Genomic DNA, 72,089 nt, shown 5'->3' with positions numbered 1-72,089 from the left:
GATGTACTCTGCATAGAAGTTAAATAAGCAGGGTGACAATATATAGCCTTGACGTACTCCTTTTCCTATTTGGAACCACTCTGTTGTTCCATGTCCAGTTCTAACTGTTGCTTCCTGACCTGCAAACAGATTTCTCAAGAGGCAGGTCAGGTGGTCTGGTATTCCCATCTCTTTCAGAATTTTCCACAGTTTATTGTGATCCACACAGTCAAAGGCTTTGGCATAGTCAATAAAGTAGCTAATGTTTTTCAGCAAAATCTTTAGACTTTTAGCTCTACCCTCAAGTAAAGTGAAATTCTAAACAATTAAAAGTGGTTTGAACTTAATAAACCTGATAATTACTTAAAAGTTTCACCTCATTTTGCAAATATGGTTGAAGTCAATCATCTTTGCATTTCAAAGTTGAGAGTCACCTTAGAGATCATAAAGTTGAGCCCTTTGTTTTATAGATGAAAATACTGATGCTTAGAAATTTTCATTTAGTGGCAGAAGAAAAATACAAGTCAGATTTCCCCCTTAGTCTCTTTCCTCTATCACCATTTATAAACTTATATTATTTTAAGCTTACTCAGAGGATAAAACTAATTAATTTATTCCAAAAGTAAATGTAAAATGTGATTGTTTTATACATACCAAAATAGAATTTTGTTGTATAGAAAGCTCACTGAACCAATTTAAAATCTGATATCATTTTCAAGTGTATGTTTACACACAATATATAGGAATATCCATTTTTAAAAATAAAATTGAAGTATCACAGAATTCAGAAAAGATACTTCTTGTTTTTCCCTTGATCAAAGTGGCTGAGTGTGATAATTAGCATAAGCACTTTCAAATTTAGGCCGCTCAAATACCTTCTTCTTTTTCAATAGTTGCTATTAGTATTTTTCCTGAAAAATGAACTTTTTCTAAAAATGTGTGGTACAGTAAGATTGGGAGGAGTACGAATCAAAGCTGACTTACTCGTCTTGTGCTTGTTTCAGGGGAATTGCAGTTATTTTTGTGGAAGTCACGTTTGAGGGAATTCAGTGATGTTTTCAGCATTTGCTCATTTCCATGGACTATACAGTCCATGGAATTCTCCAGGAGTGGGTAGCCTTTCCCTTCTCCAAGGGATCTTCCCAACCCGGGAATCAAACCCAGGTTTCCCGCATTTCAGGCAGATTATTTACCAGCTGAGCCACAAGGGAAGCCCAAGAATACTGGAATGGGTAGTCGATCCCTTCTTCAGCAGATCTTTCTGACCCAGGAAACAAACCCAGGGTCTCCTGCATTGTAGGCAGATTCTTTACCAACTGAGCTATCAGGGGAGCCCATATATACTCCCACCATGGCCAATCTCAAGATATCAACATGATGTCAAATGGTTCGTAAAATCTCTGAAAATTTAACCATCAGCTTTCACAAGGCTCTCAGAAGAGAACTTGCTGGAGGAAGCAAAGTGGTTAGCTGTGTTCAGCTCTCAACCTCTAAGAGTTAAAAAAGGAAGGAAAGACAGAGGGAGGGAAAACTAAAGGAAAAAGAAAAGAAAGAAAAGCTATCATAGAAGCGAGTTGCATTTCCTTAAAGTATGGCCAAGGAAGTCCTTTTTAGAAACTCATTAAGAATTGAAGAAGGAAGCGTATCACCGCCGCCCACCCACCATGACCTCATCTGGGAAGACCCAAATGACTGGAGGCTGGGGTGACTGGGGTTGGAAGATCTCCTTCCAAGGTGTCTTTTCACTTGCCTATCTGGTCCCTGGGCTAGGACGGCTAAAGACAGGCTTAGCAGGGACTCTGAGTCTGTCAACCAGCTATGTGTTACTTCTTCATATGGTATGAGCTTCTCATGGCATGGCAACTGACATCCCAGAAGAAATATTTTGAAAGAGACCCTCATGAGAGTGAATGATCAGTGATGACCAGGCAGAAGTGGCATAGTATAAATAAGATGGGTCGCTTCCACTTTACTGTTGATCAAAGCAATTCCAGGCTCCCTCTGATGCAGAGGGAAGGGACATAGTCTTCAAGGGGAGGAGTTTCAAATCATTTGCAGCTGTTTTTTTTTTTTTTTTAAACTTCTCTGAATAGTGGACTTATGAATAGTGTGGCAGAATTATATAGTCTATCAGTTGTTTAGAGATAACTTATGGAAGACAGCAGTTGAAATGCATGGTATTTGCATGATTGAGCGGAATAGCCTAAGTGGCAACAGTAAGACATCCTGTGCACAGAGAAGGGCTGCCATCAGGAGTGGAGGTGGTAAGGGAGTCGTGTACAGCAGTGAGAGAAGTGAGGCTGGGTGGTCTCAGGAAGAGCTCCACACAGTCATGGACCGGAAGCCAGTTTTCTACATTGAATAGCAGCATGACTCGTCCACCCCGGAAAGTGATTTCCCCATGGTGCCGATCCGTTGCTGCACCTCTTTTTACAGAAACAGTCAACAGAGTTTAGTGGGATGACAGCTGAATTTAGGAGGTTGGGCAAAATGCATAGATTTCTCAGAGGTACAGTTCAGGCTGCAGCATTCATCAGGTTTGAGGCAGGCAGAATACTGCTTCTTCCCTCCCCACAGATGTGCACATCCTAATACATAGAATCTGTGAATATGTTAGGTTCCATGACAGGGGAATTAGGGTTGCAGATGGAGTTAAGTTTGTAGTCCTGGGCTGAATAATGTCTCCTGGCCCCCCAAATCCACACCCACTTGGAACATGTAAACATGACCTTATTTGGAAATAGGATCTTTGTAGATGTAATCTACAAATTAGGGGGGTCCTTAATCCAGGATGACTGGTATTTTTATGAGAAGAGGGAAATGTGGGTATGGAGACCCACACAGATTGAGAAGGCTATGTGTAGATGGAGGCAGGGATTGAAGTGATGCATCTGTAAGCAAAAAATCCAGAGACTGCCCTCTACCACCAGAAGCTAGAAAGAGGCCAGGGCAGATGTCCCTCTAGAGCCTTCAGAGAGAGCTTCGCCCTGTTAACCCTGAGTTTGGACTTCCAGTCCTGAGTTTGGACTTCCAGTCTCCACAAAAATGTTAGAATGCAGTTTTGTTGTTTAAAACCATCCAGTCTGTGGTCATTTGTTATGGCAGTCCTAGAAAACAAATACAGTTTCTAGTCAGTCCAGTGTAGTGACAAGGGTCCTTATAAATGGAAGAGGGAGGCAGAAGAAAGAGTTAGAAATTTAGCAGTGAGAGAAGGACTTGACCTGATGTGGGTGGCTTTGGAAATGAGGAAGGGGCTATGGGCCAGCAAATACATGCACCTTTTCTAGAAACTGGAAAAAGCAAGGAAATGGATTCTCCCCTAGAACCTCCAGAGGAACACTGCCCTGCTTACTTCTTGATTTTAGCCCAGTGAGATCCATTTTTGACTTCTAACCTCCAGAACTATAATATACATGGTAGTTTAAGTCACTAAGTTTTCAGTGATTTTTTATAGCCAAAATAGGTAATTAATACAAAGTTAGTTGATACTTTGGCTCTAAGGAGATGATAAGGTTAATTTTGGTGGGAAGAGGCTAGACAACATCAGTCACTGGGGATGGGGCCAGAGTAGGATAGAAGGTAGGCAAGTGGGACAGTACTTCTTGGTCAGAATCTACAATTTATGATCCTCAGAAGGTGATCATATTTAGAACAGGGCCTTTAAAGAGGTAATTAAGATAAAATTAAGTCACATAAATGAGCCTTAATGCAATATGGCGGATGTCATTACAAGAAGACCGCACACAGGGAAAAGGCCTCATGAAGACAAAGGGAGACAAGCAGTCATCTGTGAACCAAGGAAAGAGGTCTCAGAACAAACTAACCCTGCTGACACCTTAATCTTGAACACTTAAGCTCCAGATCTGTGAGAAAATTAGTTTCTATTGTTTAAGCCTCCCAGTCTGTGGTGCTTCCTTATGACAGCCCTAGTGAACCAACATATACCCCCGATCACTCATTCCCCTCATTTTCTAGATCAGGACACAAAGACTCAGTGTAAGAAAAATGAATGACTCACAGAATCAGTGGCTCTGTTGGGGCTGGCATCTGTGGTACTTGGTGGTGACACAGGGACTAATGAGCACTCTGGGGCACCCACAGCGTTTTAGGTGAGATTTTGCAGTGCAGCAACCTGTTTTTTAATCCCGTCACCTCTGAACATTCAGAACTCAATGTGTTTATGTTTTCAGTCATTTCCTCCTAGATGAATAAAGTTCGACTGATTAAAAAAAAAACTAACTGAAAGTGAAAATGTTCAGGTGGTCACAAAATTTGAACCTGAGAAAGAAAATGTTCATTGGATATGTCAGATATGATTTTCTTCACAACAGTCCTTTATGAAAAAAATGTACTTTCTCACCTATATTGCTGATCTGTTTTTAAAAATACCTTTATCTAAGGATGACAGGTTGCAGAAGAATGGACCAATTAATGGTAAACATGTGTGTACAATATGACAGTTCAATGTAACTCAAAGTAATTGCTTTGTAGTTAACTTCATAACAAGGCCATCATTCACACAAAATCTATACAGTGGACTTCACTGGCAACCACTTCTTTGCTTTGTCTTGTCGTCCTAATACACTGCAAGGTATGGCTATATTTACGTATTTAATCCAATTGCAAATAGAAATTAATAATAGATATTGCTAAATAAATTACTGCATTGCAGATTAATGGGAATTGGGTTTTTTCATTTCAGTTTATTCAAATAAATACCCTAAGCCTCAGGTCTTCCACAAAGAATAAGGGTTGCCTTCCATCCTGGATATAAGAGAGTAATTCTAAGCAGACTATAAATTATTTAAGTTGGTCACTTTGCTCTAATACATTTTAAGTAGCTCTTTAAATCATTAATGAGGGCATCAGATCCTGCAATCTGGGTGGCAAATTAAAAAAGAAATCTATGCTGCCTTTAATTACTTTTAAAAGAGTATAATCAGACTCTTATTAAAATCAGATCACCATAACCTAGAGTAAGAAAAAAGATTAGGTTTTATACTACCCAAAGTTCCAAAACTTTAACCCATAATATACTGGCTCATGTAATGCCTGTGACACCTCCTTTGTTCCTGTAACTTTCTACATCACTTCGTTAGCCCTGGTAACAGTATTGCAGTATTTGTTGTTATACCTCCATTACAGATGAGAACACTCATTTAAAGATTTAAATAACTTGCTCAGCTTTTAAGTCTCTGAACTGAGATTCATTCTTCGGTTTATTTGATGGCAAAGCCTTAGCTTTCCACTATATCATGCTGAATTTCATGGTTTACCAAGTGCTTTCAAAAATACTGTTCTATTTGAGGCTCCAAAAGCCCAGTGAGGTAATTCCCTATTTTATGGTTAAGAAAGCTGAGCATTCTAGCAACTGACCCCACATGACATAATGGCCTTTGAGTGCTTTCTTCTCTACCCCAAGCCATCATACTTGTGTCCCCACACATTTCCACACATGTGTAGAGGAGGGAAAAAAATTCCTTCTATTCTTCTAGGTTCTTGACTGAGACTCCAGATATAAAAGACAGAGTAACAGGAAAAAAATAAACAGGATATATTAACTTGTATACTTCCTTCATGCATGGAAGAAATTCAGGCATGAGTAAACTCAAAAGAGGTGGCTAGAACATGAGCTTAAATACCATCTTTAGCTAAAACAAAGGAAGATGGCTGTGGGGGAAGCAAGTTATGGGAAGGTGACCAGGAAAACAGGCTAAACAACTGTTTGTTGTGCAGATTTAATCCACAGCCTTCTCCACTGATAAGATTCTTTTGTGACTTAGAGTCATCCTTCTCTTCCTGATACAGGGAGGTAGACGTTTTTACAAATGGTGATTTCCTTTATGAAAATGTAATGTATGCTCTACTTCCAGTTCTTCTCCTGTATCTGCTATTTCTCAAAATAGTCCACTCCTAAAATCCTTATGCCAAAGAGGTATATTTAGGTTGGCATTCTCTGGTCTCCTACATGTACATATAAGTAGCTCACACCCAGCCCTGCCTCTTCTTCAGTACAGGGAGTGAAGTAACTTGGAAACCCGTGGTGAGGAAAGAGATGGAAACAGTCTAGTACTTCACCTCCAAAGCCACTTATTTGTAAATCGTTTCATTAGTAATGAAGGATATGGTAGAAATACTCACTAGTTTCTATTACTTCATAGAAAAAGTATATGTGTTTGTACTGAATTGATTTAAATTTGAGAGCTTTCTCCTGGTCATGCTCTCCACTGTGCCTGGGTGTAGGGCTGCCACATAAAATACTCTGTTAAATTTGGATTTCAAATAAACAGTGAATATTTTTTAAACAGTTTATTTTTCAAATAAACAGTGAATATATTAGAATAAGTATATCCTAAACATTGCCTGGGACACACTTGTAGTTAAAAAAGAAATAAGTTGTTTACCTGAAATTCAAATTTAATATTTCTATTGGCTAAATCTGGCAGACAGTAAAAGAGGAAGGAGGAGTACTACTGGAGGAGAGAGGATGTGAGCAGGGGGTGTAAGAAGTCTCTAATCTACAGATCAAAATGTTGAGAACCTTAACAAGAAGAACCCCACTTAGCACTTGCCACTGTTATCTGGCAAATCATATGACTTGCATAGTGTTTGAATTATGCTGTAATTCTCATGGAAAGTAGTAGCCACAGTTCTATCTATATAGCTAAAGAAGAAAAGGAAGATAGAAAATTTTGGTTAAGAAACCAAACAAACAGAAAATCAGACAATCACAGAAATAATTCACATTATTGGAGAGATGATAGAATTTCCAATACTATAAAAATTAGTCAGCTTTTATTTCTAAATCAGTGACTCTGAAACCTTAACAAGCATCAGAATTACCTGGACAGCTTGATAAAACATAGATTGATAGGGCCCATTCGTAGCATTTCTGATTCAGTAGTGTGTGAGGAGAAGGGTGAGAATTTGTATTTCAAATGAGTTCCTACGTGACCCTGATGCTGCTGGTATGGAAATTAAACTTCCTCCAATAGTGCTCAAATTAGTGATGAAGTCACCCATAGCTAATTGAATTTGACTGATATCTGGCTGGATGCTAAGGCAGGGGTTCCTATTGTTAGTAAGCTGCAATGTAATAAACCCAGAAGGAAAAATAGCTTCATACCACTCTTCCTTGCCTGTTCTTAAATTCTGAGCCAAGGGAAAGATATGCCTGCTGGTGAGCACATATTCATTCATTGTCTTTTATTATCACTTGAGGCTATGCTTATTATGCTGCAGAATCACAACCTGAATAAAAGCCAGGAAACACTATCCAGAATGTCCTCTTCCTATAAGTCTAGGCTCTTTAAGCAATTGTGTAGGAAATGCAAAAGTATTTCCTAGAATTAAGTTTTCCACAAATATTTCTTCCTGTTTTCTCAGTAAATCTGCTGAAGTGGTCTACTCCCACTTTGAAGGTGGCATGTTTGGATGGCAAAGTTGGTACTCTTGATAATGCTCTTGGCATTTTCCTGTACTTCTTCTGTACTTTTACTGTCTGCCTTCTTCCCCCTTATTCTTTCTTCTGACATTTTAATGCCTTACAAGAAAACATGTACCAAGAGAATATGGTAAGAGAGCATCTCATAGAAGTGTGTTTGCATTGTAGTTCTGAGACACAGTCTTAGAGCTAGCAAGTTAAAACACTAACATGAATGGGGCATCTTTAAGTAATTCACATATGTGAATTTTCCAGATAAAAGGAGTTTGCTTTTTTAAGCATCAGTGCCTCCCTCCTACTTTTGAAAATATAAGCATTAAAAAAATGGTTGTGTACTATTCTTCCCTCTTCAGCTGAATATACTAAATTATGTAATGTCTCGTTGATTTAAGGTCATCATAATATATCTGGTGTTTGTACTTGGCTTTGATAGTTTTGCCTGCAAGGACAACTTAAGTATGATGGTTGATGGTGAATAGTGGGGGTTGGGGGCTGTGGGGGGCTGTTATCCAGCCATTTTTGGAGTTCCTGGTGTGTATGACTTTCTAGTTCTGCTGTCACCTTATTTTCTGGTCAATTGTTCCTTCTACTGTTGTTAGTTTCTACTAATTTTTCAAATTTCTCATGTTAATTTACATAGTAGTATTCAAATCAGCTTGAAAATTGGTCAGGTCTCTAAGAGGAATGATGTATCTGGGCTTTGTGACTTTTTTTTGTTAATTTCTGAATTTCAAGCTCTTCTTCAAGGACTAAACATGTGACCTCTGATAAATTGTGTTTAGTGGCATAAGTTCTTTACATGTGAAACAGATGCTGCCAACCCACTTCTAAGAAAGCAGAGAAGTCAAGTGCTTTGCCAGCCTCAGGAATGTTTTAGCACTGAAGCAGTCATGTTCTTCTATGTAAGGGTAAGGGTATGGAATACTGACAAAATAATGGGCTGAAAAGATAATACTCTTCAGTAAATAAATGTTTTTCTCTACAGCCCCAGGCTGCTTTTTAATAAATTTTCCCAACTAGGAGTTACCAGATTAAATATTTATAAGAATCTCAGTTCAATTTGAAATTCAGATAAATGCCTGATATTTAAAAAAATACAGATCCCAAATATTGAGTGGTACATACTTATACTAGAAAACATTGTTGTTTATTTGCAATTCAAATATAACAGAGAATCCTGTATTTTCATTAGCTAAATCTGCCCCAACCCCAAATCACATTAGCTATTTTCTTTCTCCTCTACCAAGCCTACTTCTAAGGGAAGATTCAAAAAGTTAAGATTATGGTGATCATGATTATCTTCAGTTAATAAAAGTAGGATGTCATAGAGGAGAATTATCAATGGAGTGGTACCCAGGGGTTTGGGAATGTTCCGGGCAAATTTTAAGGTTCTTTCTTTGTCACAAAAGCAAAGCAGGAAGGTTAAGAAAGTAAAGTGAGAGTTTATTTAAGCAAAAATACAGTCTTAGAGAAAGAGTGGGCAGCCAGGTGAGGTGCTGCCGCCCTGGATTCCTTTGGAAGCTGGTTATGAGGGAACACACAAACAAACGGGCAGAATAGTCACGGGGGAGGAGGCGTTTGGGGGTTGTACTCACATGCTCATCTCTATTTCCTGAGGGCAGGTGGGATCTTTGGCCTTATTTAGCGTAGATCAGAAGTGTTGTGTTGGTATGTGATGGGTACATCTCATCTGTAAGGCTAACTTTGTTGTAATGAGAGCATAGTGAGCATAGAGGTTACATTCCCACACAGAGATTCCTGCCTTTCCCCACCTTTCTTTGTCTGCTTCCAGGACATTTATCACCCAAAATGTCTGGTTTCCTGTTAGTCTGGAGGTTCCTGTTTTTCTGTGTCTTTGTGACTTCCAGCCAGGGGGTCCCTTGCTCCCTTTCTCTGCTCATACCTAGCTACCTATAAGCTCCAGTTCAGTTCAGTCGCTCAGTTCTATCTGATTCTTTGCGACCCCATGAACTGCAAAACACCAGGCTTCCCTGTCCATCACCAATTCCCAGAGTTTATTCAAACTCATGTCCATTGAGTCAGTGATGCCATCCAACCAGCTCATCCTTTGTCATCCCCTTCTCCTCCTACCTTCAATCTTTCCCAGCTTCAGGGTCTTTTCAAATGAGTCAGTTCTTCCCATCAGGTGGCCAAAGTATTGAAGTTTCAGCTTGAGTATCAGTCCTTCCAATGAATATTCAGGACTGATTTCCTTTAGGATGGACTTGTTGGATCTCCTTGCAGTCCAAGAGACCCTCAAGAGTCTTCAACACCACAGTTCAAAAATATCAGTTCTTCGACACTCAGTTTTCTTTATACTCCAACTCTCACATCCATACATGACTACTGGAAAAACCATAACTTTGACTAGATGGACTTTTGTCGGCAGAGTAATGTCTCTGCTTTTTAATATGCTGTCTAGTTTGGTCATAGCTTTTCTCCAAGGAGCAAGCATCTTTTAATTTCTTGGCTACAGTCACCATCTGCAGTGATTTTGGAGCCCAAGAAAATAAAATCTCTCACTGTTTCCATTGTTTCCACATCTATTTGCCATGAAGTGATGGAACCAGATGCCATGATCTTAGTTTTCTGAATGTTGAGTTTTAAGTCAACTTTTTCACTCTCCTCTTTCACTTTCATCAAGAGGCTCTTTAGTTCTTCGCTTTCTGCCATAACGGTGGTGTCATCTGCATATCTGAGGTGATTGATATTTCTCCTGGCAATCTTGATTCCAGCTTGTGCTTCATCCAGCCTGGTATTTCACATGATGTACTCTGCATATAAGTTAAATAGGCAGAGTGATAATATACAGCCTTGACGTACTCCTTTTCCTATTTGGAACCAGTCTGTTGTTCCATGTCCAGTTCTAACTGTTGCCTCTTGACCTGCATATAGATTTCCGAGGAGGCAGGTAAGGTCTGGTATTCCCATCTCTTTCAGAATTTTCCACAGTTTGTTGTGATCCACACAGTCAAAGTCTTTGATGTAGTCAAGAAAGCAGAGGTAGGTGTTTTTCTGGAACTCTCTTGCTTTTTTGATGAGCCAACAGATGTTGGCAATTTGATCCCTGGTTCCTCTGCCTTTTCTAAAACCAGCTTGAACATCTGGAAGTTCACATTACATGTACTGTTGAAGCCTGGTGTGGAGAATTTTGAGCATTACTTTGCTAACATGTGTGATGAGTGCAATTGTGCAGTAGTTTGAGCATTCTTTGGTATTGTCTTTCTTTGGGATTGGAATGAAAACTGACCTTTTCCAGTCCTGTGGCCACTGCTGTGTTTTCCAAATTTGCTGGCCTATTGAATGAAGCACTTTCACAGCATCATCTTTTAGGATTTGAAATAGCTCAACTGGAATTCCATCACCTCCACTAGCTTTGTTCATAGTGATGCTTCCTAAGGCCCACTTGACTTTGCATTCCAGGATGTCTGGCTCTAGGTGAGTGATCACACCATCGTGGTTAACTGGGTCATGAAAATCTCTTTCGTATAGTTCTGTGTATTCTTGCCACCTCTTCTTAATATCTTCTTTCTCTGTTAGGTCCATGCCATTTATGTCCTTTATTGTGTCTATCTTTGAATGAAATGTTCCCTTGGTATCTCTAATTTTCTTGAAGAGATCTCTAGTTCCAATATGCTATGGGAGATCTGTGGAGAAATAACTCCAGAAAGAATGAAGAGACAGAGCCAAAGCAAAAACACCCAGTTGTAGATGTGACTGGTGATGGAAGTAAAATAAAAAAAAAAAAAAAAGAGAGAAACATTGCATAGGACCTGGAATGTTAGGTCCATGAATGAAGGCAAATTGAAAGGGATCGAATAGGAGATGGCAAGACTGAACATTGACATGTTAGGAATCAGTGAACTAAGATGACTGGAATGGGCGAATTTAACTCAGATGACCATTATATCTACTACTGTGGGCAAGAATCCCTTAGAAGAAATGGAGTAGCCATCATAGTCAACAAAAGAGTCTGAAATGCAGTACTTGGATGCAATCTCAAAAATGACAGAATAATATCTATTCATTTCCAAGGCAAACCATTCAATATCACAGTAATCCAAGTCTATGCCCCAACCAGTAATGTTGAAGAAGCTGAAGTTGAATGGTTCTATGAAGACCTACAAGACCTTCTAGAACTAACACCCAGAAAAGATGTCCTTTTCATTATAGGGGATTGGAATGCAAAAGTAGGAAGTTAAGAGCTATCTGGAGTAACAGGCAAATTTGGCCTGGGAGTACAAAATGAACCAGGTCAAAGGCTAACCGGGTTTTGCCAAGAGAATGCACTGCACTGGTCATAGCAAACACCCTCTTCCAACAACACAAGAGAAGACGCTACACATGGACATCACCACATAGTCAATACCAAAATCAGATTGATTATATTCTTTGCAGCCAAAGATGGAGAAGATCTACACAGTCAGCAAAAATAAGACCGGGAGCTGACTGGCTCAGATCATGAACTCCTTATTGCCAAATTCAGACTGAAATTGAAGAAAGTAGAGAAAATCACTAGACCATTCTTGCATGACCTAAATCAAATCCCTTACAGTTATACAGTGGAAGTGACAAATAGATTCAAGGGATTAGATCTGATAGAGTGCCTGAAGAACTATGGACAGAGGTTTGTGACATTGTACAGAAGGCAGTGATCAAGATCATCCCCAAGAAAAAGAAATGCCAAAAGGCAAAATGGTTATCTGAGGAGGCCTTACAAATAGCTGAGAAAAGAAGAGAAGCTAAAGGCAAAGGAGAAAAGGAAAGATATACCCATTAATGCAGAGTTCCAAAGAATAGCATGGAGAGATAAGAAAACCTTTCTCAGTGATCAGTGTGTCCTGTAACAGGGACACAAATGAATTCTTGCTTTTGAAGCCCTATGGTGAGTAATGTCAGTTCCTTTTAAACATGGCCCAGGAACTGCAGGTTAGAAATCTTGTCTTTCTTCTGGCTTGGCTATGAAGGGGCTCTAGTTCTAGAAAATACCACATAATCTCCTTGCCACAGTTGTCTATTGCTATCTACCAAACCACCCAAAGCATAATGGCTTAAACAACAACTATTTTATTATGTCTCTCAATTTTATGGGTAACTACAGAGAAACTCAGGAATGATGTAGTTATCTGATGCTTAGATATAAGCATTTTGTCTAAAATTGTCCAGATAGTTTCAATGATTCATGAGAGTCCTTTAGTTGTGGAAATTTGGTCTACAGTTGGACAACCAGACAAATCTAATGTAGATCATCAAAATAAGACTGAAAATCAGTTGTAGATAATACAAAGAAGATAAGATTACTCTATGACCAAATAACCAGAATTCTGTAGGGCTTCGTTTGCATTTCACTATGCCAGAAGAAACAAATACCGTTGTTTTTGCAAGAAATGGTGGCAAGTGGAACTGAAGCAATTAATAATCACCAGTCATTGGATCAAGTTAGTTAATACATTTTCCCCATATTTTAGGTATATGGGGGAGGGATAAGAGGCCACAGTTAACTAATCAAGTTGGAGGAAGCATCACCTTGAGAAAAAATGAAAGATCCGTTGTGGAAGTCTCAGTGTCTTTTGAGACTTTCTCCTCAGGAGGAAGATCAGAAGCTTTGTTGGTCAAGAAAAACGCAGTTGTTTTAGGTAAAGTTGATTGTTCTCCTGACACTGAAGCTTGTCAAATTGTGGTCTGTGTTATTTGAGGCTACCCTTGGAGATCTAGTGAGAGCCTGGCAGCTGGTGTTAGAAATACAGAATCTGTTTCATCAAGAGACTTTATTGACTTTTAGAAGCTTCCTGGGGACAGTCCCAGATGGCCCACTTAGCAGGAAACTCATTTATTTGTAGCTCCAAACACTTGCTAGAATCCCTAATGGCCTCATGAATAGGACCCGAAGCTTGTAGTTGCTCCCTTGTGGTCAATCTACAAGCCACATTAACTATTTCAGGCTAAAAAGAGTACCTTTAGGAATCATGTGGCTCATATTGCTTATTATAAATTCACTGGGTTGGATTTTAAATTAATGAAATTAATTCAGTGGGGAAGCTGGCTTAACAAGATGAGAAGCTGTGAGTCAAGGGCTTCTTAGGCTGGATCGTGTTCTGCCTGGTGTGGGATCCAGCCCCAGCCAGACCTGCTCTTCCAGACATTCTGATGTCTAAATAGAAGAGGTTATAATTCTAGGAGGTTAGAACATAAAACTGGATGGAAACTGTTAGAAAATGTGAATTATTCTGAGAGAGGCTGGGTTCATGGGAGGAGTCGGAGGTTTTGTGGAGAATGAGGAGTGGCTTGAACACTAGAATGAAAGGGAGAATAAAGCACATATGATAAAGTGGAAAGAATGCAGTATCTGTGACTTGAAGCATACTTAACCACTTTTATTTTTATTCTATTTGTTAGTGAGATGCTCAACCATAGAGTTCCTGGGCATCATGTGGGAATGGTATTGGACAGAAGCCTTAACAGGTAGGCAGGATCCAGATCACAGAAGTCCTGTAAGCTTACCTAAAGAGTTTTTCTCTGTTTTCTTTTTCTCTTCCTTCCTTCCTTTTAATTTTTATTTTGGCAGGCAATGGGAAGTAAATATAAGTCTTTAAACGGGGCAGTAGAATCAGTAGGTCTTTGCAAAAAAAAAAAAAGAATCAGTAGGTCTTCTGTATGTGAAACACACAATGATGATGACAATAGATCAAGAGACAAAGCCTGTTGCTAAGGAGATGAGAAAATGATGCAACAGCCCTGATGGAAGACTGTGGAATAGACCATGGCAGTAAGGATGGAGAAGAGAGGCCATTCATTCACTGTTTCAACAGATATTTGCGGAATACCTATTATGTCCTAGGTGCTTATATTAAGAATATGGAGGTGAATAAAACAGACCAGTTACTTGATCTCAAGGAGTTTATATTCTAGTGTGAAAGACAACAATAACGGCCCAAATTAATGACAAGATTCTTTCAGCTTGAGAGAAGTACTTTGAAGAAAATAAAACTGGGTGTCGTGGGAGAGTGACTGACCTAGGGAGACTCTAGAAGGAAGTAACATTAGATCTTGGATATGATTGTCAAGAAGAAGTGAGTCACGTGCTCTAGAGGAAGAACATTCTGGGCAGAGGTGCAGCCAATGTAAAGAGTCTAAGGATCTAACATATGATAGGAAGAGTAAGAGTGGCTGGAACAGGTAATGGAGGAAGAAAGAATGGTAGAGGATAGGGCTGAAGAGGAAGATTTTATAGCTATTGGCAAATTTAGAGTCTAAGCAATGGGAGTGATATAATCTGGCTTATATCTCTAGAACATCACGGATTGCTGTGTGGAAACATAGAAGCCAGTTATGAGGCTACTGCAGTAGCCCAGATGAGAGATAATGGTGGCTTAGATCAAGGTGGTAATTGTGAAGATAGAAGTGTTGAAAGTCAGGATATGAAATACTGCAAACTCTCAGTTTTTGAAAGAAAGATATTCAGAGAATTATTCACAAATTCTTCAGTATGAAAATATCACTCTAGCGTATGATTTATCCCAAAATCAAACAAACAATATGAAAATCACATAACTCTTTTAGTCCCTTAAAACAATTGCTTCTTATGTATGTTGAATAGAGAACAATAAAACCCGAGTGGAATATGTCTGCCCAAGACCAAAACCGATGAATGTAGATGTATTTAACATACAACATTATTTACAACCACAGTTACCTTTGAAAGAGAGTGTTTACTATAAAGGGGTGAATTTTGTCTCTGCTCCTTGATGGCTTTGATTGCAAAATCTTCACTTGGGTAACTTATTTCATGGTAGAGTAGTTGAGAGTCAGCCCTCCCTGTTACGTCTTAGCTCTCAGTATTTCACATGTGTGAAGTTACAGGATGTTTTTTTTTTTTTAATTAATTTTTTTTATTGCAGTGTAGTTTATTTACAGGGTTATATTAGTTTCTGCTGTACAGCAAGTGAATCAGTTATACATCTACATACATCCATTCGTGTTTAGATTCTTTTCCCATAGAGGTCATTACAGAATATTGAATAGAGTTCCTTAGCAGGTTCCTTATTAGTGATCTATTTTATGTATAGTAGTAAACTAGTGGAGGTGATAGAATTCCAGTTGAGCTATTTCAAACCCTGAAAGATGATGCTGTGAAAATGCTGCACTCAATATGCCACCAAATTGGGAAAACTCAGCAGTGGCCACAGGACTGGAAAAGGTCAGTTTTCATTCCAATCCCAAAGAAAGGCAATGCCAAAGAATGCTCAAACTACCGAACAATCGCACTCATCTCACACGCTAGTAAAGTAATGCTCAAAATTCTCCAAGCCAGGCTTCAGCAATACATGAACCGTGAACTTCCAGATGTTCAAGCTGGTTTTAGAAAAGGCAGAGGAACCAGAGATCAAATTGCCAATATCTCCTGGATCATGGAAAAAGCAAGAGAGTTCTAGAAAAACATCTATTTCTGCTTTATTGACTATGCCAAAGCCTTTGACTGTGTGGATCACAATAAACTGTGGAAGATTCTTCAAGAGATGGGAATACCAGACCACCTGATCTGCCTCTTGAGAAACCTATATGCAGGTCAGGAAGCAATAGTTAGAACTGGACATGGAACAACAGACTGGTTCCAAATAGGAAAAAGAGTACATCAAGGCTATATATTGTCACCCTGCTTATTTAACTTATATGCAGAGTACATCATGAAAAATGCTGGGCTGGAAGAAGCACAAGCTGGAATCAAGATTGCCAGGAGAAATATCAATCACCTCAGACATGCAGGTGACACCACCCTTATGGCAGAAAGTGAAGAGGAACTAAAAGGCCTCTTGATGAAAGTGAAAGAGGAGAGTGGAAAAGTTGGCTTAAAGCTCAACATTCAGAAAACGAAGATCATGGCATCCGGTCCCATCACTTCATGGGAAATAGATGGGGAAACAGTGGAAACAGTGTCAGATTTTATTTTGGGGGGCTCCAAAATCTCTGCAGATGGTGATTGCAGCCATGAAATTAAAAGATGCTTACTCCTTGAAAGGAACGTTATGACTAACCTGGATAGCATATTCAAAAGAAGAGATATTACTTTGCCAACAAAGGTCCATCTAGTCAAGGCTATGGTTTTTCCAGTGGTCATGTATGGATGTGCAAGTTGGACTGTGAAGAAAGCTGAGTGCCAAAGAATTGATGCTTTTGAACTGTGGTGTTGGAGAAGACTCTTGAGAGTCCCTTGGACTGCAAGGAGATCCAACCAGTCCATTCTGAAGGAGATCAGTCCTGGGTGTTCTTTGGAAGGAATGATGCTAAAGCTGAAACTCCAGTACTTTGGCCACCTCATACGAAGAGCTGACTCATTGGAAAAGACTCTGATGCTGGGAGAGATTGGGGGCAGGAGGAAAAGGGGACGACAGAGGATGAGATGGCTGGATGGTATCACTGACTCGATGGATATGAGTTTGGGTGAACTTCAGGAGTTGGTGATGGACAGGGAGGCCTGGCATGCTGCGATTCATGGGGTAGCAGAGTCGGACATGACTGAGCGACTGAATTGAACTGAACTGAATATATGCTATACTTTATTGTATACATTGCTATACTTTACTGTATATTATAGACACCACTCAACAAATGGTAGCTGCTTCATGACTATTTAATCTTAAAGAATAAGATAATCTTTACGAGGCTTTTTTTTTTTCCCTAGTGCTCTCTGTGCCATGTAACCTTTTGGAGATTAAATCACGTAACATAAATTCCACACATGCGCGCACAGACACACACACACACACACACACACACTGAATTAAATGAAAAGCACACATTATATGGGCTTCCCAGGTGGCTCAGTGGCAAATAATCCATCTACTAATGCAGGAGATGCCAGTTTGATCCCTGGGTCTGGGAAGATTTCCTGGAGAAGGAAATGACAACCCACTCCAGTATTCTAGCTGGGGAAATCTCACAGACAGAGAAGCCCGGCAGACCACAAATAGTCCATAGGGTCACAAACAAATGAGCAACAGAGCACCCATGCAGGCACACATTGTATGCTTATAGTGAGCTTCCTTCTTGAAGTGAAGGAAAGTCGCTGAGTCATGTCTGACTCTTTGCAACCCCATGAACTATACAGTCCATGAAATTCTCCAGACCAGAATACTGGAGTGGGTAGCCTTTCCCCTCTCCAGGGGATCTTCCCAACCCAGGGATTGAACCCAGGTCTCCTGAATTGCCGGCGGATTCTTTACCAGCTAAGCCACAAGGGAAGCTCTTTCTTGAAGGAGATAGAAACTGAGCTGGGGAGAATTTGCATGGTGCTTAAATGGTTAATACAATTTCCCTATGTACCTCATTTACAATAGAGATTAGTTTAGACACTTGGGTGAATATGACTCATTTAAATGCTCAAAATCATGAATCATTCAGAGTAGCATTGTGGGTAATTTTAATGAAACATCTTTAAGGTCTTCATTCCTTTGTTAACTGCTTCTATTGAATTTAAACAAAAGTCCCATTTCATTCCAAATTTAAATCCAAAAGAGATTTGATCTTTTCTTCCTGCCATTTTGCAACCCAGTGTAATTTCTAACAAGTGCCTGGAATTAAGATGTGAGTCAGATCAGAAAACTGCATTTGAAACTAAATGGAATTCCAAAGCCAGATGGGGATGAAGGGGAGATTTTAGAGTGACATAGCTGGTTGAAACCATTTGAGCTGAATGTCCTCAATTCCTAAGACCTCCTATACCCCCAGGGACTTGCAGGACCACTAACGTTCCACTGCTTGGGACATTAACTGTGAAGTTAGGGGGAAAAAAAAAAATCAAAACATCAAAAGTGGCTCAACCATGAAGACCAGTATGTAAACATTAATATCAGATTTATTCATAAAGCTCCAAACTGGAACCCACTGGTAAATGAATATAAAAGTTGTGGAATATCCACAATGTAATGCCACACGGATAGCAGTTAAAAGAAAAATCTGCTGATATCAGTAATAGCAAGACTGAGGCCCCAAAGCTTAACATCAAATCCAGCACAAAAGACTGTTGTATACTATATGATTCCATGTATATGATATTCTGAAAAAGGAAAAGTATAAGGGCAGAAATCAGTTCCAGGTTACCAGGGATTGGATTACGAATTGATAGGAAAGAGGGAGAGGGAATTTTGGGGGTTGGAAATTGTATCACAGTTGTCCCTTGAACAACACAGGTTTGAACGTCAAGGGTCCACTTATCTGTGAGTTATTTTATATATCTATATATGAAGTGAAAGTGCTAGTTGCTCAGTTGTGTCCAACTCCTAGCTACCCCTTCGAGGCTCCTCTGTCCATGGGTTTTTCCAGGGCAGAATACTGGAGTGGGTTGCCATTCCCTTCTCCACGGGATCTTCCCAACCCAGTAACTGAGCCCAGGTCTCCTGCATAGTAGGCGGATTCTTTACTGTCTGAGCTACCAGGGAAGCCCTTATATATATATACACACATGTGTGCGTGCTAAGTATCTCCTGCACTGCAGGCAGATTCTTTTACTGCTGAGCCACCAGGGAAGTTTGTATATATAATAACTCACAAATAAGTGGGCCTTTGAAGTTCAAACCTGTGTTGTTCAAGAATCAACTTGATACATATACATATGTATGTAGGGCTTCTCCAGTGGCTCAACAGTAAAAGAATCCATGGACAGAGGAGCCTGGCAGGCTACAGACCCTGGGGTCAAAAGAGTTGGACACAACTGAGCAACAATATTTCTTTAGTTGGCAATTGTCCTCCCTATAAGGAACAATGCTCCTGCTTCCTATTTCTCAAATCTTATCTCTTATTTCTTTGTGGTTAATGCATTCATTCTACTTGCTGCTATCTCTAACACACACACACACACGTCCACATACAGTTTGTTAGGAAGAAAAAACTTTTCCCTCTATTCTTAGGTTCAGTGCCTGGCATCTGTGAATTAAACTGACAAAAGACGTATTAATAGAAGAAAGAGTTTATTCATATGCACATAAAAGCTAAAAAATAAGAAACTAGCTAGTTAAATGGTTAGAGTTGAAGACTTACTAATACATGCTTGACAGGAGAAAGAAAGGAGGGGAGAAATAGATTACATATTAAAAAAAAATAGGTTTCATTAGGAAAGAAAACTGGGTGTTTATGTTACTGGTCCAGCTTCTTGCCACTTGAAAATCAATACCCATTACTAAAGGGGAAGATAGGGAAGAGGTTTGGTCATCTAATAATTACTTATTCTTCATTTATACTTCTTTAAGGAAAAACAAAAAGGTTAAGGCATGACATTGGGTGCACTGAATGGAGTGCAAGTCAGAAGTTTGGTTAAACTACTTAACAAACTAAGTTTGAGTACCTGGTGATCTCATTTCTGTAATTAGGTTCTTCTAAGGTTAGAGGAAACAGAGATAGTCCAAGAGTGAAAGGGCCAAGGAGTGCTTTCATTTAGAAGAACACATTAGAGAAAAGAACTTTGTGATAATGTTTGTCTAGGAAGGTATGATTTTTCCATCTTCTTTGGGGCCATGAAATTCCCCAAAGAAAAGGGATTTATGATAGGTTCACTCTTGGTTTCTCTCCTGGGAGGTGACGCCTCCTCAGAGAGAGATTTTGTCAGTCCTCATTTGTGAGAAGTTTCTGCTTTTTGTCAGATAAGGGGAGCTGGGAGGCTTTCCCCTGCATCTGCTGACTCTCAGATGTCTTTGGCTTAAAGAATCTGTACCACCTCTGAAGTTCTGAGTGCATCTCCACAGCACATACTGCTGTTTCTTGCCTCAGCACTGCTTTTCCTCCAGTCTGTCTCTGCTGGGATGTCCTTTTCTCCTCTTTCTCTGGCCAAATCCTAGTTAGTACTTAAATCCCAGCTTTCTCTGACATCCCAGGCTACTCCCACTGCCAAGCTGACTTAAGAGCCTCCTCCTGGAATCCCCAACACCCTGGCAAAGTCTCCTTGGTACATGACCACTATTTGATTACTATCTATTTATATGTGTTTAGACAGAACTCTTGGGTGAGTATAGCTGATGTCTCTTCCCACCTCTGACATCAGCTCCAAGCTTGGCTCTTCTCAAGCTGCCAGCATGCCGCCTCTGACTCTGTGCTCATCCTTTCCTTTTTCTGCCCCAAGCTCTTCTCCTGAAGATCTGAAAGGAATGTTCTGGAAAACTCTCCACTGATAGGAGAAGAGAGTCAGTGAATGAAAGCTTTTCCCTTCCTCTCACATTCTCTGCTTCCCACATGCCCTCTGCCTCTCTTTAGATGGTCTGAGAGACATTCTATACACAATACTGTTAAAAGGAATTGACATATTTCTTCATAAAAATGGATAGAAATCTGCAAAGTCAAGCCCAGATTATCTACAACAGCAAACTTCATGAACACAATCATATTGGCTTTCCTCCTTTTTTGTGTCACTCACTTTTCCCTTTCTCCTCAGATCCTACAATCTTGACATCAGGCCTCAGATCAATACTCCACCCAGGTCATTGTTTCTGGCTCTGTTTTGGGCAGAACCCAAACTGAGACAAATATTTATTCATTCGTTTGTTTATTTTTGTGATAGCAATTTCCTTGTATTCCTCTTTATTTTGCAATAATTCCAACCTTACAGAAAAGTTGTACTAAAAGAATTGTGCAGAATACTGTTTACAATAGCCAGGACATGGAAGCAATCTAGATGCCCGTCTACAGATGAATAGATAAAGAAGTTGTGGTACATATATACAATGGAATATTACTAAGCCATAAAAAAGAACACATTTGAGTCAGTTCTAATGAGGTAGATGAAACTAGAGCCGATATTACACAGAGTGAAGTAAGTCAGAAAGATAAAAACAAATATCATATATTAACACAAATAAATGGTATCTAGAAAGATGGTCCTGATGAATCTGTCTGCAGGGCAGCAGTGGATACGCAGACCTAGAGAGCAGACTTTTGGACACAGTGGGGGAAGGAGAGGGGGCACAAATTGAGAGAGTAGCATTGAAACATACACATCACCATATGCAAAATAGACAGCTGGTGGGCATTTGCTGAGAGCTCACACCTGGCGCTCTGTGACAACCTAGAAGCGTGAGAGGTGGGAGGGAGGTTCAAGAGGGAGGGGACATATGCATACCTATAGCTGATTCATGATGATGTATGACATAAACCGACACAATATTGTAAAGCAATTATCCTCCAATTAAAAAAAAATGCTGCAGAATAACTCCCACAATTCTCTCTGCCCAGAGATTCAGTCATATTCCCAGGTCAGGCAAGGATTTAATTGATAGGCTCTTCAGTGTGCTCTTTCTGAACTAGACCTTATTAACAGTAATCAAAACCTCTGGACCACCTGTCATGTTAATTTGTTACAGTCCAGAAAATGGTCCCTTCTTGTTGCTTCTTCCCATATCTAGAGTTATATTAATACAATCATTGATCTCATATGAATATTATATCTGGTCAATCATTTGAGGTCACTTAATCGTCATTAATTTTACTTGAGGCTCAGTCACATGTTTGGTAATGCAAGAAACAATAGTCTTGTAAGATAGGCAAAGTACAAGTAACATAGTAACATTAATAAGGTTCTAAATATTTAGCTAAGAACTTCCATTAGGTGTAGCCAGATATCTCCCAAGGTCATATGACTAGTCTGTTCTGCACCAATCTCTATCTTTAAGGGAAATGATTTCTTAGCATTGTATATTAAGATCACCAAAGATGTCTACAGTACAAGGCAAGTAGTGGGTCATCATGAATCCTTCAGGATTGAGAAAGAAATGCTGTCTTTTAGGAGCTGAAACCTATATGCAGGTCAGGAAGCAACAGTTAGAACTGCACATGGAACAACAGACTGGTTTCAAATAGGAAAAGGAGTACGTCAGGGCTGTATATTGTCACCCTGCTTATTTAACTTATATCCAGAGTACATCATGAGAAATGTTGGGCTGGAAGAAGCACAAGCTGGAATCAAGATTGCTGGGGGAAATATCAATAACCTCAGATATGCAGATGACACCACCCTTATGGCAGAAAGTGAAGAGGAACTAAAAAGCCTCTTGATGAAAGTGAACGAGGAGAGTGAAAAAGTTGGCTTAAAGCTCAACATTCAGAAAACGAAGATCATGGCATCTGGTCCCATCACTTCATGGGAAATAGATGGGGAAACAGTGGAAACAGTGACAAACTTTATTTTTGGGGGCTCCAAAATCATTGCAGATGGTGACTGCAACCATGAAATTAAAAGACGCTTACTCTTTGGAAGAAAAGTTATGACCAACCTAGATAGCATATTTAAAAGCAGAGACATTACTTTGCCAACAAAGGTCCGTCTAGTCAAGCCTATGGTTTTTCCTGTGGTCATGTATGGATGTGAGAGCTGGACTGTGAAAAGGCTGAGCGCCAAAGAATTGATGCTTTTGAACTGTGGTGTTGGAGAAGACTCTTGAGAGTCCCTTGGACAGCAAGGAGATCCAACCAGTCCATTCTGAAGGAAATCAGCCCTGGGATTTCTTTGGAAGGAATGATGCTAAAGCTGAAACTCCAGTACTTTGGCCACCTCATGCGAAGAGTTGACTCATTGGGAAAGACTCTGATGCTGGGAGAGATTGGGGTAGGAGGAGAAGGGGACGACAGAGGATGAAATGGCTGGATGGCATCACTGACTTGATGGACGTGAGTCTGAGTAAACTCCGGGAGTTGGTGATGGACAGGGAAGCCTGGCGTGCTGCGATTCATGGGGTCGCAAAGAGTCGGACACGGCCGAGAGACTGAACTGAACTGAACTGAACTGAAGGAATTACATGGCTGGCACTAGAAGGAGAAAAATTGATCTTTATGGTTCAGTGGGTATTTCTGCTGTTTGGGGAGTCTGGTTAACACATAATGCAGATGCCTAAAGTACATTAGAGGGTAGGGAAGAGGCCAAAGGGCAAAGAAAATTTTTATGTTTATGCTTTTCTGTCTTGCTTTAAAATGTGAACTTTTATTTCATTAGACAGATTCTGCAGTGCAATTGGTGTGTAGGTGAGGAGGCAGATTTCTGATGCTTCTCACTCCATTGATTTCCTAGTATCCAGGAGTATTTATTTTCATTCTTACAAATAGATTCACTGATTTTTTGTCAGGCCCTAGGGTTATGAAAAACAAAGTTCTATCATATAATCAGATAATTATTAAGCAATGTGTTGCATATCCTAATTGTCCTACGCATGAAGTATTGTGTGCTTGAGAGGCCCAGAACCAGGCTATCCTTCCTGCCTGCAGCACCCAGGCATCACTAATCCATCCCAGCTCTCTTTCACCCAGAGCCCCAAATGGTTTTTTGGAATCATTTCCATCACAATGCTGCAGTTATCCACTACCAAATACACCACAGTTTTCATTCTAACTTTGAAGTGTTAAAATTAAGCTTTCTAAAGGTCTAGGATCCTTTGAAATTACAAATCAGAAATTGTAGTACAAGAGATGTTATTCTTTGTTCTTCCTGCCTGTGTAGGCTCCCCTCTTCCTCCACTTAGCTTTCTTTTACTTTTGTGCACCTTTAACTGTGACTGCTTTGAGTTGCCTGAAATTTTTAATGATAACTGGAAGATTCCTTGTAAATCTTGCTCTAACATGAGAAACTACCCACTCCAGCTTCTTGCTTGCAAGTTGCTGTTGAACAGCTTTTACTCAAGGAAATAAAATTTCAGCAGTCCTTTCCTCCATGTGTGGTTAGATAGCATCACCAATTCAATGGATATGAATTTGAGCAAACTCCGGGAAAGAGTGGAGGACAGAGAAATCTGGCATGCTAGAGTTTGGGGTGGCAAACAGTCAACAGGACTGAACAACTGGACAACAACAGCAAGCTCAAATTATTGCTTTTAAGCCTATTGTCCCTGGTGGCTCAGACTGTAAAGCGTCTGCCTACAATGCAGGAGACCTGGGTTCAATCCCTGGGTCAGGAAGATCTCCTGGAGAAGGAAATGGCAACCCACTCCAGTACTCTTGCCTGGAAAATCCCACGGATGAAGGAGACTGGTAGGCTACAGTCCATGGGGTCGCAAAGAGTCAGACACGACTGAACAACTTCACTTTCACTTCAAGCCTATTGTTCTCCATACTCAGAGAGAAATATTCTATATGTTAGATTAACATCGTGCTGTGTTTCTGTACAATTCTTCGTATTGAAACCTGTTAATTTCCTATACTGTCCTTCAAATGAGATAGGAAAGATTACACCATCATTTCACGTTGCCCCTTTGATTTGCCACATTGGCCTGTAAGAAATTCTTTTGGGGATTAAAAAAAAAAAAGAAGAAGCAAAATTGTTTCTCTTTTCAAAAGAAAAATCTTGTTTAAGAAAATGAAATGCTTCCTTACGAAGACAGATTAAAATAGGCAGCTGTCTCAGAGATGGTAACCTCTCCTGAGATTTGCTGGCTCCCCTTCTCAAGGCTAATGGGGCATATAGACAGGTATGGAACCCACTGCTGTTGTTATGAGTGAAAGCAGAGGTTTGAGATTCAAGATTCCCCTACCTCTTACTTAATTCCACAGGTTGGGGACCAGTTCTTGGGAACTCAGACTCCAGCCTAGAGAGAGCTGGAGTGATGCTGGTGGTGGATGGGGGACCACCTTCCATTGTAGCCACTGAGAGGAGGGAGGAACCTTTGGGGGAAGTCTTGCTAAATGCTACGAGCTTTATTTCTCTGTCCTTTTAACAATCCTACAAACTTTATTTCTCTCTTAACAATTTTTTCTTTTATTTTTCTCTTTTAACAATCACATACACACACAAAAAGATTTTTTTTCCAGATATGGAAATTGAGACTCAGAAAGATTGAGGAAATATTCAGATATTCTGAAGCTCAGTAGAGGTTGTGTTGGAATTAAAATGTCCAGATCATAGGTGAATACTGCTTCAGTTGAAATATTTTGCATGAACCCTGCAATCTCTTGGAGATATCCATCCTGAAATGATTATTCCTGACTAATCTTAGGTTAGCATAATATCCCCCGTGTTTCTCTATTTGTACTCATAGCCTAACTGTAGATTACAATGTCAAGTACTGGGATCCCCTTCCCCAGTCCCTACAATCCAGTCATCCAGGTGAGAATGGGCTTTAGTGGCATCTAATACTTTAAAGGAGGCAAAATGGTTAGATAGCATTATGACTCAATGGACATGAATTTGAGCAAACTCTGAAAGATAGTGGAAGACAGAGGAGCCTGACATGCAGTATTCTACAGCCACAGGGTTGCAAAAAGTCAAATGTGACATAGTAACTGAACAGCACCACCAGAGTATTAAAGAGCTTGGGGGGTTGGGAAGGGGTCTGCTCAATTCTCTTAGACCAGCTTAGGTAAGAAAGGAATCAGATGTCAAGGTCACATTCTTCACTTTCTTCTAGTATCTCCCATGACTTATTAGCCATTGCCATCTTTTCCTTCCAGAAAAAAAAAAAAAAAAGAAGGTCCACATGTGTGTATTGAAAATGGAGGGCACTTGGGACGAGCTAGGAGTCTGAAGCATGAAGAATGAGATATTCTAAATAAAGAGACAGCAGGGCAGGGCTCCTGAGAGACATGGCAAAGCTAGTTTGCACTGTCCGCCAGCAGTTCAAAGTCACCGTGCTCTGCCTTCCTAAGGCCCCAGGCACAGGGGACAAATAGGCGTGAATCATCTGTGATGACTAAATATTTCCATTATCCAGGATAGGACAAAGAAGGACTTTATGTAAATAAAGGCTGAAGGGAAGTGCTGACACGGCTCAGAAATGGCACCTTTAGTGACTTTCCAGTGACTGACCAAGGACACTCTAAGTCCCCTTTCTGTAAAGCATGTTGTTGTAATCAGTCTCTCAATTCAGTGCTCAGAGGCAGTAAACACAACAAGATGAAAAAGATGACAAGCAGCTGGCTAGTACCATCTAGTGGCAGCAGAGAAACAAGAACTTTTTAATGACCTTTTAAAGGGGGGAAGAGAAGTGAAGTGAAAGTCGCTTAGTCATGTCTGAATCTTTGCTTCCCCATGGACTATGCAGTCCATGGAATTCTCCAGGCCAGAATACTGGAGTGGGTAGCCTTTCCCTTCTCCAAGGGATCTTCCCAACCCAGGGATCAAACCCAGGTCTCCAGCATTACAGGAAGCCGGGGGAAGGTGAGACTGAAACTTGGCTTCCTTTCCGGACCACTGATGGTTTATCTCAAGGTGCTGAGCTTGCGTCTTTTCTCCATGGGAGATGGAGAGCAGTTCAATTCCCAGGGCATTTGTTTGAGACACCAGAGTGAAAAGATTAAGATGCACTTCAAGATAAACTCATTTCAGTGCTGCTCTGGAAGAGGGGCACACTGAGATTTATACAAACAGCTCGTTTTCTGTTTCAATATTTCTGGTGGTTGCTGATGGTGTGGCTGATCTCTGTGGAGAGCTAGAGGTTTCCTGAAAACCAGCTGCTTTGCATACACGCCTTGTCAATCCAAATCCAAGTCTTGGATGAGATTCTGGCCATAACGATTGGTTTTAGGGCCTCTATTGCTCTAGCACCTGCCTCTTTGTCTCACAGGCAGACTGTCAGAGCAGTAAATGCTCTCATCACACTTCTTCAAAGGTTTTTAGCCAGTGCAGCTGCATTCTGCTCAGGAAAGAATCACAGTCACCACAGTTTACTCAACCCCTACAGTGTGCCGGCAACCATGGTACTCACCACGCAGGTATTCTTGATCTCCCTGCATATGAGGAATGAGGCTCAGAGAAATTGCATGACTTGCCCCAGGTAACCAAGTTCACAGAGGAGGCTTGCATCCTACTGGCCACTGTGAAGGATAAACTCACAGCTCAAAGCATTGTCTCTGTCCTCAGAAAGCTTATGGCATTTTGAGGAAGGCAAGACACTCACCACAACAGGCATATACCATGACAGTGTCTGCAGAATGCATATATTTCTGGAGATTGCTGACTGACAGACAAGGCTAGACAGGCTGACACATCATTCCTCCTTTCTCCATTAAAATATCCTCATTCTATAGCCAAGAGGCCCAGAAATGTTCTCAGTCTGCCCCTCCTCATTCAGTGGCCATCATTTAAATGCACCCAGCTTGTTGATAACCAGTGAGTTGACAGCAGGGTGGAATAAGGAAATGCAGTTTGTGCTAAGATTAATCTGGTGCCGGGGCAGCAGTCAGGGTGATCAGGAGGAAGCTGTGATCATCGGGATGATGACAGATGAGTCTAGACTGAAGGGAAAGGCTGTGAAAATGTCAATAGGACAGACATTGCAAAGGAACCAGAGAGAAATTGGGGATGGATTGTTTGCAAGAGAAGAGAAAGGAGAATGACTGGTGATAGGAGGAAAAGGTGTGTGTGTGTGTGTGTGTGTGTGTGTGTGTGTCTATGTGTATGGACTCTGCATTTAAAAAAAAAGGTCCCACAGGGTCCCTACGTTAGTTACTGGAACAGGACATAGCTTATCCTCTCTAACCTATCCCTATGGGTTGATCTGATGGAGCTCCGATGAAGTTGGTTTAATAAAGTTTGTTAAATATTTTTAATCTCCTAAATGGGTAAATTTTTACTATATAGACTCAAGATCATATTTTTCTTCATTTTCTTTGTCTCATTTTGATATCCAGATCTCAAAATACCTTTCAACACTTTTTAAAGCATTATATGCATCCAGTAAGTCCATATTAAATACAGTTCTTAAGACATGGGGGAAAAGTTTTATGTTCTATGTAATACAAAATGTCTGTATCTGTTTTCATTTAAAGGTAGTGGATAGAGAAAAAAACTGTTTCCCACAGTCCTTTTGCCCTACTGCATCCCTCCAATTCTAAGACAGAATGATCTCAATTCAAGACAGTTCTCCTGTGGATTCAGGAGGCTGGCGGTGGACATGATGGGGTGCAGAGCAGAGCTATAGCTGAAGAGCAAGTTGGAGGTTCACCAACTATACGGGTTCCATTTTGACCTGGGTTGAGTCTTCTTACAGTGCACACACAGACACAAATACACATGTACACACACAAACACAAGGGGCGCATATGTAAGCACACACATATTCAAACACATAAATGCATACATGTGCATACAAGCACACATGTATAAAAACACTCAGGGTAGTGCTCACTCAGTATTACAGCAGCAAGAGGCATTTTAATTCTCACCTGATACATACTTAAAAGGTGGTCAGAAAAACAAGTATGACATTATTATTAGTTCAATTTTCAAAATCTTGCTGGAGGGTACAAAATTTAGTAACACAAAAAATTGAAATTATTTTATGACCAGTTCTTTCTGATCTCTACACAGCAATTAATTTACTCAGACCCAAATATTCTAAGTTAAAAAATATTAAGTGTAACTTTCATTCTCTTTTCCCAAGGTGAGATGATGCAAAAATATCCTTTAGAAAACTCTCCACACAAAGAATAAATGGTGACCCATTGCTGTGCATGTTGAGTTTGAGGGGACAATGGGACATCCTGGGGTTTGAAATGACCTCCACGGAGCAGGCCAGAGTGTATCTTGGGTGAGAATCAGGGCTAGAAATAGAAACTTGGAAGTGAGCCACACAGAACATTTCCATTAGGCCTTGGAAGAACTCAGAGGTATTTCAGAAAAACATTACCTTAGGGAATGTCAGGTGATATCATTAAGTAAATATCACTCAAAGAATGTCAGTTTTTAATGAAGACCCCTGAATGTACTTTTATTAGATTTTTGAGTGATATACTCAAGGGGTTCTGAGTGTGTTGATTTAAGTTTGGTTTTTAGTCACTTGGAAATAAACTCTCCCTCATTCATGAGCCATGCCCTTAGAGAAAGGCTATATTGATATAACCCCAAACTACCAAGTCACAATTAATTTGGTGCTTGCAGTAGGCCCAGCAGTGATATAAATTGCTCTGGAATTGAATTATAAATAGAAATCAAATATAGGCAAGCAAGGGGAAAGGTGAAGATTGAGGCAGGAAGGAGAGACATTTGTTATTATGCCTTGGCTGACTTCATCATACTGTGAAGATATAAGCTCTTTGAAATCATTAAGAAAAGCAAAGGAGAAAAGGAAAGATATAAGCATCTGAATGCAGAGCTCCAAAGAATAGCAAGGAGAGATAAGAAAGCCTTCCTCAGCAATCAATGCAAAAAAAATAGAGGAAAATAACAGAATGGGAAAGACTAGAGATCTCTTCAAGAAAATTAGAGATACCAAGGGAACATTTCATGCAAAGATGGGCTCGATAAAGGACAGAAATGGTATGGACCTAACAGAAGCAGAAGATATTAAGAAGAGGTGGCAAGAATACACAGAACTGTACAAAAAAGATCTTCACGACCAAGATAATCACGATGGTGTGATCACTCACCTAGAGCCAGACATCCTGGAATGTGAAGTCAAGTGGGCCTTAGAAAGCATCACTATGAACAAAGCTAGTGGAAGTGATGGAATTCCAGTTGAGCTATTCCAAATCCTGAAAGATGGTGCTGTGAAAGTGCTGCACTCAATATGCCACCAAATTGGGAAAACTCAGCAGTGGTCACAGGACTGGAAAAGGTCAGTTTTCAATCCAATCCCAGAGACAGGCAATGCCAGAGAATGTTCAAACTACCACACAATTGCACTCATCTCACACGCTAGTAAAGTAATGCTCAAAATTCTCCAACCAGGCTTCAGCAATATGTGAACCGTGAACTTCCAGATGTTCAAGCTGTATTCTGAAAAGGCAGAGGAACCAGAGATCAAATTGCCAACATCCACTAGATCATGGAAAAAGCAAGACAGTTCCAGAAAAACATCTATTTCTGCTTTCTTGACTATGCCAAAGCCTTTGACTGTGTGGATCACAATAAACTGTGGAAAATTCTGAAAGAGATGGGAATACCAGACCACCTGATCTGCCTCCAGAGAAACCTATATGCAGGTCATGAAGCAACAGTTAGAACTGGACATGGAACAACAGACTGGTTCCAAATAGGAAAAGGAATACGTCAAGGCTGTATACTGTCACCCTGCTTATTTAACCTCTATGCAGAGTACATTGTGAGAAACGCTGGGCTGGAAGAAGCACAAGCTGGAATCAAGATTGCCAGGAGAAATATCAATAACCTCAGATATACAGATGACACCACCCTTATGGCAGAAAGTGAAGAGGAACTAAAAAGCCTCTTGATGAAAGTGAAAGAGGAGAGTGAAAAAGTTGGCTTAAAGCTCAACATTCAGAAGATGAAGATCATGGCAACTGGTCCCATCGCTTCATGGGAAATAGATGGGGAAACAGTGGAAACAGTGTCAGACTTTATTTTTTGGGGCTCCAAAATCACTGCAGATAGTGCCTGCAGCCAGGAAATTAAAAGATGCTTACTCCTTGGAAGAAAAGTTATGACCAACCTAGAGAGCATATTCAAAAGCAGAGACATTACATTGCCAACAAAGGTCCATCTAGTCAAGGCTATGGTTTTTCCAGTGGTCATGTATGGATGTGAGAGTTAGACTGTGAAGAAAACTGAGTGCCAAAGAATTGATGGTTTTGAATTGTGGTTTGGAGAAGACTCTTTAGAGTCCTTTGGACTGCAAGGAGGTCCAACCAGTCCATCCTAAAGGAGATCCATCTTTGGTGTTCATTGGAAGGACTGATGATGCTAAAGCTGAAACTCCAATACTTTGGCCACCTCATGCCAAGAGTTGACTCACTGGAAAATACCTTGATGCTGGGAGGGATTGGGGGCAGGAGGAGAAGGGGACGACAGAGGATGAGATGGCTGGATGGCATCACTGACTTGATGGACGTGAGTCTGAGTGAACTCCGGGAATTGGTGATGGACAGGGAGGCCTGGCATGCTGCGATTCATGGGGTCACAAAGAGTCGGACACGACTGAGTGACTGAACGGAACTGAACTGAATAAGTCTCTTCCAAGCTCTTGGGTTCTAGAGGCAGGTTTTTGCACTAGGGAAAGAGTTACAATATGTGCCTGGACTTTAGAGTTAAAAAGATATTGTTATCTTAAAACCTACAACAATTTGACCTTGAGCTCATCATTGAAACATCTGAGCTTTGGTTTTCTTACTTTTCCAGTGGGGGTTTTCCTATATGTACTAGAAGATTATAATGAGGACTGAATGAGATGCAGATATAAGAAACATAATGAATGTTGACTTCTTCCGCCATACCAAGCTACCCTCAGAGATGGCATCACAGATCGGCTTATCCAAGGATCTGGGCTTGTGCAGGCCTGGAGTAGCTTAGATTTAAGTTCACACTGGTTCTAACAAGAGACTTAGCACCAAGGTTGTCCATCACACACCTGGGTCAGGCCCAGGGTAACCTTGACCTCACATCTTGGATTGGGTCCTTTGAACTTGGGGATGGAGCAACCTGAGAAGATGATTTACTTTCTGGAAAAGAATGAGGCAGTGACTAGGAGCAAGCTCGCGCCAGTCCTTTTTGAATTCTCCATTCTTCCCCCTCATTTTGTCTCCAAATCTCCCCAGTCCTCTCATTGGTCCTCTCCTCATCTGAAACTCTTCTGGGAGACGACAGAGGCCTGCTGCCACCCCCCGTTTTCCCCCTGAATCCTCATGCCATTTCATCTGTCAGATTTGATGCTGTGGACCTTTTCAAGTGTGAAGTGTTTCTCCCTTGATGTCTCCAGAACTTCTCCGATGGGCTGTGTCCTTCCTCTCTCCTTGCTTTTAAACATCTTTTGTTTTGGCCCTCAGTCTTTATGTTCTGACTCTGTGCTTCCCTTTGTATAATCGTGGGGGCTCATCTGTCCCTGTGAGTGTGACTATCATCCCCTAGCTTCTTCCTCCAAATCCATGTTCCATACAATGCAGTGATTTTATTTTAAAAGCCATTCACCAGTACTGCCAGAGTACACGTGTGTATCAGAGAATGACTAGGAGATGGCTTGAGAGGTAGGCAGGGATGAAATTGCCAAGCTTTTTGTACACTTGTAGTCTTGATCAGAACAAATCTTGATCCTTGTACACTTGATAAGTCTCAGTAGGGTCAGAGAAGTTTTATGCTGGCATAAAAACAACCTGGCAACCTCACTGGCTTAACAAGAACTTGCTCAAATCAAACTCCTTCCATGGATCAGCTTCAAGCCCTGTTTCACATCATCCCTACTCAGTCTCAGGCTGCTGAAGTGGTCTTCGTCTGGAGCATTGCCTACTGCCTAAGCAGACAGAGAGGACAGATTGCATGCTGGCTACCTAGAAAACACAGCACCACTGACCAAATTTAATGGACTAGGGCGTGTCATATGAGCACATCCACTTTCAAGAGTGCAGAGCAATTGCTCTCCTACCATATGCTGCTGTCCATACGGTCGCACAGAGTTGGACACGACTGAGGCACCTTAGCATGCATGCATGCACTGGAGAAGGAAATGGCAACCCACTCCAGTGTTCTTGCCTGGAGAATCCCAGGGTCAGAGGAGCCTGGTGGGCTGTCGTCTATGGGGTCACAGAGTCGGACACGACTGAAGCAACTTAGCAGCAGCAGCAGCATATGCCTGAAGGGGAGCTGGAAATATCTGGTGGACAACCCTGATGACTACGCAGTTCTGTTCCACAATGCGCAGTCAGTTCAGTTTCCTTCAGTCATTAAAAAAAAAAAAAAAAGTGCCCTCTTTATAAGGGATTATAGACCAAAAGTTTAACCAAGCCAATAAATCTCCAAATCCACTTTGGTCCCAACTTGTCTCCTCTTATTGCAGAGATCTAAAAACTAATAAGGTCAGTTGTCTGTCCCCCACACCCCGTCTACAACAGCATAACAGGGGTGGGGTAGCCACAACAGCACTGAGATGGAGGAAGAATGAAGCGCTACAACTCTGAAGGTGCCCTGGGTGGGTGTTGCAACAATGCCTGACCCTGGAAACAGGGAATGTTCTACGTGATTAGGGCCTGCATCCCATCCTTTGGGAAGGGCTCAATGGTATCGTTTTCTACAGCTGTTGGCTCTTCCTGCAATGAAGTTTTTCTACTTTTCCTGGATATTCAAATATTCTTCCTTAGGATAGCATTTTCTCAGCTCACTCACAGACTACTGATGTTTGAGGGCTTATGGATCATTTTAAGTTGCAAAAAATCAAAGTATTTTTTAGTCTAGGCTGGTAATTTTTTTGTGTGTGATTCTCTCAAAATCTTAGATTCTTACCTTTTCACTTCTAGTCAGTTTTATCTACCAATGACAATACACACAGTCCTCAAGGCTCAAGTCTTAGTTGTTGGGTGCGTGCATGCTAAGTTGCTTCAGTCGTGTCCAACTCTTTGCGACCCATGGACTGTAACCTGCCAGGCTCCTCTGTCCCTGGGATTCTCCAGGCAAGAATATTAGAGTGGGTTCGAACTCACATCTCTTACGTCTCCTGCATTGGCAGATGGGTCCTTTACTACTAGTGCTACCTGGATTACTTGGTTTTCATATCACGTATATTTCTTTACTTTGGTGTTCTCATGAGCTACCACGGCAAGCCCTCCTTGAGTTAACTGCAGCTTCTTCAGACTATCAGACACAGGTGGAAAAGCCGACTTGAGGTTCTTTTCCCTGAGCCATCTTAACCAACTGAAAAGATTTACTGGATACTACATCTTAATTTGATATTTGCCCAGATGTTCTTTAAATCGTCCATCGATCTTCACAATGGCTCTAAAGACAAATCCTTAATTTGGTTCAGATACGATGGAAAATACCTTGATGCTGGGAGGGATTGGGGGCAGGAGGAGAAGGGGATGACAGAGGATGAGATGGCTGGATGGCATCACCGACTCGATGGACCTGAGTCTCAGTGAACTCCAGGAGTTGGTGTTGGACAGGGAGGCCTGGCGTGCTGCGATTCATGGGGTCGCAAAGAGTCGGACATGACTGAGCGACTGATCCGATCTGATCTGATCTGATCTTAGCATTCTGCCACCATAGTTCCTTTTTTTTCTGAGTCTATTTATTTTTCTTTAGAGACAGTCTTCCCATTCTCTATTACTCAACCAGTTTTCTCTGACTCTATTTTTTTTTCCCATAGATTTTAAGAACTATTTGAACACTTTCCAGGTTGCATTGGTATAATAAAGCTATCTAGGTCCCCTTAACAGTGAAACATAGCTATTGTTAATACAGTGATATAACTTCATAATGCCACTCACTATTTATATATAATATATAGAAAATCACAACTGTGTAATTTTAAACAAAAATTGGTTCCACTGCCATCTTGCTTTACAATTTACTTCTTCACTTAACAATATATGATGAACTTTCCAATGCCATTCAGTATTCCTTTATAGTATAATTTGTAATTGCTTTGTAGTATTGTATCACACAGACACCTTATGACTTATTCAGCTGGCTTACTCTTGTTGGACACTTAGATTGTCTCCAATATTTTGCTATTATGAAGGTTTTAAAATAAACTTTCCCACAGTTGGCTTCCCTTGTGGCTCAGCTGGTGAAGAATCCGCCTGCAAGGCAGGAGACCTGGGCTCAATCCCAGGCTGGGAAGATCCCCTGGAGAAGGGAAAGGCTACCCACTCTAGTACTCTGGCCTGGAAAATTCCATGGGCCGTATAGTCCATAGGGTTGCAAAGAGTTGGACATGGCTGAGCAGCTTTCACTTTCACTTTCCCATAGTTAGCTTTGCCTATAACTGTAATTGGTTTTGGTGGGGTAAATTTCTAGAAGTAAATTTTTGTGCATCAGAGAATATGTGCATTTAAGACATTCTATTTGAATTACCAGATTGCATCCAGAAATTTACAGTTTAACCAGCAGTGTGTAAGGAGGCCCAATATGGAGAATTCTGTGTGTGTGTGTGTGTGTGTGTAGTTTTCCTATTACTTTTCTAGAATATTGCTATTTTTCAAGTTACATAACTAATACATATTGTTTTAAACAGATAGGAAATTTCAAAAATCTCTCATACAGAATTAATTTACTCTTTATTCTTCTAATTTCATCTCTCTGATGTAGCCAATATTAATAATTCGCTGTGAATACTTATAAACCATCCTCAACGAATGTGTCTATATCATTTCTAATTGAATAGTTGAAAAACTGGTATCTCATCATTGCTTTATTTCCCAGACTTACTGGTGAGGCTAAACTCTTGGTAATTTGCATTTTTCTTTTCCTAGTCGCCAGTTCATTTCTTTCCACTGGCCTTTAATCATGGTGTCAAGCATTCTTTACATTTAGATGATTCAATTCCAATATTGTTCAACATAACCTTTACATGTGAGTTTACTTCCCTTTGCTGTGCAAAATGTCTTGCTGGTACATTGGTTCACAGCACTTAAACGTAAATTTGAGGAATAAAAGCTACTTTAATATAGATCAAAGACCACTCCAAAAATATATTTTGATTGCAAAATATTTCAATTCCCAAGTAATGACTCGTGTATTTCAAGTAAAATTCCGTGTCACTTAATTCCAATACACTTAAAATGTTTAAGATATTCCCAATATTATTGTAGTGAGATTCTATCTATATTTAAAAAATTCATAAAACAATGTTCAAAAGACAATACCATAATTGTACTTTTGCACGTTTCTTCTCTTGGATATCTCACACATCTGTTATATTCTTTAACCCCGAAGACACAATCTTTGACTAGTATTTAAGCCTGAGAGAGTTTGTGTACTTCCTAAAATTGCTCAGACACAAAACTAGAAATAAAATGTATACTGTGTAAGGTTGACATATTTCTTATTAGCATAGTAACAAAGCAAATGTAAGAAGGCATGGGGCATTTTCAGAGAGGATTTCCCTTTCGGTTCTTTGAAACACAAAACTCCAAAGTGCCTCTGTGAAGAGCTTCATAGTTAGAGAAAGAGATGAAAGGGAACAGGCAGAGCTTAATAGAGTTAGCTTTCAAAGACGTTTCTGTTGTGCTTTTCCTTTTCCCTGGAAATGAGTTACAGGATCCAATTTACAATTTTATAAATCTATGCTGAAGACAAGGAAATAAGGGCTAGCCTGTTCTTTACTGATCACACTGTCTCTTCACTGCTGCCTGAACCTGCACCAGGGTTTTCCCTCATTCTCCAGTTTTGTGTAGAGTCCGTCAGCATACCTTCTTTTTAACAATTTTGTTTTTAATGGCAAGACTACTGATTATTGATAAGAGTTATTGATTTTAAATGTAAGAACGCTAGTGCCTATGATCAGTGACTAGGAGATACGGAAATTCGGCATAGAGAGAAATGGGATCACAGAGCCCAGCACTTCAAACAACCAAGAAGAAAGCTGGGAGAACAGATTGTGTTCAGCGTTAGAAATTAAGAAATCTTCTGTGCATGGTGACTGAGAAGAATACCAGAGCCGCCGAATGGGAGGAAGCAACCGCCGTCTCAAACAGATTTGTTAAATGTAGCGTGGAGGTACACAGGTACTATGAGATTTGTATGTACAGATGTATATTTGTATATATTGTTTGTATATCTATATCATTCCTCAATGAAAATCAAGGATTCTTTTAAATGTGTATAGAGAAAAAGAGAAAGAAAATACAGATAATGATGTTCTCCCAACAGTAACCTTCAGTGAAAGAACATCTTCTTGATAATCTCTTCTGGATGATAACTGCACTCGGTCATTCTTCTCGCTTAGTGAGACCACGAGACTGTGGCCCCTCCTCTCACAAACCCAGCATTCCTTAGAAGCCACACCAGAGGACCAGCTCAGTGTAACTACAGGTGAGAAAATTAATTAGGGCATGCTGAAAGTCGAATGAAAACTGGGCCAACCCTAAAGGTAACCATCACCCCAGAGGAATGAGGACAGGGAGTCAGCATGGTTAAAAACTAGACTAAACCAAAGAATGGGATAAAAAACTCTAGCTCCTTGGAAGACAACCCCCACCGTTAGCCTGTGTCTCAGGCAGAAAAGTGATCTCATTTCAGTCAGCATGTGGGTGTTTTTCCCTCTTCTACTGGCAAGGGGATGACTAATCTGGGTAATATTCATCTGACTGTGCAAGATGTTTTATTTGGGAGATAGAAAATATAACATTTCTTACGGCAATCATTAAGCAATCATTGCTTCATGGACTTTATACTTAAATGTTTTTAAAATATCCTGCTGTATGCTTTTGATATCCAAAGAAAATCTTAGCCTACCCAAAGTGTTTACTCATAGGTGTTCCATGGGTTTGGCTTTATGGTTAGGTCTATATTCTGTACTGAATTAATTTTAATGTATGGTGTGATGTTGGAACACAGGTTTTGTTTATTTTTTCTCAATTGAATATCCAGTTGTCTCACGATCATTTGTTGAAAAGCCTGTTTTTCCCCCGTGGAGCTACCTTGGAACCATTGTTGGAACTCTATTGACCATAAATGTGGGTCTACTTCTAGACTCAGTTTTGTTTCATTGATACATATGTTCCTTCTTATTCCATCAGAGTGAAAAAATCTGCTAAATGAATGACACTATTAAGAAAATGGAAACATAAGCCACAGACTGGGGGAAAACGTTTCACAATACACATATATGACAAAGGATGTGTATCACAAATACATAAAGAAACCTCATAATTCAGTAGTAAGAGGTAAAATAACTCAATAAAAATGGGCAAAAGATTTTAACAGAAATATCACAACAGAAGTTATGCAAGTTAAATGCTCAGTATCATTAGTCATTCAGTTCAGTTCAGGTCAGTTGCTCACTCGTGTCCAGCTCTTTGCGACCCCATGAATCGCAGCACGCCAGGCCTCCCTGTCCATTACAAACTCCCGGAGTTCACTCAGACTCACGTCCATTGAGTCAGTGAAGCCATCCGGCCATCACATCCTCTGTCGTCCCCTTTTCCTCCTGCCCCCAATCTCTCCCAGCATCAGAATCTTTTCCAATGAGTCAACTCTTCGCATGAGGTGGCCAAAGTACTGGAGTTTCAGCTTCAGCATCATTCCCTCCAAAGAAATCCCAGGGCTGATCTCCTTCAGAATGGACTGGTTGGATCTCCTTGCAGTCCAAGGGACTCTCAAGAGTCTTCTCCAACACCACAGTTCAAAAGCATCAATTCTTTGGCGCTCAGCCTTCTTCACAGTTCAACTCTCACATCCATACATGACCACAGGAAAAACCATAGCCTTGACTAGACGAACCTTTGTTGGCAAAGTAATGTCTCTGCTTTTCAATATGTCATCTAGGTTGGTCATAACTTTCCTTCCAAGGAGTAAGCGTCTTTTAATTTCTTGGCTGCAGTCACCATCTGCAGTGATTTTGGAGCCCAGAAAAATAAAGTCTGACACTGTTTCCACTGTTTCCCCATCTATTTCCCATGAAGTGATGGGACCAGATGCCATGATCTTCGTCTTCTGAATGTTGAGCTTTAAGCCAACTTTTTCACTCTCCACTTTCACTTTCATCAAGAGGCTTTTTAGTTCCTCTTCACTTTCTGCCATAAGGGTGGTGTCATCTTCATATCTGAGGTTATTGATATTTCTCCTGGCAATCTTGATTCCAGCTTGTGTTTCTTCCAGTCCAGCGTTTCTCATGATGTACTCTGCATAGAAGTTAAATAAGCAGGGTGACAATATACAGCCTTGACGTACTCCTTTTCCTATTTGGAACCACTCTGTTGTTCCATGTCCAGTTCTAACTGTTGCTTCCTGACCAACAGAGGTTTCTCAAGAGGCAGGTCAGGTGGTCTGGTATTCCCATCTCTTTCAGAATTTTCCACAGTTTATTGTGATCCACACAGTCAAAGGTTTTGGTATAGTCAATAAAGCAGAAATAGATGTTTTTCTAGAACTCTCTTGCTTTTTCCATGACCCAGCAAATGTTGGCAATTTGATTTCTGGTTCCTCTGCCTTTTCTAAAACCAGCTTGAACATCAGGAAGTTCACGGTTCAGGTATTGCTGAAGAATATTTCTTGGAGAATTTTGAGCATTACTTTACTAGCATGTGAGATGAGTGCAATTGTGTGGTAGTTTGAGCATTCTTTGGCATTGCCTTTCTTTGGGATTGGATGAAAACTGACCTTTTCCAGTCCTGTGGCCACTGCTGAGTTTTCCAAATTTGCTGGCATATTGAGCGCAGCACTTTCACAGCATCATCTTTCAGGATTTGAAAGAGCTCAATTGGAATTCCATCACCTCCACTAGCTTTGTTTGTAGTGATGCTTTCTAAGGCCCACTTGACTTCACATTCCAGGATGTCTGGCTCTAGGTGAGTGATCACACCATTGTGATTATCTTGGTTGTGAAGATCTTTTTTGTACAGTTCTTCTGTGTATTCTTGCCATCTTCTTAATATCTTCTGCTTCTGTTAGGTCCATACCATTTCTGTCCTTTATCGAGCCCATCTTTGCATGAAATGTTCCTTTGGTATCTCTAATTTTCTTGAAGAGATCTTTAGTCTTTCCCATTCTGTTGTTTTCCTCTATTTCTTTGCATCGATTGCTGAGGAAGGAGAAATGCAAATAAAAACCAGAATGTGATACCACTGCACACCCACTAGAATAACTAAAGTTGAAAGTATCAGTAATAGCAGATGCTGATGAGGATGTAGGTTGAGTTTTGTGTATTGATCTTCATTAATTTTGTTTCGAATGCATACGCGTGGTGTTTTGGATGAGAAGACCAGATTTGCCTATTGTTTATATAATACCAACTATACCAGGTCTCCTTGACCCATGAATTACCCCTGAAGCAATGAGATGAAAGTCAGATGGAAAAATCTCCTATACAAGTGCACCCACACCCCAAAGGCAAGAGACCGAGAAACATGGACTTGAAAAACAATTAATTTATTTATTTTAATTGGAGGCTAATTACTTTACAATATTGTAGTGGTTTTTGCCATACACTGACATGAATCAGCCATAGGTGTTCATGTGCTCCCCATCCTGAACCCCCCTCCCACCTCCCTCTTTTCTCTGCTTATGAAGAGGAGAAAGGGACAGCTCCTGCCTCCTCCTTTCCCAGAGGAAGCTTTTCTCCTTGGAATTGGGATAGAAAGACACTTGGCTCCTCATTCTAACCGTTTAAAATACAAATGCATCTCTTTAATAACCATATAAGTAACTTCGCCTCCAACTTTTATGATTTAGCGATGTCTCCAAAGTCAGAGATCTCATTTCCCCCTGAATAGTAAACATATATGTCCAAAATTAGGTAATTCTCTCGGTAGTTCTCTTACTACCCACACATTGCTGAATTAACTGCCCAAAGCTGGTTCTTAACTCAGCATCTCATATTTTTAGCTCCAACAGAAACATAAAAGTGTTTTCTCTACATCCCATAATGTGAAACAATTGGAACTTATATACTGATGGTGGGAATATAAAATGACACAACTAATTTGGATACAATTTTGGCAGAATATTTATTCAGTAAGGTTAAATAGATAAGTAGCACATGTCCCTGCAATTTCACTCCTGAGTATTTGCCCAAGAGGAATGGAAGCATATCTGTGCAAAGACTTATATACAAATATTGTAACACTTTTATTTACAATAGTGAAAAACTGGAAACAACTCAAATATTCAGCAGTAGGTCAGAGGGTAAATATTTTGGGTATATCTATGAGAATACCACTACCCAACAATAAAAAGGAATGAAGTACTCAGGCACTGAATATGTATGAATCTCAAAACAAATTTGCTGAGTAAAAGAAGGCAGACACAGAAGAGAATGTACTTTATGATTCCACCATGTGTAAACCTAGAAAAGGCAGTACTAGCTGATAGTGAGGAGAAGGCAATGGCACCCACTCCAGTACTCTTGCCTGGAAAATCCCATGGACGGAGGAGCCTGGCGGGCTGCAGTCCATGGGGTCTCGAAGAGTCGGACACGACTGAGCGACTTCACTTTCACTTTTCACTTTCATGCATTGGAAAAGGCAATGGCAACCCACTCCGGTGTTCTTGCCTGAAGAATCCCAGGGACGGGGGAGCCTGGTGGGCTGCCGTCTAAGGGGTCGCACAGAGTCGGACACGACTGAAGCGACTTAGCAGCAGCAGCAGCAGCAGCCGATAGTGACAGAGCACTCAGTGGTACTTTGAGGCTGGGGTGAGAGTAGAGTTGACTGCAAAGAGGCTTAAGGAAATTATTGAATTGACTGAAATCTTTTACATCTTAATTATGCTAGTGATGACATCTGTCAATGAGTGTTTACATTTGTGACAACTCTTTAAATTCTACACTTTAAATATATGTATTTTATTGTTTGTGAATTTACCTCAGTAAGATTGTTAAATTAATGATTTATTTTTATACTGCATTGACTTAGTTCAATTTTGAATATATGTTTTTAAGTAAACATGGAGCAACATAGTTACCAAGCTGCATCTCATAAAGTTGTATTTAATGGGTTACATAATGTATTGTTAAGTTAGGGAATGAATGGTCAAGATAATAAATTAGTTTTAATGTGCTGAAGAGTCACTGGATCTCAAATGGCTATTTTGAGTCTTAGATTTAATTACAAGAAATAAAAATTCTGGTACTGAGAATGTGATGAACTCTAGTGGTAGTTTGGATTTCAAATATGTAAGTATCATGTATACAAAGAAAAAATCTTTTAATATTGTAGATTTTGGTATCAAGCCCAGAGCTGTAATGCCCTTCTGTTTGGCTACTATTTAGGTGAAAGTTTTTTGACCCTTGGCAGTAGAATACCATACTACGGTTAGAGAGTAAATGAAAGATATTTTAGCAGAAATACGAACTGTTGTAGTTATGCAGTTGTTAAGTCGAGTCCGACTCTTTGGCACGCCATGAATTGCAGCACGCCAGCCTTCCCTGTCCTCTCCTGTCTCCTGCAGTTTTTTCAAATTCATGTCCACTGACATGGCAACATAAATTTTCATATCATGAAGTCACAGGAGAAAATTCCCAATAAAATGCAATTTAAAAAAAAGCCAAGTGAATGTTGATTTTTAAGCCATGACAGTTATAAACAGCTTGATTGCTGATACTTAGTTTTCCCACCAGGCTCCCGTCCCTGGGATTCTCCAGGCAACAATACTGGAGTGGGCTGCCATTTTCTTCTCCAGTGCATGAAAGTGAAAAGTGAAAGTGAAGTCGCTCAGTCGACCGATTCTTCGCGACCCCATGGACTGTAGCCTACCAGGCTCCTCCGTCCATGGGATTTCCCAGGCAAGAGTACTGGAGTGGGTTGCCATTGCCTTCTCCATAATACAGGGAAGGGGCAGGTAAATAGATGTTGTTACTTTCATTTTCACATAAAGCCACTTATGTGATTCAAAGGAGCCTCTTCTCAGCTCAGTGGTAAAAGAATCCACCTGTGGAGGCAGGAGTTGCATGAGACTCCGGTTTGATTCCTGGGTTGGGAAGATGTCCTGGAGAAGGAAATAGCAACCTACTCCAGTATTCTTGCCTGGAGAATCCCCATGGACACAGGAGCCTGGCAGGCTACAGTCCATCAGTCACTTCAGTCCAGCTCAGTCACTCAGTTGTGTCCAACTCTTTTCGACCCCATGGACTGCAGCATGCCAGGCCTCCCTGTCCATCACCAACTCCCAGAATTTACTCAAACTCATGTCCACTGAGTCGGTGATGCCATCCAACCATGTCATCCTCTGTCGTCCCCTTCTTCTCCCGCCTTCAATGTTTCCCAACATCAGGGTCTTTTCAAATGAGTCAGTTCTTCACATCAGGTGGCTAAAGTATTGGAGTTTCAGCTTCAACACCAGTCCTTCCAATGAACACTCAGGACAGTCTCCTTTAGGATGGACTGGTTGGATCTCCTTGCAGTCTAAGGGACTCAAGAGTCTTCCCCAACACCACAGTTCAAAAGCATCAATTCTTCGGCACTCAGCTTTCTTCACAGTCCAACTCTCACATCCATACATGACCACTGGAAAAACCATAGCCTTGACTAGATGGACCTTTGTTGGCAAAGTAATGTCTCTGCTTTTTAATATTCTGTTTAGGTTGGTAATGTCTCTGCTTTTTAATATGTTGTCTAGGTTGGTCATAACTTTCCTGCCAAGGAGTAAGCGTCTTTCAATTTCTTGGCTGTAGTCACCACCAGCAGATTTTGGAGCCACACAAAAAAAAGTCTGCCACTGTTTCCACTGTTTCCCCATCTATTTGCCATGAAGTGATGGGACCAGATGCCATGATCTTCGTTTTCTGAATGTTGAGCTTTAAGCCAACTTTTTCAATCTCCTCTTTCACTTTCATCAAGAGGCTTTTTAGTTCTTCTTCACTTTTTGCCATAAGGGTGGTGTCATCTGCATATCTGAGGTTATTGATATTTCTCCCTGCAATCTTGATTCCAGCTTGTGCTTCATCTAGCCCAGCATTTCTCATGATGTACTGGGCATATAAGTTAAATAAGCAGGGTGACAATATACAGCCTTGATGTATTCCTTTCCCAATTTGAAACCAGTCTATTTCATGTCCAGTTCTAACTGTTGCTTCCTAACCTACATACAGGTTTCTCAAGAGGCAGGTCAGGTGGTCTGGTGTTTCCATCTCTTTTAGAATATTTCACAATTTATTGTGATCCACACAGTCAAAGGCTTTGGCACAGTCAATAAAGCAGAAATAAAATTTTTTTTTCTTCTGGAACTCTGTTGCTTTTTCGATGATAGGTTCATAAAAAATCAGATACGACTTAGCATGCACATGTGACTGAGCACATGATTCATGATTTAACTTTACAGTTTACATGATTTAACTTTTACTTTACAACTTTACATGATTTAACTTTACAATTTAAGTTGTAAATATACAAAAGGGAAAGTAAGAATTTTTATATAATACTTTACGATACTGTAGTCTATTAAATATATCTTGATAAGATTGAACATGATTACTGTTACCGTTGTGTATGTGAAATGTTTATGTTAAATTATGCTAACAAGTCTGTATATTTTATGTAAGGTTGGTGATTAAACTTAGCATTATGATCATGCCTAAATAAATTAGATGCTAGATACTTATTAGTATTTTAACTTTCTTCAGTATTTTTTCCCTTGGAGAAAATAGATGTTGTTTTTTAAATGTTATGTGATTTCAGCAAAAAGTGTTCTGACAAGTATCTATCCACATACAAAAAAAAGTAAAATTGGACTCTTACCTCATGCCGTATACAAAAGTTCACTCAAAATGTATCAAAGATGTGAACGAAAAGCTAAAACTATAAGACTTTTAGAAGAAAACTAAAAGGCCTACATATTTATGACCTTAGGACTTAGAAATGACTTTTTATTATGACATGAAAACCTCAAGCAACAACACGACAAAATTATAGATAAACTGGGCTTCATATTTAAAGAAATATTGAAAGGGCACTCTTTAAGAAAGTGAAAAGATAACACACAGAATGGGATAAAATATTTGGGAGTTATATTTGATAAAGGGCTTGTTTCTGGAATATATAAAGAACTTATATTGAAAAGTTTTCTGCTCATGTAGCACAAAATCAAACACTCCCTTGATTGCCAGGAAAACAAAACGCAAACACTGTACCAAGAATGCCAACATGGTGCCAAATGGCAATTAGACCCTAGACTTGGCCAAGATCTGGAGGAATTATATAGTCAAACAACCATTGAAAGGTCACAGGAAGCCTACAAACCTGGCCTGGTATATAGTTTCACCAATGCAACTTCAGATCATCACTAGGAATGAAAGTTCCATCCTGGCACACAGCTCCTGACCGGCTGGAGATGATGCCGAGTGAGGGGCGGCAGCACACCCAAGCTGCTCCTGGACAGTGTGTGCAAACAGGGCCCCCTCAATGAGGAAAGACAGAATAAACAGTTTAAGGAAGCCCTGAGGCTCAGTTTTAAACCACATGGCCCAGCTGTGGACTGCTGAGAAACAGCAGCAGCCAACAGAGGAGGCATCTGTGAAGAGGAAGGAGCTACCGCTGAACAAAGGCTTCAGACTGGGTCCGGTCTGAGTGGCCAGCTCTCAAATACCTGTGGGCTCAGCAAACAGGATTTGCAACTATGAATCCAAGCTCTGCCTTCTTGTGGGCAGAGCATGGGCGGAAATGCTTTTGCCTGGGTATCAGTCTTTTGAACTGCACATGCTCACATTGCTCGAGTCACCTTTGGATCTGCAAGACAGCATTTTATTTGGGGTCACCTTGGGCATGATTTTGATGTCTCTAATATTTTCTTTTGCCAGAGGGTATGACATTAATGATTTCTTCAGATGTATTAAGAATTTTTTTTTTTAAACTAAGGGGATTTCCAAAAGGTCCACCGTAGCATTTATCTACCTGCAATGTGTACTAGATATTGTTTTGCAAAGAGAAATTTTCTAATAATTAAAAAAAAGGATAAATTGGACACCTCTTGATAAATATATCACTTTGAAAATTGCTCTAAGAATGATGAATATAATTATTTGATCATTATACACCAGAAAGAAATCATAGATTTTTTTTTTTAAGACTCAGGTTAGCATTTTGAAAACAAGTAAAATATTGTGATACCCAAATTAGGTCCAGCTATTTATTTCTTTTCTACAGATATTTCAGTTATATGGACTGTTTTATTGAAAAATCATTTGAGTTTTCCTAGAGGCCACTGAAAAGATCAAGCAGTTATCTGTATAGGTTATCATGTCCTGAACAGAAATAATTACCTAATCACTCTTGAGCCTTGCTTTCTTACCTGCTAGCTGGTTTCTTTTTTTTTGTGTAACACATTTTCCCCAGATGAACTGAATAAGAGGACAAATTCTTAAAAAGATCCGAGTCTCACAATGACTTTAGTAGAGTCTGTCCTGTTTCCCTTTCTGAACTGCTTGACCGTCTCAATCACTAAAGAGCAATGGATTTAATGAACAGAAGGCTTTAATTCACACTCCACTAGGTGCTCTTTGTCAAAGAACGTCTTTCTTTTCACGAGGAGGGAGTACTGAGGCAATTATCCTGAGAATTTTGGCCCTAAACTCGCTTCTGCAAAAAGTCAAAATTTCCCAAGAGAAGTTGTCTTTCCATATCCTAGTGTTACTTATCTTTCTCTGATGAATTTTGCACAGGCAAAGTGGATAAGAGAATCAGAGCACTTAATTATTCTTCAGGGGGAAAAGGCAGTCTTTTCTCTCTGATAATTGTCTCAGTGTTCAAGTTAATTTTGACAATGCGGACTTGGTCTCAGGCAGAAATTTTAAAATAAAGCTGGAAAGTTTTACTAGAAATGTAAAAATGCTCGCTACTAAGTTCAGGCTATTTCAAAAGATAATTATTTGTCTGATAGCTGACACACTAATTTGAAAGTTGTAATGTTTTATTTCTATCCATTAATATACATGCATAATTTTAAAGAGGAAACACTACTATTGAATTGAACATGAAAAAGATCCATTAGCTCCCTGTCTCTCATCATGACTGATTTCCATTCCTCAGAGACAACCACTTTCAACCTGTTAGCTTCTTCAGGCACTTTATTACCTTTATAAAAATGATTATTCTGTTTCCTGAATTTTAGTTGTTTTGGATATTATTCATTAACTCTCTTCCTTGGTTAGAGTTTAACTTTCTTACATGTACCTCCTCCACCTCTTCCAAGAACTTATATGCTCTGTCCTCTCAATATAGTTTTATCACAAATTTCATTAAATTAGTCATACCCTGCCACACGGTGTCCATGATTATATTTTCTCTCTGGTAAAACTTTTTTATTTCCTTGACACTGGTGATTACCTTTTCGTTTTAAAAGAATACATTAGAAGTATTTCATCTTTGCTAGAGATGTAACTCTCCTCTAAGCAGGTTCATTGAGCAGGTAATGTAGCCCCTCATTGTGTGTGCATGTGAGTTTTATTATCCTGTATTCTTGAAGACTCCTGAATTCCTCTGTTCTTCAGCATGGATTTATAATAGTTGTTCCTTAAGCTTACGAAGGTTTATACATTGTCATCACTGGGATTCCCCTCTTTCTCCTGTGTTACACTGTGTATATCCTGAAACTCAATTTTCTACTTAATATTTAGGACTCCTCCCATATTTTCAGGAAGTACATCCTCCAGTAACCTCATAAGGAAAAGTACCTCAATGATAAAATCTTTTGAAATGTTAAATGTCTGAAAATGTTTTTTATTATACCTACACCTTAATTGATAGTTTTGCCCAGATATATAATTCTATGTTGAATATTGTTTTTCCTCTGAATTTTGAAGGACTTGCTCCACTGTCTTCTAATTTTCACTGTTGCTTTGGGGAAGTATGTAATTTTTATTTGTGACTCTTTAAGTATAACCTATTTTTTCCTTTAGAAACTTTTAGTATTTTATTTTTGTCTAGTATTGTGAAATTTCATGAGGACATGCACTGTCAGGGAGACAGGTCTTTTTAATTTTATTGTCCTGGGCCCTTTCAATTGGAAATTTGTTTTATTCAATCCGAAGGACTTTTTCTTGAAATATTTTTAAATCATTTCCTTCCCTCTCTTTTCATTCTTTTCACCTTCTGGAGTTCCTACGAGTCTAGTACTCGAAGTCCTAATCCACTAACCTTTTTTTTCCTGTATTTTATATCTTTTTGTTAACTTTTTATTCTTTCTGGGATATTTATTAAGTAGCAGCTTTCAGGTCTTCTGTTGAATTTTTGCCTTCTAATTTTATTTCCCAAGAACTCTTCATTCTCTGAATATTCTTGTTTTTAAAAGTATCCTTTCCAGAATGTAATTTCTTTTCTTAAATGAATATTATGGTTTTAAATAGTTTTTTTTTTTCTGTTCTATTTGTTGTTTTGGAGTTTTCCTATTTAGTTGGCTTTGTTCTTTCCAATGATTAGGTTGAAAAGACACAAACAGTATTACTTGGAAGTTTATGTTTGTGGGAGCACCTTGTCAGCTATGGACTTGCGATACCTTGGTAGCAGTCAAAGTCTTTTATTGCAGGACCCTCAGTTGTATCTCTGAAGGTCCTTTCCAACAGACAGATGAGCTTTTCCAATTTTGTGCTTAAGGGGCATAGATATCCTGCTTTCTAACTTTCTGGGAGCTGAGTTTTGAAGGTTGCCGAGTACGTCAGTGCGTCAGCGTTCACACAACTTTCCTCTTTTAGTATAGTCACCCATCTTTGCCCTCAGCAGTATGTCTTATGAGCAACACCAGATTCTTTCCAGTTCAATTCTCCAGAGAGAAAATCTCTAGCTGTCATCTGTATTGAGAAAAAGATAATTGCAACAGAGAAGGTCAATTTTCCCTTTAAAAATTTATTTGCTCCTTCAACTCATCTTCCTATTTCAGCCCCTGCTCCTGCCCTTTAAGAAGAACTTCTTACTGCCATTTCCAGAGAATTTCAAAGGGCAGTAAGGTGGATGCCAACTTGCTCCTTGTTAGATTCTGTTCAGTAGACTCAAGATTGTTTTCTCAGGCATCGGAGGTCAGGTACCACTCAATCTTCAAGCTTCTTGATTTTGTTTCTGTCTCATGTTCTATCTCTGTTCCCATTCTTTTTGTCTTCGTGGGTTCTCTTCTTTGTTTGTTTCTTTACTTTTTTTAAAAAAATGTGGTTTAAAAAGTGGAAGGATAGACTCTGTATTCAGTTTGCCTGTTTACCCAGAAGTCCTGGCCTGTGAGAACAGCAAGTGTTGCTTCTTGAAAAATTTGAACATTTGGGGAATTCTCTCCTTAGGCAACATGGAGGTAGTTTCATGCATCCAAGAAAAAATAATTTTGTGTTAAGTTGGAGATTAAAAAAAAAACATGTCAAACTAATGACTAATAACAAAGACGCAGATTCACAGATGTAGAGAACAAACTAGTGATTACCAGTGAGGAAGAGGGAAAAGGGGAGGGGCCACACACAGGCAGGGATTAAGAGGTGCAATCTACCATGTATGAAATCAACTACAAGGATATATTCTACAACACAAGAAGTATAGCCAATACTTTATAATAATGTAAGTGGAGCATAACCTTTAAAATTGTAAATCGCTATATTGTACAACTGTAACATATAGTACTGCATATTAACTCTGCTGCTGCTGCTACTGCTTCTGCTGCTAAGTCACTTCAGTCATGTCCAACTCTTTGTGACCCCATGGAGTATAGCCCACCAGGCTCCTCTGTACGTGGGATTCTCCAGGCAAGAGTACTAGAGTGGGTTGCTATGTCCTCCTTTAGGGGATCTTCCTGACCCAGGAATTGAACCTGCATCTCTCACATCTCCTGCATTGACAGACAGGTTCCTTACCACTAGCGCTACCTGGGAAGCCTGCTCATTAACTGTACTTCCATTTTTTAAAAAAGAATAAGTGGGAGAGAGCCCATTTCAGATGGGGTCTTGTAGGCCATGGGAAAATCTTTGGATTTTTATTCTGAATGAAATAGAAAGCCATTAGAAGACCTTGTGGAATAGAGTCACATGAAGTGCTTTACCTTTTAAATGACTGCTGCTGATTGGTGGTGGGGGAATAAAAGCAGAATCAAGGACACAGATGAGATACTTAGGCGATGGTCCATGTGAGTAATGAAGGTGTTTTGAGGGAAGGAGGGTGGCAACAGAAACTGGAAAATGGAAAGCATTCCATCAGTGTCGGCTCTAGTGTCATCACTGCCTTTATTTCTTAGATCTCTGATCCTCAAACAATTATATACCGAAGGATTGCCAGGGGGTGCTTGCTTTAAGAACAAAGATCTACCCACCCCCCCACCCCCACCCTCGGGAGAATGATTTAATATGCTTTGAGCGTAGAGTGGTAGAATATACATCTTCGTTTTAAATGGTGAACTGATAATTCTGATGCAGGGTGTGCATAACTACTTATATTCCCTTTTTTATTGTTATTTTTCACAAACAAAAGTAAATGTGACAAGAATGCTCCCTGCCCCCCCTCACCACCCCTTGCACACACCCACACTCACAAACACAAGGGAATTCCTGAAGCCATTCTCCAGTCATGTTTGACATGCCTACGGAGAAAGGGATGGTTTCGTTGGGAAGAAAATAGGGGCAGGACGGCAGAGGGGAGTACAGCCCCAGTCACTCTCCCCGCTTTCTATAAAGAGAGAGTAGAGTGGGGGGATAGACTTAAATTTTCCCCTAATTTTTCCTGGTACCTCTATGAATTCAGGCCTCCAAATGTGCCTCTGTTTTAAACAAACTTCAGAGGTGTCTTGAGAAAATTACCAATATAGGTATTGAAAACCAGAATCATGTTTCTTTCATGTGGTCTTGACAATGCAGCAGATTGTGTTTGACATGTTGTTAGTGACACAAAAGTTTGAAATATGGCTTAGACGTGTGATAAACTAGGCATGCTGCTTGGACCGCTCATTCTTACCGATAAGATGAATGAACTGAGCCTCACTCAAGCCAGTGATGTTTGTGTTTGACTTTTCCAGTGTATGTATGTGTGTGGGGGGGGGGAGAAATTTTGGTTTTTTAAATAAAAGCACTTCAGTTCAACATCACGTGATACTTTAGAAATTACTAAATTAGAAATCACACCTTTATCATTTCCCTAATCCATCCCCATTTCATGTTATGTTTAAATTTTGCCCTTTAGTCTCTAAGTTGTGTCCTACTCTTTTCAGCCCCATGGACTGCTCACCAGGCTCCTCTGTCCATGGGATTTCCCAGGCAGGAGTCCTGGAATGGGCTGCCATTTCCTTTTCCAGGGCATCTTCCCGACGCAGGGATAAAACCTGCATCTCCTACTTGTCAGGTGAATTCATTACCACTGAGCCACTTGGGAAACCTCATAACTTCTTATAGCACTTCCCAGATCATTTTTAAATTGTCTTTTATAATTAATAATTTTAAGAATAAGAAGTATCTTTCACCCACTCTATACCACCAGTCCCACTCTTTATAGGTAACTAATATCAAGGTTTTGTGTATCCTCCTATAAATTTTCCATATGTGTACAATTTCTTTTCTTTATTCAAATAGAAGCATGACATATACAGGGTTTAATGCTGCACATTTTTTCTATATTATTTTTTCCCTTAAACAGTTAAATACATTTTTCTTTGAATAAGAAAACACATTTTAAAGTGATTCAATATCACAAAAGGTGAAACAGTGTAAAGTAAGGCTCCCTCCTACATTGTCCTGAATTGCCAGTTCCCCTCTCAGAAGGAGCCACTTGTTACCCAGTTCTCGTGCACCCTTCTAGAGCTGCTCCATGCATGTACATGTATGTCATCCTTTAGGTTATGTGCCGTATTTTAAAAATCACTTGACACTTCTGTGCAACTAGGTCAGAAGCACTATTTGTAAGTAAAGGTGAGGGACCTCTCTGCTTGCCCAGAAGAGAAACAATGGGCCTGGGTTTAGGAGAAATGATGATCAAACAAGACTCCAAGCATATGAGCTCCCCAGACATGTGCAAGGAGGTGGGGGAGGTTTTTAGTTTAGCAGAAGCTTGGCCAGAAGAAATGGAGATGAAAGGAAATCTCTATGACCTTATCCTAGATCAGAAATAGATTAATATGAAAGAAATCATTCTCACTAATTGAAATTCTGGAACAAAAATGGACTGTCACCTGTAACCAGATAGAAGGTCTGGTCTCATAGGCCAGCTCCATTTGATTTTGCTTATCATTACTGGTGATGTGCAGGTGGTGTCAAAAAAAAAACCACATGGCAGCCTTTCTGAATGTAATACAAACTTGGCTAGTCTTTCTAAGTTAGATGGAAACAATTTTAGTATGACTTATAAGATACTTAGTGGAAATAGAGAATATCTTAATGAGGACAACATTTCCAGAAACAGCCTTTAAAAATTTCAGTTCAGTTCAGTTCAATTGCTCAGTCGTGTCCGACTCTGAGGCCCCATGAACCACAGCACGCCAGGCCTCCCTGTCCATCACCAACTCCCGGAGTCCACCCAAATCCATGTCCATCGAGTCGGTGATGCCATCCAACCATCTCATCCTCTGTTTTCCCCTTCTCCCCCTGCCCTCAATCTTTCCCAGCATCAGGGTCTTTTCAAATGAGTCAGCTCTTCCCATCAGGTGGCCAAAGTATTGGAGTTTAAGCTTCAACATCAGTCCTTCTAATGAACACCCAGGACTGGTCTCCTTTAGGATGGACTGGTTGGATCTCCTTGGAGTCCAAGGGACTCTCAAGAGTCTTCTCCAACACCACAGTTCAAAAGTTTAATCAGAATGAAAGCAACAGGTGTGTGACACCTGTTATCTGACTAAAATTCTGAGATTACAAGTCTCAATGGTACATACTCTTGGAGTTCATTCTTCCTTTGCTGGTACTCAGGTTATTGTTCATTTCTATGGGGAATAAAAGCTTAGGGTAGGGTGGGTTCCTATTTATATACGTTATCAAATACATTCTGTATTTGATGAAAATACAGAAATTGATGTCACATCAAAATACAGTAAGTACCTTGAATTCTAAGAGCTTACATTCCAATAGTGACCTGTTGCCTTGTAATTGTAGGTAATCACTATAAGAAAATGGTATTTGAAAATGACAAAGAGAAGTCCTTGATGGAAGCTTGAATTCTAATTGCCTCCTGGATCAGACAATTTTCCTAACAGGATTGTCTAAAGAGGTTATTGACTTACTTTTCTAACTTTTCAAACCAGCCCATAAATCATAGGGAAGAATATATACAGAGTTTATTTCTTAAGCCAAAGAGTGAGTGAGAAAGAGAGAGAAAGGTTAAAACATTAGTTATTGATTTTTTGGCAGGCAAAATTAATGGTGATTTCTCCTCCTCTACATTTAAACCCACGTCCTAAGTATAACCTTTCTTTCATTGTAAAGCCTGAGAAACACATGCAGAACCTTGGGACTACTTCTTTGATTGAACCAGTTAAGTCAAAATATTATTCTTCATAGGCAATTGGGTTGATATTTGGACTGCTGCTGTGAAGTCTTCCACCTTGACTATTCCCTTTGGGAGCTCTAGTTCAGCTGAGAGTCACCCTTCTCTCCTCAGGGAACCAGTTTTAGAAGGAAACCTGATTAGAATAGACAAACTGGCTGGTGAAGTCCACGGACACCTTCTAAGTCTTAATATGTGACAGATATGATATTTGATTACTTTTGCCCCAATATGCTTACTAGAAGTGATGCGTATGCCTGATACAATTTTCCTTATATGCATTTATATTAATGGGCACAGGAAAAAGACTTTGAAATACATTCCATTGTTTCAAAGTCACTTTTATGGAAGACTTTGTTGTTTTGCTATTTATGTTTTCTCTTTCAGAAGATCTGTGAAAATGGGTTGAGATTTATGTGAAGTAGTGCTTGGAAAACAGACCTGTTTACAGCAATAAAATGGAAAAGAGGGGCTTGTGTCCAGTTGTCCACATAATCTGTGCTAGTGGTCTTCTTGTTCCTATAGTTGCTCACCTGTTACACTCATTCTTTTCAAGTACTTTCTGTCCATGGTTCGTAAGTTTAAGCAGGCAGATTCAGGTTTGATATAAAGATGCATTCAGACATCTAATGGGCGTTAATCTCACTGGGATGATTCATAGGTAAAACATTGCTGGTATCTGGAAACAAGCTTTGGGCCAAATATAAGCCAGCAGAGCAACCCATCATTTTTCTCTGAAATGGTGAGACCTGGCCCCATTCAATTTCTTAAGCAGTTTCTCCACATTCATGAGATACCAAACCAATTGTGAAAGTCAAGATCTTGGGCCCAGTTGTCCTTGGCTAAAGTTGTTTGTGGGTCCAACTAGTGTTTTAGGCTGTGGTTGAGTAGACAGTTAGAGTGAGCACCTTGGAAATACCTACCGCTTGACTTTCTGTGCTGCAGCTCCTCTAAGCAAAACAGGGAAATATGAGCCTCCTCTGTTTGGAGCTGGCTTTCACTATGGCCAGTGTTTGGCCAAGCCTCTCATGTTTCAAATGAGCCACTGTATGCTGTAGGTAGATCTCAGTCGTGAGCTAAACTAAACTCATCTCCTTCGTGGAATGGAAATAAGCCCATTACTGTTAGGTTATGCCCAGCATCACGGTTCTTGCTAACCTGACCAAATTCAGAGGTGTTCAGTGTATCTACCCTTTATGTGCCAGCCCCTGCATTGGGGAAAGTTGGTGTCTCTGTTTTTATCGATGGTAATAAATAATTTCTAGTATTATTTATTCTATAGTGAAATAATTTCTTTATTAAAAAAATAATTCCATTGGATCATTGAAAAAGCAAGAGTTGCAGAAAAAAACATCTACTTCCGTTTTATTGACTATGCCAAAGCCTTTGACTGTGTGGATCACAAGAAACTGTGGAAAATTCTTCAGGAGATGGGAATACCAGACCATCTGACCTGCCTCCAGAGAAATCTGTATGCAGGTCAAGAAGTAACAGTTAGAACTGGACATGGAACAACAGACTGGTTCCAAATTGGGAAAGGAGTACATCAAGTCTGTATATTGTTACCCTGCTTATTTAACTCATATGTACAGTACATCATGAGAAATGCTGGGCTGGATGAAGCACAAGCTGGAATCAAGATTGCCGGGAGAAATATCGATAAACTTAGATATGCAGATGACACCACCGTTATGGCAGAAAGCAAAGAAGAGCTAAAGAGCTTCTTGATGAAAGTGAAAGAGCAGAGAGAAAAAGTTGGCTTAAAACTCAACATTCAGAAAACTAAGATCATGGCATCCGGTCCCATCACTTCATGGCAAATAAATGGGGAAACAGTGGAAACAGCGACAGACTTTATTTTGGGCTCCAACATCACTTCAGATGCTGACTGCAGCCAAGAAATTAAAAGATGCTTGCTCCTTGGAAGGAAAATTATGACCAACCTAGACAGCATATTAAAAAGCAGAGACATTACTTTGCCAACAAAGGTCCTAGTCAAAGCTATGGTTTTTCCAGTAGTCATGTATGGATGTGAGAGTTGGACCATAAAGAAAGCCGAGCACCAAAGAATTGATGCTTTTGAACTGTGGTGTTGGAGAAGACTCTCGAGAGTCCCTTGGACTGCAAGGAAATCAAATCAGTCCATCCTAAAGGAAATCAGTCCTGAATATTCATTGGAAGGACTGATGCTAAAGCTGAAACTCCAATCCTTTGGCCACCTGATGCAAAGAACTGACTCATTTGAAAAGACCCCGTTGCTAGGAAAGATTGAAGGCGAGAGGAGACGGGGACAACAGAGGATGAGCTTGTTGGATGGCATCACTGGCTCAATGGACATGAGTTTGGGTAGACTCCGGGAAGTGGTGATGGACAGGGAGGCCTGGTATGCTGCCGTCCATGAGATCGCAAAGAGTTGAACATGCCTGAGCGACTGAATTGAACTGAAAATAATTTCTAGTACATATCTGGACTTGTTTTATTAATAGATTTTTTCCCTCTGAAATAGAATATCAGTTTCATTATTGCCAGCATATTTATTTTATTGACACTAATCTTTCTGTAAGTTTCATTGATCCTATATTCTTTTCACATGTTTTGTTATGCAGTTCATTCTGTCCATAGTTCTAATTTTTGCCTTTGTTTCTGCTCTGGTTGAGATCTAGATAATTGTTTGTTTCGTGTTAATTCCTTAAAATAGTTTGCTTAGAAAATTCTCATTCACATTCACATTGGATACTCTATTCATATATGCTCCCTGAAGACATTCTATAAATGATGCTTAATATTTATAAAATACATTTTGCTTTGGTTCAAATCTCAGAGACCTTTGAAATAAGAAAGACCCTTAGGTGTATTGCCAGACCATCAGTATCTTAGCTGAGTTTCAAATACTGATCTGTGTCTCAAACCTTGTCTTATTTCCGGGCTTTCAGTTGACTGTGTACCTTTGACTTTACATGTGATTCTTCTTATGTTGTGGAAGAGGAAATCATACTCCCTGGTCTTTCTGCCTTTCATACCCTCCATGTCACTTCCGGGCACTGACAGGTATCACCTGTGAAATGAGAGTGAGAAACGAGGGGATCCAGACATCTACTTGTAACTATGGGCCCCAGTGATATCAATGCACCACTGCACCTTGACTTGCCTTTCAGTCTAGATACTGGGGTTGTTGCTGAGTCTTCTCCTTTCTTCATTGTCACCTCATCCAAATGATTATTTCCTTTAAAATGCCTCTGATATCTTTCTTTCCCTCCATTCCTGCTGTCACTCCATTGGTAGGAGGCCTATTCACCATATGTCTTAAGTATTTCAATAACCTCTTATTCATTTAAAAACATTTTTCTGAATGCCTTCTAGTGTCAGGCTCAGATCCCTGGGGATACAAGTCTGTGGAAGACAGCACATGTTTAGGAAGAGCTCTCAGGCTATGGTGATGGTAAACATGAAAACAGAAAAAAACATAATACAGTTTGGTTTAGGAATGGCTGGCTACCCATTGCGGTATTCTTGCCTGGAGAATTCCATAGAAGGGGAGCCTTGTGGGCTACAGTCGATGGGGTCATGAAGAGTTGGACACAACCGAGTGACTAACACACACACACAGGCACATTATAAATAGTACTGTAATTGTTGCTATTATCAAATAATATTTATATTATTAATAATAGCAATAATAGTAATATTTTTCTCTACTATAAATTCTGTTATCATCGTGGGAAAACTCAGTGTCCGTATGGTGGACTAATAATTCAAATATTTATTCTTTCTTGAGTTTGAATTCCAGTTGCCTTCATCTCCATTCTGTTTGATCGATCGTTGCCATTATCATGCTCTGTTTTTTGCCCTTACCTAGAATTTTCACATTGTGGTCATTGCTAACTCGAATATTCACTCTATCACTTAACCAACTAAGCAACTTTCTTCTATTCTTTTCTCTTCCATCCTTCTGTTCTTCCACCATCTCATTCTTTCTTACCTTTTTCCTCCCATTTTTTTCTTCCTCCCAATTCCAATAGTTCCTTATCATTGCTCAGTTATATTTTTAGTTTTTCCTTACCCATCTCCCTTTCACAACTCTCCTCAGAATCTAGAGTTACTGTTTTCATACATCCCTTCCTCCACAGCTTTGCTGTTCTCAACATGTGGCCGCTTTGATTTAAGGAATAGAGAGCCCATTAGGAAATAATTGCTTCTTACATACTCACCCTCCCTCTTTAAAATCAGAGAAAATCTGTTTCTCCTCCTCTGCAAAGCTAACCTCTTTGTCTCATTTCTTTCTGAGTCATCTTATTTCCAATACTTCTAGTTACTCCATGTTCATCATTTTTTTTTTTCCTCAGATATCTGTCTTAGTCAATCTGAGCTGCTAAATCAAAATACCACAGACTGGGTACCTTATGAACAGCAGAAATTTATTTCTCATGGTTTTGGAAGCTGGGAAGTCCAAGATCAAGGTGCCAGTATGGTTAGGTTCTGGTGAAGGCCCTCTTCTGGTTTACAGACTGCTGATTCCTTACCGTGCCCTCACATGGCTGAAGGGGTTAGGGAGTTCTCTGCAGTCTCCTTTTGAAGAACATTAATCCCATTTGTGAGGACTCTACCCTCATGGCCTAAGCACCTCCCAAAGGTCCCACTTCCTCAAACTATCACATAGGGCCTTGAATTTCAACACACACATTGTCAGGGTGGAGCGGCGGGGCACACAAATATTCAAACAGCGGCAGTGCATTCAGCATCATTGCTGTATAACAGATGGTCTCCAAACTTAAGAAAAGAAGGGGATTATCTCACAATTTATGTGGGTTAGGAATTTGGATGCAGTTTTAGGTTACTCGGAATGCTGTAATTAAGGTGTCACACAGGGGTGCGATGGTCTCATCTGAGGCCAAGGGACAGACATTTCCCAAGTTCCCGCCTCAGAGTGGACTTTAGGTCCTCATGGACTGTTGGACTTAGGATCTTAGCTGCTCATCACACAGGCTTCTTCATAGGGTGATTTACAAGCTGGTAGAAGACTTACCCCCAGAGCAAGTAGGGGAGAGAGAACAAGCAAGATGAGTCGTCAGTTTTTTATAACCTAATCGAGAATTGACATCCCGTCACTTTACCATATTCTGTTCATTAGAAACAAGTCATTAGGTTCAGCTCACATCAGAGGAAAGAAGATCACACAGGGAGTGTGGGGGCCAGGAGGTGGGGATCATCAAGGGCCACTTGAGAAGCTGGCTTCTGCAAGATCACACTGATGACACATGATTACTACAGGGTGACACACGCCTTTTTGGTTGAACTTCTTTTAACCAAGTTCTTTCCGTCCAAGCCCACTGTTTCCAATTCTTCTTCACCCTGCTTCTGTCTCTACTACTGTTCTTATGTGGCTTCACTAAAGTCACCAATGACTACCTCATTGCCAGACCAAAGAAGGAGTATTTTTGTCCTTAGATTATTTCTGATTTTCTGCAGAATCTGACAATTTGACATAGCCTCTCCTTCCTTCTCTAACCTCTTCCCTCTTGGTTAGCTCATTTCCTAGTCTTCTCCGCCTTCATTATCATCTTACATGATAAGATCGCTCAGGGTTTCTCAGCCCTCTTTCTACCCTTCCTGAGAAACCCCTTTCACATCCTTGGCTTCACTGCCCTACACATACTCATGACTCCAGCCCAAATTTCTCTTTTGTCCTTAAGGCATGTATATTCTAATAAACTGCTTAGTGACTACCCCAACCTTGCCAGTGCAAATTTAACATGTCTCCATAACTTAGCCCCTACACCCAGGCTCCTGTGTTTCTCTCTTGATGGACTGTACTCTCGCCAATTCTGTCTCTCCAGCCGTGATTTTGGGAGTCAGTCTACGCTCCTCTCTCTCACTTCCACAGCAAGGTACTGAGTGCCATCCACTTCACACCCTCTGCTGTTACATTAACTGGTCCCTGCTCTCTGTCTCCACTACTGTTCTTGCCTGTTCAGCCCCTTATCATTTCTCTTCTGGGTTATTAATCCATCTCTCCGCCCTCCAACCCCTCCCTTCCAATCTAGCCTTGGCACAACTGTCTAAGTGATCTTCCTAAGATGCGAATATGGTCATATCATTGCCCTGCTTTAAAAGCCTCCCTGTCTTCTTGGATCAAATCTGAATGCCACAGCATGCAGTGATCTGGCCTCTGTGCCACTCTCCTCCTACTTGCCCCTCCTAGTCTACTGCGAGTACTCTTCTCCAGCTGTACTGAGCTACTTTGATTCCCCCACTACACCTTGTTTTCTTACCTTTTTTCTTGGGCACATGCTCCTCATTTTGTATTAAATGACCTTCCCCTATGAGACTAGCTAACTGCTACTCTTCTGGAGGCCCAGCTTAACAGTCACCTCCAGGAGCCCTTCTTGGAGATGTTTCTGCCAGTCAGACTCATTTTACTTCCCTCATTTTATGTTCCCATCACCTCTATGCAAACCCAAATTACAGTGCTATTCCATTAGCTTATAAATACTGATTTCTAGAATGTGAGCCTGTAAACTCCTTCCAGGCAGGTACAGATGTTTTACCTTTGAGCCTTCCACAATGCCTGGTACATAGAAGACATTGAATAAATGTTTGATGAGTGAATAAATATTCATTCAAAGCCCTCAAGCCAAACTGACATTCCCTGCATACTCACCATGCCTTTCTATCTTCTTCCCTGAATTCTAACTTTTTTTCCACTCCCACACTGGAAATTAGGAGTAACTTGTAAACAAAGGTGCTTTTGGTAGGGAAAAGCATTACGATATTTAAATTGGAAAATTAACAGTTGGAAAAGAAAAAGAAAAAAAAGAAAAAAAAAGAAATAAAAAAATAAGAAAAAATAAAATAAAAAATTAACAGTTGTTTCAGTTGTTATTGTTTTTGTTTTAATACACGCAGGACACAAGAGAAAATAAAATTCAAATTTCTGCTTTGGCAATGTAAGTATATACATGTATAGTTAATGTATCTCATATGCATATATAAAAAATAATAAGTCATCAGTCAGTGGACAATACAGAATAGTTTGGAAGTCCCCTAAGAGGGGAGAGAGGTCAGCACTGGTCATCATTACTAGACAACCACAGAGGTGAAATACCATCTTGGCTGAGCATTGACCACCGGGTCTGGTGGGTACAGAGAGGGGACATGATGTTTGTGGGTGAGACTGAGGGCGATGGGCCTTTCAGAAAGGGTTTGTTTTAGGGGTGGACTAAAATAAGGTCATATGAAAGAGAGGTTTGACTATTGCCTTATTCAAATTTTGACTTGATCATGTAGTTAAAAGAAAAGCTGTTGAAATGTATGAACTGAAACACACTAATATGCTCAAAGTACTATTGTAATCTTCTCTGGCAGGTCAGGGAGCCAGATATGTTCATAGAGTCATGGCCGCTTCATTTCTATTTTTGAGAAAAATTTACAAATACTACTTAAAAATTTAATATGTAACTAGTAGAACTCATGCTGTGAAAGTGCTGCACTCAATATGCCAGCACATTTGGAAAACTCAGCAGTGGCCACAGGACTGGAAAAGGTCAGTTTTCATTCCAATCCCAAAGAAAGGCAATGCCAAAGAATGCTCAAACTACCGCACAATTGCTCTCATCTCACACGCTAGTAAAGTAATGCTCAAAATTCTCCAAGCCAGGTTTCAGCAATATGTGAACCGTGAACTTCCGGATGTTCAAGCTGGTTTTAGAAAAGGTAGAGGAACCAGAGATCAAATTGCCAACATCCACTGGATCATGGAAAAAGCAAGAGAGTTTCAGAAAAACATCTATTTCTGCTTTATTGACTATGCCAAAACCTTTGACTGTGTGGATCACAATAAACTGTGGAAAATTCTGAAAGAGATGGGAATACCAGACCACCTGATCTGCCTTTTGAGAAATCTATATGCAGGTCAGGAAGCAACAGTTAGAACTGGACATGGAACAACAGACTGGTTCCAAATAGGAAAAGGAGTATGTCAAGGCTGTATATTGTCACCCTGCTTATTTAACTTCTATGCAGAGTACATCATGAGAAATGCTGGACTGACACCACCCTTATGGCAGAAAGTGAAGAGGAACTCAAAAGCCTCTTGATGAAAGTGAAAGTGGAGAGTGAAAAAGTTGGCTTAAAGCTCAACATTCAGAAAATGAAGATCATGGCATCTGGTTCCATCACTTCATGGGAAATAGATGGGGAAACAGTGTCAGACTTTATTTTGGGGGGCTCGAAAATCACTGCAGACGGTGACTGCAGCCATGAAATTAAAAGACGCTTATTCCTTGGAAGGAAAGTTATGACCAATCTAGATAGCATATTGAAAAGCAGAGACATTACTTTGCCAACAAAGGTTCGTCTAATCAAGGCTATGGTTTTTCCTGTGGTCATGTATGGATGTGAGAGTTGGACTGTGAAGAAGGCTGAGTGCCGAAGAATTGATGCTTTTGAACTGTGGTGTTGGAGAAGACTCTTGAGAGTCCCCTGGACTGCAAGGAGATCCAACCAGTCCATTCTGAAGGAGATCAGCCCTGGGATTTCTTTGGAAGGAATGATGCTAAAGCTGAAACTCCAGTACTTTGGCCACCTCATGCGAAGAGCTGACTCATTGGAAAAGACTCTGGTGCTGGGAGGGATTGGGGGCAGGAGGAGAAGGGGACGACAGAGGATGAGATGGCTGGATGGCATCACTAACTCGATGGACATGAGTCTGGGTGAACTCCAGGAGTTGGTGATGGACAGGGAGGCCTGGCGTGCTGCAATTCATGGGGTCACAAAGAGTCGGACATGACTGAGTGACTGAACTGAACTGAGTAGAACTCAGGTCAAACCCAATGCTGTTGTAGTGAACCAGAATCGGGGAAATACTGTGTAAAATAAGCAGCAACCCAATTGCATCCAGCTCTACTTTTTGTATGAAAATATTCTAAAATAATCCCCTTTTATCAATTAAAATTTTTGTCTCCTACTTATTTTTATTCTATTTGACATAGCACTTAGTTACAGAGTGATTTTTTTTTGGTAATGAATATGTCTGGTGAATTATCTAATTTTAAATGAGTGGAAATCTATTTCTTCCTACTCCAATTCTTTTTGCCTAGTGGAGGAAAAAAAAAAACAGTTTAATTTTGATAACATTTAAAAAAATAACAAATTGGAATTAATAAAGGTTTTTCTAATATATCCACATTGAATATAGCCCTAAAGAAAGGAGAGAAATTTTGTGTTTATATTCAATACAATGTACCTATATCTTTGCTTTAATTTAAGGGACAAAGGACCTTGGATTACTTTTCAAAAATAGCAACCTCGGATAGTCATTTTTTCAATAGAACTCTATTATATCATTCTCATTTTTCAATGAGTTTCTGTTGAGTTGAATTTTATAGCATTAATTACCAACCTGTCTGAGTTGGATTCATTAAAAAAAAAAAAAAAAAAACTCTAAGTACATACCTGACAAGCTATATACATTAATCTTGGGCTTTATTTCTTTTAAACCACTGGTATAGGTGGGAAACCTCTAAATATTGATTGCCCCTTGGGGTGTGGGGTTGATATGAGGTAGGAATAATTTCCTGCGAATGGAAAGAGTCAATTAGCTTTTATAACGACTCTTCAATTAAAATAAAAATAGAATTCTTTGGGGATAAATCTAACCAGGAAAATCACTTCACTGTAAATAGACCAGTCAATTTTATAGAAAAAAAGCCTCTAGCACCTAGCATTCATTCCTGTATCTATTGATTTATTTATTCAACCAATATTTGCTGAGTACTTATGATGTCCAAGGCATATTGTGTCCATCAATTACATTTTATACACACAGTGTTATGAATGAGTTTTGGCAACAGAGCAAGTAAAACAAGAACTGGTAATAGTACTACTACTGCAGCAGCAGCCATCAATGCCTGTGAGTCTCTAATGTGCCAGGCATTACTTGAGAAGCCTCATTGTCAAGACTGCTTTCACCAATGTGGCAAGAGAGAGATCCCAATGTCCATTTTACAGACAAAGTATTGAGACATTTATGCTTATCATGAGGCTGTCAAATGTGTATGTAGTGGTATAAAAAAAAAAAAAGGTCAAAGTTTTCATTTCCTGTTCAGAGAGATGTCATTATCAAAGTAATGATAAACAAAGAGAGGACTTGAAAAAACCTAAAATAAGAGTATCCTTATTCTCAAAACCCAAAGAACATGAAAACTAGAGCAAAAATCAGGATTACATCAACAGTTAGTTTTTGCCTTTTATCTTCTAAACAGATTCGTTGTTAGTGGGGAAGAGGTAAGTAGAAGTGAGAAGAAAAATGAAGACAAAAGTGATGTTTGGTTCTAACCTGCTCCCCTTTGATTTAATTTGACAATGTTTTCTTCGTTTTTTATTTTAGTTTTAAATATCATGCATTGACCCCCTAACAGGGCTTAATTTTCTTTCTCCACCAACACACACCTATACACTTTCTTTACCTCAGCTTCTCCAGAGTCATAATACATTTATACTATGTATTTAGTTTTTATATTTTTATGACTATAGATATTGCTTATAGCCAAGTCACAGAACGTATTATAATAAGATTTATTTCTAGTAATTAAAAATTTCTTTGTAGTAGTTACAATTGTTTCTTTTGCTTTGTATCTGCCTATTGCTTAATTGTTCCCAAATTCTCTGGGAAGTAAAAAAAAAAATTTCTACATATTTTAGTTCAGTTCAGTCACTCATTTGTGTCTGACTCTTTGCTACCCCATGGACTGCAGCACACCAGGCCTCCCTGTCCATCACCAACTCCCAGAGCTTGCTCAAGCTCATGTCTATCAAGCCGGTGATGCCATCCAACCATCTCATCCTCTGTTGTCTCCTTCTCCTCTGGCCTTTAATCTTTCCCAGCATCGGGGCCTTTTCCAACGAATCATTTCTTCACATCAGGTGGCCAAAATATTGGAGTGTCGGCTTCAGCATCAGTCCTTCCAATGAATGAATATTCAGGACTGATTTCCTTTAGGATTGACTGGTTTGATCTCCTTGCAGTCCAAGGGACTCTCAAGAGTCTTCTCCAACACCACAGTTCAAAAGCATCAATTCTTCGGCTTTCTTTATACTCCAACTCACACATCCATACATGACTACTGGAAAAACCATAGCTTTAACTAGACAGACCTTTGTCGGTAAAGTAATGTCTCTGCTTTTTAATATGCTGTCTAGGTTGGTCATAGCTTTTCTTCCAAGGAGTAAGTGTCTTTTAATTTCATGGCTACAGTCACCATCTGCAGTGATTTTGGAGCCCCCCAAAATAAATCTCTCACTCTTTCCATTGTTTCCCCATCTATTTGCCATGAAATGATGGGGCCAAATGCTATGATCTTAGTTTTTCGAATGTTGAGTTTTAAGCCAGCTTTTCACTTTCCTCTTCCACTTTCATCAAGAGGCTCTTTAGTTCATCTTAGCTTTTGAAATGCCGTAAGTGTGGTGTCATCAACATATCTGAGGTTATTGATATTTCTCCTGGCAATCTTGATTCCAACTTGTGCTTCATCCAGCCTGGCATTTTGCATGATGCATTCTGCATAAGTTAAATAAACAGGATGACAATATACAGCCTTGATGTACTCCTTTCCCAGTTTGAAATCTGTCTGTTGTTCCATGTTCGGTTTTAACTGTTGCTTCTTGAACTGCATAGAGATTTCTTGGGACGCAGGTAAGGTAGTCTGGTATTCCCATCTTTTGAAGAATTTTCCACAGTTTCTTGTGATCCACACAGTGAAAGGCTTTGGCATAGTCAATAAAGCAGAAGTAGTTGTTTTTCTGGAACTCTCTTGCTTTTTCTATGATCCAATGGATGTTGGCAATTTGGTCTCTGGTTCCTCTGCCTTTTCTAAATCCAGTTTGAACGTCTGGAAGTTCTTGGTTCATGTACTGTTGAAGCCTGGCTTGGAGAATTTTACAAACCATGTAAACTAGTTCTACCTCTACCTACTCTGGATGCATCTAGAAATTTCTATTTGTCTCCAATGTTTTGAAATTTAAAACTAATGTGACTTAGTGTAAGACATTTCCCAGCCTTTGGTAAATTCATTAAATCAGAAAATCACAATCCTGCATTTTGAGTATTTATTATTACTTGGCCTCTTGTGTTTTCTCTCTGTTCTCTCTTCTGAGATTTTTATTTTTATGTTGTTCTGACTGTGCTGACCCTTTATTTTTTTTATTTTTATCTTCTACTTTCCCTCACTTTATCTTTTCCTTCTAGTTTCTTGAAGATTGTATTCCAGCATTTTATAGGGTTTTGTATTTCTGATGTCATGAATGCTAAAACTGTTTATCAACTTCTATCAACAATCTATCAAAATTTCCATTGTCCCATACTTTTACCAATGATTGGTACTGTGTAAGAATCTTTTTTATTCTAATTTCATCAGTGTAAAGGGATCTCTTATTGTTTTAGTTTAAATTTACCTAATGATTAGTGAGGATAAACACTTCTATATTTTTAGCCATTGAGATTTTCCTATCATATTTTTTATTGTCTTAGTGTTTATTTTTGTTGAAGTGGAGGTTCGAGAGAGAGAGGGCACATGTATCCTTATGGCTGATTCACCTTGTTGCATGGCAGAAACCAACACAATATTGTAAAGCAATTATCTTCCAATTAAAAATAAATTTTTAAAAAGTAACTAGGAAAGTATAGACCTTTTCAAAGAGCAGTTGCCTTGCCTCGTCCCCAAGTTCTCTAGCCCCATACGTTATTTCTTGAAAGTGCGTGTGACTTCCTAACATTGCATTTGTTATTTGTTTATTGCATTCTTTTTAACTAAAACTCTTACTGAAATGCACTTCCCTTGAGGGTGGAAGACTTTTACTGTATTCCTCACTTTTGTATTTCAGTGCCTAGAAAACAGTGACAAAGTACTTGATAGGTGAGCAGATAATCTTTATTAAGTAAATACATGATGGAATAAGTAAAGAAAACTGTAAAGTCTTATTTGAGAACATAACACAAAACTTGAATCAATGAGATGGCAGATTGTGTTCTTATTTGGGAACACTGACACATTTTAAGGTCATTTTTCCTACCACATTGAAAGAAGGAAGGAAGTTCCAAAAATAGAATATGGATATCATTTTTAGGCTGATGCAGTCATCTTAGACAGTGTAAAATCAGGACTAAGGTAGTAGTAGAGATACAGAGTGAAAATGTCAGGCAAAGAGCTATTTTAGCAAGAAAATCCAGCAAGACTTGTTGTGTTGTATTGCATAGCATACATCCACAATTTTATTTTATTAAAAAATTACTTATGTTTTTCTTAATGAGGGATATCTCAGTTGCCTTCAACTGCCTACCTCTGTAAGTAATGCTATGTTGATAATCTTTAGGTAGGATCCCTCATAGACTTGTGGGATAGTGTCTCTGAGTTGCTAATACTGAAATATGAGCTACAATATATCTGAATATATAAATATATGTGAATTTTTTCTGAGGCTAAAACTGTTTATACTTCTATCAGCAATCTATCAGAATTCCCATTGTTCCATATCTTTACAAATGTTTGGTACTGTGTAACAATCATTTTTATTCTAATTTCATTGGTATAAAGAGATCCCTTATTATTTTAGTTTACATTTATCCAATGATTAGTGAGGATAAACATGTCTGCATTTTTAGCCATTGAGATTTTCCTCAGCTTACTCATAGCCTTTTGCATGTTTCTATTCAATTATCTACCTTTGTCTTGTTGATTTTGGAAGTTGTTTGTGTGGTTAATAATTGTATCTTGTTTTTTGGTATCTTTCAGTCTGTCACATATCTGTTAATGTTGCCCATGATTTCCACTGTACAAAAAAAATTAAAATCTTTTCATTCCTGAATTCAATAGAAATAATGGAATCCTGGCTGGCAGGTGACAGTACTTAATCACCGAAAGTAAGATGGACAGGTTACCATAATGGATGGCAGAACAAAAACGTCATCACAGCAGTCTTAACCCACAGAGATTATCAACATTAACTGTTTGTGTTGTTTCTAGACTGGAATACTTGAGCAGTGCATTTAGTTTCTTAAGGCTGCTGTAATAAAGTACCACAATGTAGGTGGCTTTAAACAACAGAAATTTATTTTCTCCCAGTTCCTAGGTCTAGAATCTGAAGTGAGATGTAGACAGCTCCACGTTGTCTCTCGAGGGGAGAATCTGTTCCATGCTTCTTTCTTGGCTTCGGGTGTTGCCAGCAATCAATCTGGCCATTTCTTGGCATGTTGATGCATCATTCTAATCTCTGCCTCCTTCATCCTATAGCATTTTCCCTGTGTTTCTGTGTCTCCCCATTCCTTTCTTTTTGGCCACACTGTGCGGCAGGGAGGTTCTTGGTTCCCCAACTAGGGATCGAACCTGTGCCCTCTGCAGTGGAAACTCAGAGTCTGAACCACTGAAGTATCAGGAAGTCCCTCTTCTTTCATTTTAGAATAATATCATTCACACTAGATTAAGGACCTATGCCACTCCAGTGTGACTTCATCTTAACAAAATCTTAATTAAACTGCAACAGCCTTATTTCCAAAAAAACAAGTCACATTCATATATATCAGAGGTTAGGTCTTCAATATATATTTTCGCAGGATACAACACTCAGTGCACAACTGACAGCTTATTAAAGTCTTGTTTGATGTATGTAAGAAGCTAAGAAGCTCCAAGTGTGTTATAAGAAGCCTGACTTGAATCACCACAGGGAGTTGTGGTTCTTTAATCAATTCCAACACTTAAGCCAACTGACAAATCGAGAGTCTTAAATGAAGGGAAGGTGACATCCTCTTGAGAAGGAACCCTACTACAAAGCCAAAAATGGATGCTTCTTCTCAGCTGTTGCTAAAGGGACTTGTGGCCAATTGCCAGGATAGGGTCATCATGCATCGAGGAAGGGAAAAGAATCATGCTCAATTGTCATAGGAAACAGCTGAAAATCTTCAGATCTGAATTACAAATGGTTCTGCATTATTCGTTGGCACCAACTGAAAATGGATGGCTGTAGCACTAGAGCTGCATTCAGATGGCCTTGAAGGAGAGTGGTGAAGAAGAGTTCTCCCATTTGTTTTAACTTTGAGCTGTGTATTTGGTGGTTAAATTTTTCTTAAAGGAGAGATGGCCAAAGTACAGATATACATATTTTCCTGGTTATGACCAACGGTTTGGCTTGGTGGTTGGAGACTTGGAAGAATTAAAAACATTTGTGAGAAGGAGGTCTCGGGAAGAAATGTGGACTTATATCTCCTTTTAGATACTAAGTGTGAAGATACTTTTGTTTCACACGAATGCTCAGCAAAGGGCAACTCAGAAGAGAAGGCTCTTAATACATAAGTGGACAAGATGACTTGTTTTGTTGATATCAATCCGCCTTTTTTCCTATCTGACCTAGAAACTGAAACTGCTACCTGGCCATTTTGGGCTCTTAATGACATTGAATAAATAGGCAAAAATGATGACTTTAGAGGCTGGAGTGATTGATCCCGACAATGAAAGGGAAATCATGTTGCCTACATGAAAAGAACTCATCTGTAATTCCAGAGATCCTCTGGTCTGGCTCTCAGTCCTCCATGTCCTTTGATAAAAGTCAGTGAATCCACACAAATACTTGTTCATGATTGTTCACAGTAGTATTATTCATAGTAGCCAAAAGGAGGAACAAACTGCATGTCCATCAGCTGATTAACAGATAAAATATAGAGATTTTTTGTTTGTGGTATATTGTGATATATTTCATACTGAATGAAATAGTATTTAAGCATGAAAAGAAATGGAGTACTAATGCATGTTACAACATGGATGAAACTTGAAAACATGATGTTAAGTTAAAAAAAAACAAAACAAAAAAACAGACACACAAAAATCCCACCTATTATATGACTTCATTTATATGAAATCTCCAGAATAGGCAAATCTGTACTTTGGCCACCTCATAAGAAGAGTTGACTCATTGGAAAAGACTCTGATGCTGGGAGGGATTGGGGGCAGAAGGAGAAGGGGATGACAGAGGATGAGATGGCTGGATGGCATCACTGACTCAATGGATGTGAGTTTGAGTGAACTCCAGGAGTTGGTGATGGACACGGAGGCCTGGCGTGCTGCGGTTCATGGGGTCACAAAGAGTTGGACACAACTGAGGGACTGGACTGAACTGAACTGAACTGATAGATATATAGGGAGTATATTAGTGGTTACCTAGGATTGGGTGACTTGGAAAATCCCACGGACAGAGGAGCCTGGAAGGCTGCAGTCCATGGGGTCGCTAGGAGTCGGACACAACTGAGCAACTTCACTTTCACTTTTCACTTTCATGCATTAGAGAAGGAAATGGCAACCCACTCCAGTGTTCTTGCCTGGAGAATCCCAGGGACGGGGGAGCCTGGTGGGCTGCCGTCTCTGGGGTTGCACAGAGTCGGACACGACTGAAGCAACTTAGCAGCAGCAGCAGGATTGGGTGACTTCGGGTAAGTGGGAGTGCCTACTAGGAGGTACAAGGTTTCTTTTCAGGGTGATGAATATGTTATAAAATTGCGCAGTGTACAGTTGTATGAATATACTAAAAACCATTGAGTTGAACACTATAAATGGGTGAATTTTATGTTATGTGAATTATATCTCAATAAAACTATTTTTCCCAAAAAAGGCAATGGAAAAACTACAATTCAGCTGAGATGAGAGACTGTTAATAACTCAGGCTCTTTAAAGTGGAAAGCTTGGGTCTCCTTATCAGGCAAGGGAATATGGCCAGCCAGTATTATTGCTTTATGGCAAAAAATATATGGTATTTTATTTTGTGGCTCAAATTGTTTCCCTTTTGGCCACTGTAATTGTCCCATGCCTCCATCCTTTTGTTTTTTGAGCACTGCTTCTGTTTCTGACTCTAGACGACGCTCAGGTTCTTCTTGTATGATTTTCAGTGCCATTTTCATTTGATCTAATTTTGGATGTAATTGAGTTTATAGATATTATATTGATATTTGCTTTCTATTTTCTCATCTGTTTTGTGTCATTCATTATCTCTTTCTTTCTTGCTTTTGGGTTTAACAAGTATTTTTTTATTATTTTATTTGCTCCTCTTTAGCTCTTCAGTCGTATTATCTGTAATGATTGTATGGCTTGCACTTGAAATTACAATATGTATCTTTGATTCATTGTAGTCTGCTTTAGATTAGTATTGTACCATTCCTCAAAGAGTAAGAAGCTTACAAAAATTCAAGTTCTCTTTCTCCTTCCCTTCCCTGTGCTATTTTTGTTATATGTTACTTTTACATACCTTATAAATCTCATATAATTGTTGTTTTAAGGAGTCAATATTCATTTCTATTTGTCCATATATCATTTCAAGTATACTTCATTCTTTCTTACAGTCCCTTATTTCTATTTGGTAACATTTTTCTGAAAATTTCTCATTGTTATTTCTTGTGTGTATACCTCCTGGCAACAGATGCCTTGAGGTTTTTTTTTTTTTTTTTTTTTGGTTAGTTTCTTTGTTTATACACTTGAAAACATCTTTCTTTTAAGATGTTTAGGTTTTGAAGGATACATTCACTTAATATAGAACTGTAGGTTGACAGATTTTTAAAGTTTCAGTGTTATAAAGGTGTCATCCTACTGTCTTCTGACTTCCATGATATTTTTTTGTGTGTATTTTTTCCCTTTCTCAAGGATTATGTCTAGAGAGTTTAATAATATTCTTGACCAGCTGTTATAGTTGTTTATAAAGGATCCCAACTCTCCCATGATAAACATAACTGGAACTCATCTCTTCTTGGCTTTTGCGTTAATCATGACATAAACCATTTATGTACTGTAATGCAACTTTGTCTTGCTCTTAAGAGCTTAAAAAGGAATGTATTTGAAATGCCTCCATTAAGTATCAGTTCAGTTTAGTCACTCAGTCGTGTTCTACTCTTTGCGACCCCACGGACTGCAGCACGTCAGGCTTCCCTGTCCATCACCAACTCCCAGAGCTTGCTCAAACTCATCCATCGAGTTGGTGATGCCATCCAACCATCTCATCCTCTGTCGTCCCCTTCTCCTCCTGCCCTCAATCCTTCCCAGCATCGGGGTCTTTTCCAATGAGTCAGTTCTTTGTATCAGGTGGCCAAAGTATTGGAGCTTCAGCTTCAGCATCAGTCCTTCCAACGAATATTCAGGACTGATTTTCTTTAGGATTGACTGGTTTGATCTCTTTGCTGTCCAAGGGACTCTCAAGAGTCTTCTCCAACTACTCTCTGTCAAGCTGAAGAAAATTCCTTCTATTCTTTTCTATCAGAGAATTATTTTTAATCATAAATGGATGTTAAAATCTTTCATTCACCTTTTCCAAATCTGCAGAGATGTTATCATATGTGGTTTTCCTCTTTTATTTCACTGTTAGTAGTAATTTCCACTGATTGATTTCATAGAGTTCAGTGTTCTTTGCATTTCTCAGATTAACCATGCTGATAAATCCTGTTGATCATGACGTGTTCATTTTTAGAGCTTAATTTTTGGGTTATATTTACCTGGTGTATTTTTTCCATTACTTATCCTTATAATTTATATATCTTTTGTTTACATATGTCTCTAGTAAACAACATATTACTGGATTTTTTAAAGTCCAATCTGGAAAACTGTTAACTCTATATTATGAATATTGGGAATATTCATATTCTATATGAATGATCTATATTCTATATGAAAACTGTTAACTCTATATTATGAATATGAATATGATATCTTTTCGTTTTCATAACTCCTGGAAAATATGTGGGCTCTACTCTTCCCAGTGAAGTCTGTAGTCCAGATGACCCAAAGCCTTAACAAACCAAGAAATATTCATTCTGATCCTCAGTGAAAAGATTCCTGTGAGGTTTCAGTACACACTTCCTTCCCCTTGAGATTCAAGGGGAAGTTGTATCTCAGACTCACTTTTCTTTGTCATAGAGAAATTGCTCATGATTCAGAGAGTAGTTGGGAGG

The sequence above is a fragment of the Bos grunniens genome, chromosome 12, assembly GCF_055505025.1.
Source record: "Bos grunniens cultivar Pamir isolate PY7600 chromosome 12, Bosgru_T2T1.0, whole genome shotgun sequence".
NCBI classification, from domain to species: domain Eukaryota; kingdom Metazoa; phylum Chordata; class Mammalia; order Artiodactyla; family Bovidae; genus Bos; species Bos grunniens.
This window is presented reverse-complemented; position numbering follows the sequence as displayed.